This window comes from Carassius carassius, chromosome 5 (assembly GCF_963082965.1).
Source record: "Carassius carassius chromosome 5, fCarCar2.1, whole genome shotgun sequence".
Lineage (NCBI taxonomy): Eukaryota > Metazoa > Chordata > Actinopteri > Cypriniformes > Cyprinidae > Carassius > Carassius carassius.
In genome coordinates this window covers 30,191,398-30,244,152 of record NC_081759.1, presented here as the reverse complement: position 1 = coordinate 30,244,152, position 52,755 = coordinate 30,191,398, and the positions used below count along the sequence as shown (strand labels likewise).

The 52,755-nt window shown below is 38.0% G+C and overlaps 3 protein-coding genes across 7 annotated transcripts; 2 read left to right on the top strand and 1 right to left on the bottom strand.

Annotated features, from left to right (window-relative positions):
• Nucleotides 1-553: 553 nt before the first annotated feature.
• Nucleotides 554-10,568, top strand: gfm2 (GTP dependent ribosome recycling factor mitochondrial 2). Its single transcript, XM_059550558.1, has 20 exons — nt 554-882; nt 1,173-1,260; nt 1,353-1,398; nt 1,503-1,600; nt 2,029-2,154; nt 5,231-5,319; nt 5,497-5,585; nt 5,712-5,772; nt 5,850-6,035; nt 6,201-6,281; nt 6,372-6,520; nt 6,618-6,758; nt 7,619-7,718; nt 8,147-8,336; nt 8,420-8,496; nt 8,784-8,922; nt 9,375-9,554; nt 9,683-9,798; nt 9,880-10,062; nt 10,233-10,568. Exons 1-20 carry the CDS (start codon nt 847-849, stop codon nt 10,359-10,361), a joined length of 2,304 nt encoding a protein of 767 aa, XP_059406541.1. The 5' UTR covers nt 554-846; the 3' UTR covers nt 10,362-10,568.
• A 392-nt stretch (nt 10,569-10,960) lies between these two features.
• On the bottom strand, nt 10,961-20,115 carry hexb (hexosaminidase B (beta polypeptide)). Of its 3 annotated transcripts, none has more exons than XM_059550556.1 (14): nt 19,823-20,115; nt 19,505-19,653; nt 19,085-19,150; nt 18,488-18,534; nt 18,277-18,387; nt 17,851-17,952; nt 17,240-17,372; nt 16,800-16,980; nt 16,407-16,493; nt 16,172-16,244; nt 15,654-15,828; nt 11,732-11,822; nt 11,465-11,569; nt 10,961-11,094 (listed from the first exon to the last, which is right to left on the bottom strand). In XM_059550556.1, the coding sequence occupies exons 1-14, from the start codon at nt 20,062-20,064 to the stop codon at nt 11,031-11,033; spliced, it is 1,626 nt and encodes a 541-aa protein (XP_059406539.1). In that variant the 5' UTR covers nt 20,065-20,115; the 3' UTR covers nt 10,961-11,030. The 3 variants fall into 3 exon arrangements, with proteins under 3 accessions (XP_059406539.1, XP_059406538.1, XP_059406540.1); XM_059550555.1 differs by lacking the exon at nt 15,654-15,828 and adding an exon at nt 12,481-12,658; XM_059550557.1 differs by lacking the exons at nt 10,961-11,094; nt 11,465-11,569; nt 11,732-11,822 and adding an exon at nt 12,530-12,658.
• A 4,444-nt stretch (nt 20,116-24,559) lies between these two features.
• On the top strand, nt 24,560-37,532 carry LOC132141223 (ectoderm-neural cortex protein 1). Of its 3 annotated transcripts, none has more exons than XM_059550552.1 (4): nt 24,560-24,919; nt 26,008-26,307; nt 26,747-28,270; nt 33,946-37,532. In XM_059550552.1, the coding sequence occupies exons 2-3, from the start codon at nt 26,014-26,016 to the stop codon at nt 28,226-28,228; spliced, it is 1,776 nt and encodes a 591-aa protein (XP_059406535.1). In that variant the 5' UTR covers nt 24,560-24,919; nt 26,008-26,013; the 3' UTR covers nt 28,229-28,270; nt 33,946-37,532. The 3 variants fall into 3 exon arrangements, with proteins under 3 accessions (XP_059406535.1, XP_059406537.1, XP_059406536.1); XM_059550554.1 differs by lacking the exon at nt 33,946-37,532 and adding an exon at nt 31,901-32,853; XM_059550553.1 differs by lacking the exon at nt 24,560-24,919 and adding an exon at nt 25,363-25,756.
• The last annotated feature ends 15,223 nt before the right edge of the window (nt 37,533-52,755 follow it).

The following is a 52,755-nucleotide window of genomic DNA, read 5'->3' as shown; positions in this document are numbered from 1 at the left end:
ATATAAGTTCTTTGGTCAGTTGCAAAGTTTTGTGCTACAGTCGTGGACTGTGTTTCCCCCTACTGGGGTCAAATGGTAAAGCACAGCATGCCACTTCTAAACGTTCACAAACAAATGACGTGACAAATGAACCCTAACCAAATAAATGAACAAACAAACTAACTATATTATCGTATATTATCCAAAAAGAAAAAAGAAAAACACTATTATAGGCGTACTTAAATTTTTATAGATTTACAATATGTGTTAATTTCATAGACTGTAAAAAAGAATATAGACACACACAGGACTGTAAACTTACAGAAACATGAACGAACGGTAATATTCCGGGGCTAACCCGCCGAATAAACGTTAATTATGACGTTACTAGTTTTTAAAAAAATATATAAAATGTGGAGTTACTTTAATTATGGACTTACTACGTTTTAAATGTATATAAATTTAACTAGTAACTTCATTGGAACTTCATTCATGTTTACTCGGCGCGTTAGCCCCGGAATACCTTACCGTTCATTCATGTTTCTGTCGGACTTATTTACAGACGCACCAAAACGTGTGCGTTCACAAATTGTCGCCGACTGTAACAATTCTAAAAAGCTTTTGACAACTAACGTTACCAGTTTACCGTGTTTAACATGTTGCCAGTGGGAAATAGAAACGATAAGAGTTTGTTGTAGATGTATTTTGCTTTATCGTGTCGTCACTGAGATTCGACTCACCTGTGCAAGCGTTACGATGAATTTAATGTCCAGTCTGATCTCAACGTGACTCTGAGCAAGCACTGCACTCATGTTTCATACTGTACAACTGAAGCTTTAACACTTTAATCAAACATTCCGTCTTAAAATGCATTTAAATGTACCATACCCCATCCTCCGAGGGGTAAGTTTGTGCTGTTGATTCTCTTAAATGCAATTTGTCATTGACTGCAATTTACAGAGTAATTTAACAATATTTTCCGCCATAATGCCATGGTTACTACAGAGAATACTTGTTTTAAAGCGAACACTGTTTATTAAGATGTTTAATCTATTTAAGTAACATCTCATACATTTAGATGAGTGTTTTACAGCATTAACTGCATAATTTGTAATTTGTTCTGTAAGTCGCTTTGGATAAAAGCGTCTGCTAAATGCATAATTTTAATTTTAAATTAATTTATTCCCTTTCAGAGCATCAGACACCTGATGACCAGATCCCCACAGACGTGCAGAGACAGAGTAGGAGAAATTAGGAGGAGAAATTACAGTTTTTATCGAGGTAAAGGACAATAGGTGGATAGTTACAGAGTTCTGCGTATTTTGTAATTTTAGACTTGTGTCTTACTGTTCACAACTTTTTTTCCCCTTCAGATGAGGTGAAATCACTTCGAGCAGTGGCCAACCCTGACATCTCAAAGTAAGATATGACAGTCCATGTGAGCATATTTTTACAATATCCTTTTGAGCGTGTAAGAATAATGGTCTATTAATGCCGAATGTTTCTATTATGTTGTTGGTCAGAATTCGTAACATCGGTATCATGGCGCATATCGATGCAGGGAAGACCACCACAACAGAGCGAATGCTGTACTTCTCTGGCTACACACGGGCTCTCGGAGGTGAGGTGATGTTTAGAAAGAAAGTTGAAGAAGAATATCTGATTATCATTAATTAATACATTTTAATAATTATGATAACATTAATTATTCAATAATAATGTAATATTATGGTAAAACTTACATTTAAAAACAGTAAATTTAAACTAATTTAAAATTGAAGTACTAATATAATTAAATCTGAAATAAAAAGTAATGCTATATAGAAATATTTAACATATTTTATGAAAATGGCACATTTAATAAAATTGTAATTAAAATTAAAACTTAAAATGAATAAATAAAAAAAACTTATTCAGAATATTAATTAATAATATAATGGTATATAAATGATAGTAAAATAAGGTGTATGTTGTTAAATGCACATCTTTTAAAAAATTTGTGTTTTTGTTTTATATGATATAAATGTCTTTGTGATTGGACTTGTTTAGATGTGGATGACGGTGACACTGTAACTGATTTCATGGCTCAGGAGAGGGAGAGAGGAATCACCATCCAGTCAGCTGCTGTTACCTTTGACTGGAAGGATCACAGGATTAACCTCATAGACACGCCAGGTACACGTGTGTCCACACAGTGTTGTATTCAATGCAGGGCAAGGGACACAGTGCAAAAGTTTGGGGTTGGTACAATAAATACAGTGTGTGTGTATGTGTATGTGTATATATATATATATATATATATATATATATATATATATATATATATATATATATATATATATATATATCTCAAAAGTTTGGGATCAGTAAGATTTTGAATGTTTTTAAAGAAAGGCTGCATTTATTTGGTCATAAATACAGGGGGAAAAAGTCATATTTTAAAATGTTTTTAGAATAAAAAAAAGCTGTTTGCTATGTGAATGTAATTTAAAATATAATTTTACGATTTTAAAATAAAAATATAATTTTTAAGATTTTCTATTTTAAATAGATGCTGTTCTTTTTAACTTTTTTTTTCATCAAAAAATCCTGACAAAAGTGTCACAGGTTCCCAAAAATATATTAAGCAGCACCACTGTTTCCATCATCGATTGTGAATTAGCATGTAAGAATGATTTCTGAAGGATCCAGTGTGTTACTAAAGACTGGAGTAATGATACTGAAAATTCAGCTTTTACCACAGGAATAAATTAAAATATAAGATAGAAAACCGTTATTTTAAATTGCAGTTATATTTTACAATATTATTTTTTTCTGTTTTATTGATCTGTACTATATTTTAGTCTTTATGCTGTCTATAGAGTACCTCAGGCTGGTAGAAATGAGAGGGAATAATCAATAAAACATGCAACTTTTCAGACAATGTGTTAATAGATCCTCTGAATTTAAACATGAGATTCTGAGAAATAGAAAAAAATATTTATATGTAAAACCTAGCTGCAGGCTTGTCCATCTTGTTTAGGAAACACACACATGGGATTTTATTTTTTTCTGCCTGACTTGTGTGTGGGATGCGGGAGAATAATTAGTTTGTGCTCACACTAGGCAATCTTAACCCCCAAAGCCTTGTTCTTTGACTGGTGTGATCGATCTGTTTAACAGTCCCTGGCTCTGTTGGAAGAGGTGGGTCAGAGTGCGGTTCAGTTACTGTATATATTAGGGTGGCCGCGGGTCCTTAAAAAGTCTTAAAATGTCTTAAATACAGTTTTCCTTATAAGAGTCCTTAAAAAGTCTTAAAAAGACTTAAATTCAGATTCGATAGGTCTTAAATATTTTTGGTGACTTTACGACGGGGGAAAAATCTTCAGTCGGATGGACCAAATTACTTTTTATGATCATTGGACTAGACCTTTTTTCCCGTGGTAACGTAAGTTATTGCGTAATCAGAGAGACGTCACGTACCAGTATGTGGCTCAATGGCTCTCTCCAGGACGTTTGGTAGCAGGTTGAACTGAAATAGCGGCAATGGGTAAATGTAAGTTCAATAACAAATGGGTCGAGAATGAAGAATTCTCATGGTGGTTGAAGCCGGTGCCTGAAAATGTATATGAGGCAAATTGCAGCGTATGTCGAAGACGTTTTAAACTGGGTACAATGGGCAGGGGCGCTGCACAAGATCCCGGGCCCTATGCATAGGCAGTCCTAATGGGCCCCCCCCCCTTGAAAATATATATTCCAGACTTTTCAAGGGCCCTCTCTTCCTTTACTGGTTTTACCCCCAGTCCGACGCCCCTGACAATGGGCATCAAAACGGTGGAATTGCACGTGCAGAGTGGAAAGCACTTGGAGTTTGCGAGAGCCCGCGAGAAGAGTTCAATTGAAGGTTTCTGTTCCACTCTTCCGACTAGCAAAGATGTCACCACGGATGTTGAGAATTCCCAGCCAACAACGCTATCATCTGACCTACGTCTATTTTCTGGCTCTACGCCAACACTAAGAGCTGAGGTAATTTGGGTGCTGAGGACTGTAACAAGCCATCACTCGTTCAGGTCAAATAGCGGGATTGAGAAGGTTTTCAAAGCTATGTTTCCAGACTCTGGGCTTGTGCAGACGTTTACGTGTGGAAAAGACAAAAGCCGATATATAGCTAAGCTTGGACTGGCGCCATATTAAAAAACAAAAAAAACAACTTATTGCCGAGGTCAATAGATGTGGTGCTTTTGTGATCATGTTTGACGAAAGCCTGAACCAGACAACTAAAAGCAAGCAAATGGACCTGCATATTGTTTAGTTTTTGGATATTGTCTGTGAAAAACTCACTGTGTATTGTAATAAAATATTGCTGTAACAAATTTTATTTATAGTTTTTTTGTGCGTGTGTGTGTATAGGTACATGTGTGTGTTTTCATCGCAGGTTTGGTGGTCTTAATTTCTGTACAAGCCGGTATTAAAAAGGTCTTAAAAAGGCTTAAATTTAACTTAAAATATTTTTTTTTTTTTTTTTTTTCTAAAATCCTGTCAAACGTGCACAAACTACTAGCTACTACTAAATATTGTAGAAACATAATTTTCTGTAAAGTTTTGTTTTGTAAAAAGCGCTATACAAATAAACTTGAATTGAATTGAATGGAATTGATGGGGTGCTGCGCCAGATGACCTGGCCTCCACAGTCACCGGACCTGAACCCAATCGAGATGGTTTAGGGGTGAGCTGGACCGCAGACAGAAGGCAAAAGGGCCAACAAGTGCTAAGCATCTCTCGGGGAACTCCTTCAAGACTGTTGGAAGACCATTTCAGGTGACTACCTCTTGAAGCTCATCAAGAGAATGCCAAGAGTGTGCAAAGCAGTAATCAAAGCAAAAGATGGCTTTTTTTAAGAACCTAGAATATGACATATTTTCAGTTGTTTCTCACTTTTTTTGTTATGTATATAATTCCATATATAATTCCACATGTGTTAATTCATAGTTTTGATGCCTTCAGTGTGAATCTACAATTTTCATAGTCATGAAAATAAAGAAAACTCTTTGAATGAGAAGGTGTGTCCAAACTTTTGGTCTGTACTGTATGTGTGTATATATTTGTATATGTGTGTGTGTGTGTGTATATAGTATTTTTTATGTTATATAAATAAGTCTTGTATGCTTGCCAATAAAAATAAAAGATCAAAGACTATTAATTTCTTATACATAAAATATAAATTATAAAACTATATAAATACAGTCAATATGAATTCTCTTTCTTTTCTCAGGTCATGTTGATTTTACTCTGGAGGTCGAGAGAGCCTTACGAGTGTTGGATGGAGCAGTTGCTGTGTTTGATGCTTCTGCTGGAGTAGAGGTTTGGCAGAAATTATTTGTAGTAAAAATAATAAGTCATAATATAAATACATTAATTTATAAAAATTATAAATGCATTTGAATTAGTAATGCAATTAATTGTAATGGCAATTGTATTTTCTGTAAATAATAATGTATTTATATATTCATAAGGTGTTTTTATTTACATAAATTTCAGGCTCAAACCATGACTGTTTGGCGGCAGGCAGAAAAACATAAAATCCCATGTGTGTGTTTCCTAAACAAGATGGACAAGCCTGCAGCTAGGTTTTACATATAAACATTTTTTGCCTATTTCTCAGAATCTCATGTTTAAATTCAGAGGATCTATTAAAAGGTTGCATGTTTTATTGATCTAAATGAATGACTGCAGTTCCCTCTCATTTATTCTAGCCTGAGGTACTCTATAGACAGCATAAAGACTAAACTAAAGACCATCCCTATTCTCCTTCAGGTAACCTTTTTAAACATAGTAACCAACTACTTTTACCAATGAAAAGATTCGTTCTGGAGATTTGGTATTACTTCCAGATCCCCATTGGCTCAGGGAAGAGCTTCACCGGATTGGTGGACTTGATCACTAGGCAGAAATTGACATGGCAGGGGAGCTCACTGACATATGATGGTCGTGCTTTTGAGACCAGTGCCCTTCAGCCCTCAGATGACCCAGATGTGCTCCAGGCTGTCAGTGAGGCCAGGGCCACTTTGATAGAACAGGTGAAACAAAACAAAAAAATACTGATGCATTTATTGTTATTTGACCCATCTGGAGTACAGTAGGTTCTTAAAGGGACAGTTCACCAAAAAGTGGTTTAGAATGATTTAGCTCATGATGACACAATTGAAATTTTTGGCTGATCTTTTTTTGTGTGAACTGGACAGGTAGCAGATCTAGATGATGACTTTGCAGAGCTGCTGCTGGGACACTACATTGAAAACTTTGATGCAGTGCCTGCTGGGAAGGTACGAATATGCAGTTTCTCTATACATGTGCTCACTGTTTCTTTCTCCATTGGGTCAGATAAATAAACAGAACTGGAATCGAATATCTAGTTGCAGGAAGCACTGAGAAAAGTGACACTAGCTCGAAAGGGGGTGCCTGTGTTGTGTGGAAGCTCTCTGAAAAATAAAGGGGTTCAACCTCTGCTGGATGCCATTACTGCTTACCTTCCTGCTCCCAATGAGAGGAACCATGACCTAGTGTGAGTGCACCATCCCTCAGCCCCCTCATCAACTCATTTTTCTTAAGGATAATAAATCATGTTCTGATTAAATATATATATGTTCCTGTCTGTCCAGACGCTGGTATAAGGATGATCTGTGTGCATTGGCATTCAAAGTGGTCCATGACAAACAGAGGGGTCCACTCGTGTTTGTTAGGATCTATTCAGGAAGCATGAAAGCTCAGTCAGCAGTGTACAACATCAACAGGAACGGAACGTAGGTTTATACTTCTTGATTTCAGACTTGTATGCAGTTATAATGAGAGCCACTCCAATTCCAGATTTCCATTGTTCACTTAAAAAATAAATTACTTATTAATTTTTGTTACTTCTGCAGCTTTTTACTTTTGCTCTTTCATTTGTTGTGGAAAACTCAACACACACACTCAAAAAAAAAAAAGGCTATTACTATGGTAGGGGTGTCACGATATACTGGTATTGTAATCGTGATATTTAAATAATTAAATGCCATTGTAGTGTTAATTAGGAGTATTCAAAAACCGGTATTGGTGATATTTAGAAAATGAAAAAGACAGTAATCCAGTGTCATTAGGGAGCGCTAAACTCTCACATTTAATTAGTTTGATTCATACTCGACGACAGAGGGTGCTCTTGCACAGTCCATCTCGGGTATTTTAGTAAAGATGTGTTTATATTGTAATGCTAATAGACAATATAATAGAATAATATAATTTATGCCTCATTCTGTGATATGAATCTGTTATTTAAAACACTCGTTTGGAGTAAAAATATGTTGTTATTCTCATAAATTGAGAACATATGACACAGACTAAAATGCCAACCGCTTATAGTTTAGTACAGTTCAGTGTAGTTGTTCTTTTTGTATGCAGTGGTGTGATTCATTAGTCAAAAAAGGAAAAAAATAAATAAAGATGAATTTGATAGAAATTTTGTGACCACAATAATCGTGTAGTGAAAAATCTGAAATATCGTGACAGCTCTTGTGTTACATTAAGGAACTATGGTGTGTGTTTTTTTTTTTTTTTTTAACTTTTCTATTATGACTCTATTAAGCTCTATCATGAAGAACAATGTTTTGTGTTTTTGTTATTCCAGGGAAAGAATGAGTCGACTTCTCTTGCCTTTTGCTGATCAGCACATAGAAATTCCTTCTTTATCTGCAGGAAACATTGTGCTCACGGTTGGACTCAAACAGGTAAACTCAACTTTCATGGGAGAAAGAAAACAATGTGTTGTTCACATGATCGTTTGAACTGCTTTGAAAGGAAAATACTCATGTAACGTCCTTCAAAATGACTTGTAGTATTCGATTGGTCTTGTGATTTAAAACAGCAGCTACCATTAGTAGTAGCCCTCTTATGTATACTGAACATGCTTTTTTTAAAGATATATTTTGGACATTTTTGCCTGTATTACAATAGGACAGTTTAGATCTGAGGAAGCAAAGTGGGAGGTGAAATAGAGAAAAGTCTGTGAGCCTTTGAACTCAGGACGCCCTTGAGGCTATCAGCGCCGTCATAAAGATGCTTTTTCTTGCTGGCTTATAGGTCTAGAGTCTTCATCTGATGCATTACACATCTTTAGAAAATAACATGTTCTATCATGTTGTTTGTTTCAAATCAGACAGTGACAGGCGACACTATCGTCTCTTCCAAAGCCTCTGCTGCAGCTGCGGTGCGGCGGGCTCAGGAGGAAGCAGAGAGCAAGAGTAGCTCACAAAGGGAGAGCAGCAGTCTGGCTCTCGCAGGGGTGGAGGTCCCTGAGCCTGTGTTCTTCTGCTCCATTGAGCCTCCTACTCTGGCCAAACAAGCAGGTAAGAACATTGTGCGCAGATAACTTTCTAAATAGGCTGCAGCAGATGGAAGAATTGAAATCTCAGGTGGATTTGTCAAACAGATCTGGAGCATGCGCTCAACTGCCTGCAAAGAGAAGACCCCAGTCTGAAAGTCAGAACAGACCCTGATTCTGGACAGGTAAATGTATCATTTACTAAGTATTTAATCTTTGAAAGTGTTTTGTCTATTAGATGTTGCATTCTGTTTATTAGTGCTTACATATGCATGTACATATTTTCATATTAAGTAGTATTTACTTGTTCAAACAAGCTTAGTGCTTCGAAAAAATGTCTTACACAAGTATTACATTGACACGTTACTGATCCTCCACCATTTGTATTGCGGACATCAGATTCCCTTGAATCTTGTGTTGAGGAGAGGAGTGCTTGTGTTCTACAATGTATTTTTTTCTTATTAATGCACAGACGATACTGTGTGGCATGGGAGAGCTGCACATTGAGATCATCCATGACCGTATTAAGAGAGAGTATAACATCGAAACTCACCTAGGACCCTTGCAGGTGGCTTACAGAGAGACCATCCTCCAATCAGCAAATGCCACAGGTGAGCCTAGTGCAAACTCTCCCCTCATGTTTTAAATGTATGTGAAAATCATATAACTTTGTTTGTGATGAAACATCAGAACTATTTTCCAATGACAGATCATCTGTTTTGTTTGTCTGCTTTACTGTTTTATGGTCCAGTGAGACTTATGGTTACGATAGACTTTGTCCATGGAAAAAAAAGTCAAAATAAAAAGGGCATAAAACAATAAAATGAAAAAGAAAACGTGCATGACTAGTCACATGCCCTGATTTAGTGTAGGTTCAAGAGTGTAGGATGTTTTTTTTTTTTTTTATAAAATAAATATCTGAAGAAACTAACATGCCTACAGTTCTACACAGAAAAAACTTTAATGGTATACATGTAAAATGGATTATAATATATAATAGTTTATTCTGAGTAGATATTTATAGTATTTGTAAATTTCAGTATGATTTGTATGATCATTTCAGACACATTAGATCGTACTCTTGGAGACAAGAGGCATGTTGTTACTGTGGAGCTTGCTGTCCATGCTCTGATGGAGTCTAGCACTTCCTGTGATGTGACTTTTGAGGAGGAAGTAAAAACTCAGCTTCCTGCTGTTGTCAGAGAAGCTGTGGAAAATGGAGTTCAGAGCGCTTACCTCCAAGGTAACAGAAATGGATGCTTTAACGCTTTTATGCCTGAAACATCTAAATCTTCCTGGTACAGTATTGTAGTCTATAAATCTGGTGTCTTTGTCAGCCATATGCTGTTTGTAAACCAACTCCCTTTCCAGGTCCTGTGCTAGGTTTTCCAGTAGAGGGAGTAAAGACTGTTATCCATCATGTAAGTTTGGAGCCAGGCACTTCTGCAGCCATGGTGTCAGCCTGCGTGTCCCGCTGCATGCTCAAGGTTCTCAAACACAGTCCTGTGCCTTTTCCAACAATCACTTTCAAATAATGCCACATCTGAGTTTATGTTCTTCTGGTTCAGGCTCTGAAGCTGGCTGGGGGGCAGGTTTTGGAGCCAGTGATGGCTCTGGAAGTGACTGTAGGTGAAGAGTATCTGAGTCCTGTGCTTGCGGATCTCGCCCAGCGACGCGGTACCATCTGTGACATCCAAAGTCGAGAGGAAAACAAGGTTTTGCTGGCTACAGTACCTTTGGCTGAGATGATGGTGAGTCTTTCATTAAAATGTTACAATGACATAATTGTCAGCACAATTTACTGCAAGTTATCTCTATTTATAAGACGACCAATAAAAATGTAACTCACTACTTGATTACTGTGCCCCATAATAAGTGAACTATGCTGAAACGATTTTTATATTTATTTGTTTGTTTCAAGGGCTACTCAACCGTTCTGCGCACTTTGACCTCTGGGAATGCAAATTTTTCTCTGGAGCTTTCCAGCTATGAGCCCATGAACACTCAGGACCAGAACATACTGCTCAACAAGATGGCTGGACTGGCTTAAAACATTAACTTTCACCAACTGAACTGGGCTGTTTCCCAAAAGCATCGAAAGCTTAAGTTTACCATAGACCCATTGAAACCAGTGGCGCTACAATCAACTTAAGCTTAGGATGCTTTTGGCAAACGCAGCCCTGAACATACAAATTTTAATTGCTGTGATTGCCTGCTCACATTTGGTCCAGAAGATAAAATCTTGGAGACCACCCTTCATACAGACATCTCCTGCTCCGCTCACATCCAGAGATCTAATTAGATTTTTTTTTCTCTGATAGAGAGAAGAGTGTAAGGTAAAAAAACACACTATGGTTTTTGTGTGTATATAAAAATATAACAATATTTTTACAAGAACAATGCATAAATTTTTTTTTATATTTATTTAATTTATAAAACCCTTACGACACACCTAGCCTTGGGAAATAATAAAAAAGCAGATCTTGTTTCCAAAAACTTAAAATTTATTCACAAGAACAGTAATTAATAAAATTTAAGCCTACAGAGGAAATCCAGAACAGTCCATTTCATAATAAAAAAACATCAAATTCTTGGCAATAACTTCCTCAGGGCATAGAATAGCAAATCATAATTACTGCAATGGTTAAGATGGTTTTATCTTTTAAAAAGTGTTAATTTTATTCCCTTTAATTGTCTACTGTGAACTGACTGCTGAATTTCATAGGCCCATGTACTCCTGACGGCAGTGGCCAACAAATAGAGGTTCTGCAGGTATGCCTCTCCTGATGGGGAAAGAGTAGAAAATCCCACTTTCACCAGTGAAACATGTAAAATTTGCACAGGCATATTGTAAGAAAATGTAATTATTTGTACAAAGACTGTACAGAGTACTTTTAACATTTTCAAAATCTTCCCAATCAACCCAAAACAGATGGCCTTAAAAAATTAGAAATATTGTAAAAAAAAAAAAAAAAAAAATCTATAAATAAATAAAAATCAATGTCCTCAGAGATTAGTGAGGTCACTCCACTCTTAAGCATTTGGATTCTTACACAAAATAGATCAATGGAACTACATGTTGTATTATTGATTAATCAAACAATAAGTTGAAGATTGCATTAATGAATTTGCCACTGTCATATTTTAACTCACTTGACCATGCGGCAGCGATGCTGGGCCAGACGATTATAGGCATTTCCCACGTCTGTCACACTTTTATCACTCCATAACCTCTCAGCAACAGCACTGGCTCTTGGCCTGCAATGGCACAAGCAAACAAAAAAAAAAAATCATAATTTACATAATTTTAAATAAATACTTGGATTGGTTCCAGTTTTGGCACTTACTCCTAAGTTTAGCTTTTATGTTTTACATTTACAAGACAGGAGATAGATGGTACAGTTGAGTAATATATAATACCAGAGTCGAGGAGTGAGGTTGGTAGCATCCACATACTCTCCCCAAAGACAAGCCTCTCCACCAATCACCAGCTTCTTCTGTGCATCTGTGCCTGTGGTAAATGATCAATCACAAGTTATAAACCACAGCAAAACAATTAATTCAAGGTTGTACAAAAAGCTGTCCCTCAAAGTAAAGAGTTGATCCTGTTTTGAGTCTGATCCTATAATCAAACATCTGAATACCTGCAGACAAAGCAAACCATTTAAACTGGCTCGTGACTGAGTACTCATAAATGTCAGTCTCCAAAGTGCCATGGTCACATGACAAGCATGTTTGTTTGCATATCCAAATGACAAGGAGTTCCTAACAATGCCATTGCTATGACAGAGCTTCCTCATTGATTTAAGGACATGAGAATATCTGGGGTAAATGACACTACTATCACATGCCACCTTTATCATTTAAACATGTTGCCTTTGAATCAGTGTAAGTGACTTTCAGAACCTAAAACTATTTGTACCAACCTTGGTTACAGTAAACAAGACAATTAACCAGATTCATCCAATAACAGACTTTTCAACTCGTGCAAGAGGTCAACTCCCAACATAGGTCAGAAAATCATGTTTTGTATAATCAGTGCTTTTTAAAGTTACTTAACAGCCAGTTTTTTACTGTACACCTTAAGATGTTGTGCAAATTTGGGAGAAACGCAAGAAGTCAAAAAGAAACAGAGGCCCATAGACTTTATCTGTGGATGACACACACACCAGTGAAATTTTGGGGGTCTGCTTTGTAAACGTTCACCCAGTCTTGGCCGTAGCTGATGCGGTTGAGGTACCAGGGTGTGGAGAGCAGAGCATTGAAACCAGCCGCTGTTACCTTCGCCATCTCATCCTGGTACTGCGGCCTTTCTTTCCACACATGGATCTGTGTGTCGGCTTTCAGCTAAATGTGTACACATACAGACGCATGTAGAACTCACAAACGAACATGTCAACGTGGAAAAATCCCTCTGGACTCCATTTAAGGTCTCTGTGAGGCTTTTCATGCTGCTTTCAAATTTACTTTGTCAAAGATACCAAGATTGTACATTTATGCAGATCTAGTCGCTAGTAGTTGTCATGAAAGAATTGAACATTGTTTAAAAAAAATGTTTTTTTAATATGGAAAATAATTATTGGCTATCAATATAATATCAATCAATATAATAAATCCCAATATAATACAATCAATATTCATAACAATAAGTGAAGTTCTAAATAATAGGTTAAAAATGTCAACACTACATCAAAAATTGTAATGCATTAGATCTTGAATGTAGTCCAGAGAAATATATCCATCTAGTCATATTTTCGTGGAAGGTCAGATACTCAGTGACTCAACATGTCTGCTTTCTCATTAGATATTACCTCTAAACCTGACAACAGTTAACCATTAATCTATACAGTAACATCTATGAAGAACAAGATAGAAAACAAGACTGAAGCAAGATGGAGGAGGAATTATGGCAAAGCATACACTACCATTCAAATGTTTGGGGTCACTATGGTTTTTTTTTAAGGCCAAAAGTGATATTAAAGATATTTATGTTGCCCAAAAAAGTAAATGCTTTATTCAAAGACTTCTGAATGATCATGACAATTAACAATGCTGCTTTAACTGTATTTTTGATCAAATAAACTTCGACTTCTCTCAAAATCCTTTTTTAAAACTCTTACAAGATCCAAACTTTTGAGCGGTAGTGTATTTAGAATGACACTTGATTGAATGCAAGCTTTCCAAAGCATTCAGGAATATGTGGTTTCAGTGTCTACAACATCTGACCTCGAGATGTGGCAGGAGGTCAGAGTTGATCAGCAGTGGTCAAACACTCTGACATTACATAGACACGACAACGTACTAGTGACGAGCAAAACCAAGAGCCAGACTGACAGGATCACAACTATACAGTCGTGGCCAAAAGTTTTGTGAATTACATAAATATTGGAAATTGGAAAAGTTGCTGCTTAAGTTTTTATAATAGCAATTTGCATATACTCCAGAATGTTATGAAGAGTGATCAGATGAATTGCATAGTCCTTCTTTGCCATGAAAATTAACTTAATCCCAAAAAAAACCCTTCCACTGCATTTCATTTGCTGTCATTAAAGGACCTGCTGAGAGCATTTCAGTAATCGTCTTGTTAACTCAGGTGAGAATGTTGACGAGCACAAGGCTGGAGATCATTATGTCAGGCTGATTGGGTTAGAATGGCAGACTTGATATGTTAAAAGGAGGGTGATGCTTGAAATCATTGTTCTTCCATTGTTAACCATGGTGACCTGCAAAGAAACGCGTGCAGGCATCATTGCGTTGCATAAAAATGGCTCCACAGACAAGGATATTGTGGCTACTAAGATTGCACCTAAATCAACAATTTATAGGATCATCAAGAACTTCAAGGAAAGAGGTTCAATTCTTGTAAAGAAGGCTTCAGGGCGTCCAAGAAAGTCCAGCAAGCGCCAGGATCGTCTCCTAAAGAGGATTCAGCTGCGGGATCGGAGTGCCACCAGTGCAGAGCTTGCTCAGGAATGGCAGCAGGCAGGTGTGAGCGCATCTGCACGCACAGTGAGGCCAAGACTTTTGGAAGATGGCCTGGTGTCAAGAAGGGCAGCAAAGAAGCCACTTCTCTCCAAAAAAAAACATCAGGGACAGATTGATCTTCTGCAGAAAGTATAGTGAATGGACTGCTGAGGACTGGGGCAAAGTCATATTCTCTGATGAAGCCCCTTTCCGATTGTTTGGGGCATCTGGAAAAAGGCTTGTCCGGAGAAGAAAAGGTGAGCGCTACCATCAGTCCTGTGTCATGCCAACAGTAAAGCATCCTGACACCATTCATGTGTGGGGTTGCTTCTCATCCAAGGGAGTGGGCTCACTCACAATTCTGCCCAAAAACACAGCCATGAATAAAGAATGGTACCAAAATAACCTCCAACAGCAACTTCTTTCAACAATCCAACAACAGTTTGGTGAAGAACAATGCATTTACCAGCAAGATGGAGCACCATGCCATAAGGCAAAAGTGATAACTAAGTGGCTCGGGGACCAGAAAGTTGAAATTTTGGGTCCATGGCCTTGAAACTCCCCAGATCTTAATCCCATTGAGAACTTGTGGTCAATCCTCAAGAGGCGGGTGGACAAACAAAAACCCACTAATTCTGACAAAACTCCAAGAAGTGATTATGAAAGAATGGGTTGCTATCAGTCAGGATTTGACCCAGAAGTTGATTGAGAGCATGCCCAGTCGAATTGCAGAGGTCCTGAAAAAGAAGGGCCAACACTGCAAATACTGACTCTTTGCATAAATGTCATGTAATTGCAGATAAAAGCCTTTGAAACGTATGAAGTGCTTGTAATAACATCACAGAAACAACTGAAACAAAGATCTAAAAGCAGTTTAGCAGCAAACCTTTTGAAAACTAATATTTATGTAATTCTCAAAACTTTTGGCCATGACTGTACACTACATTAATGCAAATATTACAGGAAATTCTATATTATTAATATACGTTCGATGACGAGCGCATTTGTCCTCTATTAAAATGCAGGTGTTTCTCAATGAACCATCTCTACGCAGACCAAAGACTCAACCCCCAAGCTTGTTTGTGATTCAACACTATGTCAACTTGTCCATGGCTATTTTCAAGGCAAGAAAAAGGTTAAAATGTAATTAAAGGTATAGAGATTGAAAAGGTTACTAATAATAACCATATTTAATAAAAAATCTGACTTTGTTAACCCTAAATTGCCAACATGACATGTCAAACCCATCACACATAAATTAATGGTAAGTACATGTGTAAACACTTAATACCTATAGTTTCTACGTTTGAAACCACTAGATTAGTAAACTAGTGGTGCTAAAATAAACAAAATTAAGAGTTGGACTGAAGAAACTGACCAGGGAAATTGAGTGGCTCAACTTTGTAGTAGCGTTGCCAGTCCTGTCCATAGCTAATGTAGTCCAGGTACCAAGGGGCAGAAAGAATGGTTGTAAATCCTGCCCCAGTCACATTCTGTAGCTCCTCCTTCATCTTGTTCCCAATCCACACCTCCACCACAGTATCATCCTTCAGCTGGAACATGCATAAAGCACATTATGTGCCCTAATCAATGTTTTTTTGGGGGAAATGCGTTATCGTTGGGCAATCATGCATCTACATGCAAGCAGTTAAAACAGCAATTTAGTGGCATGTTCCCAGCGGCTTGTGAAAAGGCAAAGCATGCAAGTCTAGCTATTTGTTATTAAGGAGGTTAAAGAAAAGTAGACTAGGCTTTGATTTGAAGTCACAAAGCATTTTGGACCTGGCAGAATGTGTCTTAATTTTTTTGGTGGTTAAAGACTGTGATATAACATTTATGGATTTACATTACTTCCCAACAGGATGAGCCCGTCAGCACAGAAGAGATGAGCCTTACCTTCACCCCATTATCAAACACTTCCTGCCACACCATGTAACCTTTCTTGGTAGCAGTCACAATATCAAGTAATCTGTTTTCCAAAAATGAACAATACACTGTTAGAATGTGTTCTGATGCATATTTTCATTTAAAAGTACATTCTACTGAGAAAAAAAAAAAAAAATCGCCATAATCAATAATTTAAACTAAAAGACGACAATAAATGTATTCCTGACAATAGTGAAGCTCTTACCTTTGAATGTAGAAAGACTCCAGTTTGCTGTAGTCTGTGCCAAAGCCCTGCTGCACCATAAACTTCTGAATATCAGGATTAGACTTCCTACAGAAACGATAAGTGGAATGTACGCATGGCCTTTAACACTAACAGCTATCAACACAAAGTAAAGCAAACAGAAACAATACATGCCCTTACATATCAGGCTATGACATTTCTGCTTCGTTTTTTTTTCCCATTCTGTTTAACACTCAAGGTCCAATGTGATAGTTACGGTTATTATTTCTTTTAATCAAAGAATTTGAGAGAGAAAATAATGTTATATAAGGTACGATTATTGGCATTACATTATTGCGATAAACAATGTAGTTTAATATTTGACGATTGAGTAAAAAGCTCCTTTTTTCTTACCAGCAACTGAAGTCGACCTCGTCTCCCCCCAAGTGAATGTAGGCATCAGGGAAGACAGTGCTAATCTCTTTAAAAAACTGTGTCATGAAGTCATAAGAGGAGTTTAAGATGGGGTTCACTGGTCCAAATGTTCCTGAAGGACTAGAGCCACTGTAACAAGGTGTTAGCAGATCCTTAATGCCTAAGGGAAAGAGACAGAGCGAGATAACATGTTGTCATATTAATCAGTAAGTGCAGATTAAATATGACCTACTGAAACCTACCAAACATGACTTAAGGCTGCAATAAGGCATGTTCCTTTGCGAGCTCTGCGTTTGTTTCAGCTTAAAAGTAATTTCTTTCTGTTCACATTTCAATAGTTGTGCAGTGTTATCCCAACCCTAAACATGATGAAGCAAAACAATCTGTAAAAAGCGCATGTATCAAGTCCAGCAACTGACCATTGCCCCATGACTGTGTGTGTCCTGGGGTGTCAAACTCAGGGATGACTCGGATCCCCCTCATGCGGGCAAACTCAATGACCATCTTCACGTCAGATGGAGTGTACACATGTGTGAATGGGTGATAGGCTCCCTGTAAATCACAAAAAATAGGGAAAATATGATCAATACACAAAGACGAACACTTTTACAGATAGATTTCAGCAGTGGCAGTTGAGTTCTACAACCTAATTCTTTTGATTAGAGGTGAAATTTCTACACTAAAGGAAATTAAACTGAATTGACTTGTCATACAGCACTATCATCATTTTCTGGTAAATCTTTATCCCTTACCTTTCGCTTCCAATGCAGCAAATACACAAAAATAACTATTTTTAAAGCCTTTCAAAAAATCTGGAATTTGTTGCAGTGTAACAATACAATAGCTTGATATGCATAGTTGTGGTCTCCTATCTAAATGATGTTGGCCATCACCCTTTAGTGATAATATTCACTAACAACCTGTTTGAAATCAACAATATTTATCATGTTCTGAATAGAGATGCATTTAATCAGTGTAAGGCAGTAGAGCTTAAATCTAAAACAAAGTCAAGTACATCATCAATACTGACCTTCTGACTTAAGTCAGGGAAGGTACGGCTCATATAAGGAAACGACGGATCGTCCACAATGTGCCAGTGAAATACATTAAACTTGTTCATCGCCATAGCTTCCTGTGAAAATGAGACATTTTATTACTTTACGTTGTGGGATGAGAAGCATTTCAAAACCAAAAAAAAAAAAAAACTACATTTTTTCCAAACATGCATTGTGATAAGAATCATCTTGTCTTGTGATTGCGGTCGTGTACAAACATTAAAAAACTTGACTTTCCAGTCTCATAAGTAAAATAACTTCCTTGAGCTATTTAGCTGACGTAAGTCTTCTAATGGGGAAATTGGTGAAAAAGTAATCGATTAATCGTGACCTGTTTTTCCAATTAAAAAATGCCACTAAATTTAAAGTCTTTCATTTTAAAGCAAATTATTTTAGCTCACCAAATTGGCCAAAATGACTTTGAGTGGCAGGAAGTGTCGAGATGAGTCCAGAAGTATCCCTCGATGGGCAAACCGTGGGAAATCTGAGATCTCAGTCTTATTAATGTTGTTCTGTTGAGAAGACCAAAAAAAGGCTGATGGAATTTATCGGTATTTAAAGCCCTAATGAAAAACAATAATCCAATAGTTTAATAATCTCCTTAAAACTTACGGCTCCATAGTCGTCCTCATAGACCAGCTGGCTGAATGTTTCCAGTCCTTACAACAATAAACATATGAGGAAGTTACACGCTGATGAAATCATAAATTAAGATAAAACAGACATGATAAATACTGCAATCTCTTCTCTTAGGGCAGGATTACGCAAAACCCATCTTTAAAACAACACTTAACATTCTTAAGAAAGGACAATGCCACTGACAGGAATGCAAACGAGCTTAAAATACAGTAAAAACGGTAATATTGAGAAATGCTGTTGTAAATTAAAACAATTTTAGTATATTTTAAAATGTAATTTCCTGTGATGGCAAGGCGGAATTTTTCAGAAGTCTTCAGTGCCACACGATTCTTTAGAAATCATTCTAATATGCCAGTTGCTGCTGTAGAAATATTGAAACAATTTAAATGTTTACTGTCACTTTTGACCAGTGTATTGTGTCCCTACTAAAAAAAGAATTAATTTATTCTTAACAAAATAAAAGACAGACCACAGATCTTTTGATGGTAGTGTATATGTTCAAAAGGGAAATATAAATGTGAGCTTGTTTACTGCCTTTACTGTAGAACTCAATTGTAGAGTTTTGCTTACCTCGCAAAGCTCCCCATACATTAGCAGCTTTCAGCACAGCAGAGGGTTTATCAACTGACAGCACATCTACACAAAGAGAGCAAAACTTTACACAATTCACACGGACAACCAAAATATTCACCACACAGATGATCTGAGTTTAATCTCAACACATCTGATTGCACAAGCAAGAAGTGACTGGCTTTTATAATGCAGTTTCCATTTAATATTAAGCAGAAAGACGTTTATAAATTACTTTTGCATGCGTCAAATGTTACTACATCTAAAAAGAGATCTAGGATCAAGGTAATACAGTACGTTAACCCGATTACACCTCCGAGAGGCAGCTGTCAATTACAGGATTTGCCGATAGTTCATTGGATTAGACATTACATTGAGGTTACGGCTCTGTGGATCACAGGAGGAAGGGAAAGAGCTCACATGACTCGTCGGTTTGCAGACTCGGGTAACCGTCACACTGCGGATCAGCTGATGTGATCCATACCTGAAGCTCAACGAGATCTGAATCATACACTTTCTTTCGGCTCTTCTCGAGCTTCTTCAGGTCACCAAACATGTATTCAAAATACCTGCAAAGGTCAGTTGAAGCTAAGTGCTGAATATTTGACACAGAGTACACAGAGCTTATGAATCATACTTTACTGACACTAACGTACTTCCTGTTCAAGCAAAAAAAATTGCTTCTTTTATAACACAATATCGGCACAAATATGAATAGGTATTGTACAGTTAAGTTACCTGCGAAACGCATTCTCGAGTATGCTGCAGCTCGGTCCAGCGGAGGACTGTTTCGCGTGGACGATCTGAAAGCTGGCGGAGCTCAGTTTAAAGTCAACGGCGGACGACTGAAATTTCTGCGGTAGCGGCCAGAGAGAGATTTCATCCAGCTCCTTCTGTTTTCCCACAAAGTCGCCGAAGAGCCAGCCATGGCAGACGGCTACCGCCAAAATCAGCGGTGCACATTTGAGCAGGCAGTACATGTCTGTGTTGAGCGCTGCGCGGTCAGCTGACTTCTGCTTCAGTTTGAATGGAGGAGTGCATGTGGTGCTCTGAGCTCAGGGGCGGTGTTTACCTCAACCCAAGTCATGTGACCTACCAAACCGCCACACCCCACTAAATATCTTAAGTGAATTTCACAGATTATCAAACCTCTGTACCAAGAACAATGAAGAAGGTCAAATATTAGATGTAGGCTAAACTTGCAAAACAAATGGCCCAGGCAAAGAAAACGATATGAGCTAAACAATTGTTTCAGGTTTCAACACGTATTATGATTATAAAGGGAGAAGACTGCATATATTTAAATCATAACACGTAATAAAACATTAACAAAGCAAGACTAGTACCAAAAGGCATATTTCCCGAGTACTATGTACTTGTAATTAATAGTGGCCTATACTATGTACTTTCCTACTTTTTGTAGAGCAATATTTGTTTTTGTTCTTAACAACTAGATATGATTGATATTCGTATATTGATGAAATTATGATAGAAAGAATTTTCTTTCTGCACAAATAGTTTATATACACTATGGCCAAAGAGTTTTAAGAATGACACAAATCTGCTGCTACAGTGTTTTTAGATCTTTTTGTCAGATGTTACTATGGTATGCTGAAGTATAATTCCATACGTGTCAAAGTCTTTTATTGACAATTACAATAAGTTTATGCAAAGACTCAGTATTTGCTGTGTTGACCCTTCTTTTCAAGACCTCTGCCCTGACATGCTGTCAGTCAACTTTTGGGCCACATCCTGGCCGATGGCAGCCCATTCTAGCATAATCAATGCTTGGAGTTTGTCAGAATTTGTGGGGGTTTTTTGTCCACCCGCCTCTTGAAGATTGACCACAAATTCTCAATGAGATTAAGGTCTGGGGATTTTCAAGGCCATAGACCCAATATTTTGATGTTTTGTTCCCAGAGCCAATTTGTTATCACTTTTGCCTTACGGCAAGGTGCAATTATGCTGGAAAAGGCATTGTTCATTAACAAACTGTACTGTACTTAGATAGTTGGGAGAAGTTGCTCTCAGAGGAAGTTTTTGAACCATTCTTTATTCATGGCTGTGTTATTTTGCAAAATTGAGGGTGAGCCCACTCCCTTGGCTGAGAAGCAACCCCACACATGAATGGTCTCAGGATGCTTTACTGACTGCATGACACAGGACTGATGGTGACGCTCACCTTTTCTTCTCCGGACAAGCTTTATTCCGGATGCCCCAAACAGTCACAAACAGAAAATGAATTTACCCCAGCCCTCAGCAGTCCAATCCCTGTACCTTTTGGAGAATTTCAGTCTGTCCTTGATGTTTCTCCTGGAGAGAAAAGGGTTCTTTGCTGCCCTTCTTGACACCAGGCCATCCTTCAAAAGTCTAGGCCTCACTGTGCGTGCGGATGCACTCACACCTGCCTGCTGCCATTCCTGAGCAAGCTCTGCACTGCTGGTGCCCCGATCCCGCAGCTGAATCAATTTTAGGAGATGCTCCTGGCACTTGGTGGATTTTCTTGGCTACCCTGAAGCCTTCTTCACAGCAATTGAACCTCTCTCCTCTTAAAGTTCTTGGTGAGCCGATAAATAATTGATTTAGGTGCAATCTTACTAGCAGCATTATCCTTGCCTGTAAATCCCTTTTTGTGCAAAGGAATGATAACTACACATATTTCCTTGCAGGTAACCATATAACAGAGGAAGAACAATGATTTTAAGCACCACCCTCCTTTTAAAGCTTCCAGTCTGTTATTCTAACTCAATCAGCATGACAGAGTGATCTCTATCCTTGTCCTCATCAACACTCTCACCTGTCGTAATGAGAGAATCACTGACATGATGTCAGCTGGTCCTTTTTGTGGCGAGGCTGTAATACAGTGGAAACGTTTTTGGGATTAAGTTAATTTTATGGTGAAGAGGGACTTTGCAATTAATTGCAATTCCTCTTCATAACATTCTGGAGTATATGCTATTTGTCATCACAAAAACTGAGGCAGCAGACTTTGTTAAAATTAATATTTGGGTCATTCTCAATACTACCATTTAAAGACTTCCCCAGGTACATTAAATAAAACCAGAAACGTCCACTTTTGTTGTGCAGAGACCTTACATTCTACTTAGAAACGTTATACTTGAAAATTCAGTCATTCTTTACTTTTTAGACAACAACAGAAAAAATAAAATAAAAAATAAATTAAAATATTTTGCTTGGTCTTGGTCAGTGAAGAAAGAAGGGCACATTACAGCAACACCAGGATGAGGAAAAGAACAGAATATTTATATGTAAGTGAACTGTTGATGTTTCTTTTTAAGAATTATGAGAAAAATAACACTGAACACTGTCAATTCCATCAAACCTACTCAGAGCTGGGCTGCCCAAAAGCATTGTATGCATAAGTAGATCGTATAGAACTGGTTTCTACAGCTAAATATTGTGTGTGTGTGTGTGTGTGTGTGTGTGTGTGTGTGTGTGTGTGTGTGTGTGTGTGTGTGTGTGTGTGTGTGTGTGTGTGTGTGTGTGTGTGTGTGTGTGTGTGTGTGTACACTGGTGTTCACTACGTTATGGGGACCCTCAAGTAATACCAGTATTTTTTTTTACCTTGTGGCAATAACTATTTTTACTGGGAGCATTGTAAAGCCCCTGACTAAAGAAATGTAGGAACACAAGCAGACAATTTAGGGGCACACCTTAAACCAGCCTGCAATACAATCATTCACATATTTTACCTATTTTGAATGTATTATTGACAAATGCTTTGATAATGGACTTAACTCATAGAAATTACAATGTGCAATATTCTTTTAATTTAAAGGTGATTTAATTTAATTTGAGACAATAATTTATATAGTTTTGCATTAATGTGTGCAGTAACTGAAAATATTACATGTTAATTTCTTGTTTATTTCATGTTTATATACATTTGACAGTAAAGCTTGAGTTGGGAAGCTTACAAAATATATTTAATTCACAACAGTAATGTGGAAAATCTAATTTTTATGTAGAAAATGTATGTAATGTACTCTTATTAAATGTACCATTATTCTTTTATAGTCTCATGGAACTGACCAACAACTTCAGCAAATATGAGTAGCTACTTTGCACAAGAGCACAAAGAACTTTGTAACTTTTCTTACTTCATACACACACAAAAAAGAGCAAAACTCTGACAAAATCTTATTTCCTGATGATTTTATATTTTATAAAAGTGATTTTATCATTGTTATTTTATAATTTCCACATATAAAGGAAAAAAATATATAACTGAATGACTAATAAGCCAATAAGTGCTTCACTGCTGCCATCTACAAAGTTATAATGGTGAATTGAAAGTGTTTGTTCACCACAGTTTATATTGGTCATCCCATTAGAAATAACCTTCAAACTGGATCATTTTGGAGCTTTAAAGTGCTGGAAAACATTTGTGTGGAATGCTTGAAAGTAACAGTAAACTGCTTGAATTTTTCTCTCAAAAGGTTGTACAAACCCTGAAATGAATGACACCACGGTTATAGTAAGAGTTCCTGGTTTTCTATGTCAGCGCCGTTTGATGTTTATAACAATTATAATAATTATAATTATAACAAATATTTTTCATTAAAAAGGTAGAAATTCAAATCACCTACATACAATATGTCAAGGGCATTTACAGGGATGAATCAGACAACGCAAGTGCATATTTTGTTCAGCAGGGGGCGACATTGTTCCGTGAATATAAATTCAAAACTAGCTCTGAACCTACTAACCAGCGTGTGCATGGTAGTGCATCTCAAGACTAATGAGGAAAAAAGTTAAGGCTGGATGCACAATTTATACCCAGACAGCAACCAGTGTCAGCCCAGATCCGGTGTTCTGTCGATTTGTGCTGCCTTGTCGAAAAATGCTACCTCCCATTAAAACCAATGGTAGCATAATTCGATAGCGAAAAGTGTTACCTATCAGATTTTGCTTCATGCATGATATTAATAAGGTGTGAGGCTTTATTAACATGTACACCTACCCCAACCCTAAACCTACCCTTACAGTATGATAAATACAGTGTTGGTAGCATAATCTGATAGGTAGCATTATTTGTCAGAACACCGGCCCACATCTGGCCTGCATGGATTTCACATAGGCCAGGTATGGATTGGATCTGGGCCAATACTATGTTGTTGTCTGGGTAGACTTTATGATTGAAATGACTTTCACTTGAAAAAACAGTATTGCCACTGGAGTTGCCAGGTAGGATGACTCTTAATCAGCACTTCTAAAAGGTCAGTTATATGCGAAATATACAGTAATGTGTACAGAGACTTTGAATACTTTGATACACACAAACTCCTTGGTGATATGCAGCATAGTAAAATTCCTTTATTTTTCTATTAATAAGCCCCAACCACAATCTCCTTATCTCTTTTCACGCCAGTTCATGGCTCTGTCTCCTCCCACACTCTCCTAAATAGCAGTAGCGCTCCGCCTCTCTTTCTTCGTCCTCTTAAAGCTGTTCACACCCGTCAGATGTTCACTATTGAGACTTGTACAGACACACACGCGCGCGGTGGCGGAGCTGCTGTGTGACGATACGAGCGAATGTAGTTGTGCACAGTAGTCATAAAGATACAGGAACTGCAGTTGTCTATGTAACTCAGCAACAACAGACCAAACTGTATTTCTAGGCTGGTTTCTTACGTTAAAAGCAAGTGGATTCAAATATTCTTCATTTGTTTATTTTGTGGTTTATCCACGCGACATCGGACGCTGTTGCCAGAGCGTTAAGCGCCGCCAGTATTGTGACTGTGCACGCGTCGCTTTGTGGCATGTTTGAGGGCCAAAGCAGACGGAACTGAAGTCCTCATTCCTCCTGAACAGGTAATAATATAACGTATTTAGTTACCCTAGGTTGTTTCTAGTACACATTTCATAGGACATTTCTCTATTAAAGCATGTGAAACTTTTTGAAATGTATATTAATTATTCTAGTTGTATTTTTTTAATAGCCTTATTTGTCATTACACAAATTGTCATTACACTCTTTATTGTAACCTCTTACTTGATTTTTTTTATGTTCTATCAAACATATCTTTCGCATCACATTGCTATTCTTCAGTGCAGTGTTGCAAAATAATTAATAGCCAATGTCAGCACAGGGTTTCTGGCTCTTTTACTTCACAGCTGTGGCCAATATAAATAGATTATTGGATTATATCAGGTGTGATACATCATCATTGCTTGTGTGTCCTTAATGTATTTAGCCATGTTCGCAACTACATTTAGCCTCTGCACAACAATAGTGGAAACACGATTAAATTCTCCTCGGAGGGATGTTGACAGCCAGCAGGGACCGGAGGGCGTGTATCGGTTACATGGAAATTCAGACTGATTGGATTTGAATGTGCACTATATAGGCGACCAGATGGCAGTCGGTGACATTGACACACTTCGTGTTGACTCTGTGCCTGGTTCTCCACTCTTTGTTCGTTTTTCCACTGTGAATTTTCATGCGGGGGTGTTTACTTCTGAAAGTTTTTTTTTTTTTTTTTGCAAACCGTTTCCCCCTCCTTATCCGTTCTGTCTTTGAACACCTGGTAATGATTAGACTCCCTTGCATTTGTTCGCATTCCAGTCGGCTAGACATCAGAGAGGCTTCCAGTGGGTTTTTATGTTGGGTTTGCAGAATTACATCATCTTCTCTGCCTTCATGTTGAGGTTTGGCATGCTCTTTGTGTATTGTGTTGATACTGATCATATCATTGTTCAAAACAATGTCAGTCAGCTCCTAGAACGGACAACGCCAATAGGGTACAGAGGTGCTATTAAAATATTTTGTCTTTCATCCTCAGTGTGATTTTAAAAGTCTAAAAAGGTTAGCGCACATTCCCTGTAGAAAAAGTTATTTGTGATCAGTGTCTATTCTTCCATCTTTTGTAAACGGAACAACTTTTCTCCTTTTTTTTCAGGATTCAATGAAAATGTCGGTCTGTGTCCACGAGAACCGCAAGTCTCGTGCCAGCACGGGCTCTATGAACATCTACCTGTTCCACAAGTCCTCGTATGCTGACAGCGTGCTAATGCACCTGAATGCTCTTCGGCAGCAGAGACTCTTCACCGATGTTCTGCTTCACGCGGGAAACCGCTCTTTCCCGTGCCACAGGGCTGTGCTGGCCGCATGCAGCCGCTACTTTGAAGCCATGTTCAGCGGAGGGCTGAGAGAGAGTCAGGACAGTGAAGTGGACTTCAGGGACTCCATTCATCCAGAGGTAACTTACTGTGGAAGTGCTTGAATTTGTAGAGTAGTCAAAGTGTGTGAAAGGGATAGATCAGCCAAAAAAGTTAATTCTGTTATTTACCCCACCTCGTATGGTTCCAAACATGTGTGATTTCTTTTGTGGAAAATCTCTCTTTCCTCCCTTTTGTAGGACAAAACAAAAACTTAAAAATACCATCTTTTGTGCTTAATAATTGTTTGAAATGACATGAGGGTGAGTACATGATAACAAATAATTTTTGTCTTTGTCAGATACTCTGGTTTAAATGTACAACACATTGTTAATTGAAGAGTACTGAAACCTTGAAGTAGCTCTGGAGTTTATCATCAGGTTGAAAATCAGGCCTTTTGCAAAGTAACACGCATTACAGTTTGACTGCATAAAAGTTTTGTAAATGTATTTAACTTTGCATTTACTCTGCGTTGTCTAGGTATTGGAGCTCCTTCTGGACTATGCTTATTCGTCAAGGGTGATAATAAACGAGGAGAACGCAGAGTCTCTCCTTGAGGCCGGTGACATGCTGGAGTTTCAGGACATCCGTGATGCTTGTGCCGAGTTCCTGGAGAAGAACCTTCACCCATCCAACTGCCTGGGCATGCTGCTTCTCTCAGATGCTCACCAGTGCACCCAGCTGTTCCAGCTCTCCTGGAGCATGTGCCTCAGTAACTTCCCTGCTATCTGCAAGACTGAAGAGTTTCTCCAGCTGCCTAAGGACATGCTGGTCCAACTGCTGGCACACGAAGAGCTCGAAACCGAGGACGAGCGTCTGGTCTACGAATCGGCGCTTAACTGGGTAAACTATGACCTTGAGAGGAGGCACTGTCACCTTCCGGAGCTGCTCCGTACTGTGCGTCTGGCTCTCCTGCCTGCCATATTCCTCATGGAGAACGTCTCTACGGAGGAGCTAATCATCGCACAGGCTAAAAGCAAAGAGCTGGTGGACGAGGCAATCCGCTGCAAACTGCGCATCTTGCAAAACGACGGCGTCGTCAATAGTCCTTGCGCCCGGCCCCGCAAGACCAGCCATGCCCTTTTCTTGTTGGGTGGCCCCACGTTTATGTGTGACAAGCTCTACCTGGTGGACCAGAAGGCCAAAGAGATCATTCCAAAGGCAGACATCCCCAGTCCACGCAAAGAGTTCAGCGCCTGTGCCATTGGCTGCAAAGTGTATGTGACTGGGGGCCGGGGCTCAGAGAATGGTGTGTCTAAGGACGTCTGGGTGTATGACACATTACATGAAGAATGGTCCAAAGCGGCTCCGATGCTGATAGCACGTTACGGTCATGGTTCCGCTGAGTTACGCCACTGCCTGTACGTCGTTGGAGGTCACACAGCTGCCACTGGCTGTCTGCCTGCATCACCATCTGTGTCCTTGAAGCAGGTAGAGCAGTTTGACCCAGTTGCTAATAAGTGGAGCATGGTGGCACCACTGCGAGAAGGAGTTAGCAATGCTGCTGTTGTCAGCGTTAAGCTGAAGTTATTTGCCTTCGGTGGGACAAGTGTGGCCCATGACAAGCTGCCTAAAGTTCAGTGCTACGATCCCTCCGAAAATCGCTGGGCGGTCCCGGCATCCTGTCCACAGCCGTGGCGCTACACTGCAGCTGCTGTTCTCGGCAACCAGATCTTTGTAATGGGAGGCGACACCGAATTCTCTGCTTGCTCTGCTTACAAATTCAGCAGTGAGACTTATCAGTGGACCAAAGTTGGAGATGTTACGGCAAAACGAATGAGCTGCCAAGCGGTGGCCTCTGGAAACAAACTTTATGTGGTGGGTGGCTACTTCGGTACACAGCGCTGCAAAACCCTGGACTGTTACGACCCCACGCTGGATGCATGGAACAGCATCACTACCGTACCATATTCCTTAATCCCCACTGCCTTCGTCAGCACCTGGAAACACCTCCCAGCCTGAAGGACGCCTGTTCTCCCCATGTGACCCTACTGTTCCTACAAGGTAGGTTTGCAGTCTAAAAAAAGAATTACTAGGCTTAGCAAGCATGTTACTTTTTTTTGGAAAATTATTAGATCGTAGTACCATATCAGTAATCTAATGATACTAGATTATTTAATCTGCAGTATTCATCTTAAAGTTAATATTTTAAAAGTAATAATTTAAAAACTGTACAATGTAATCAATCAAATGTCAGTCTAGTCAGGGTATCCCATTTTCATGCTGTACGTCATAAAGTTGGGCTATTTAAATTCATTTAAAATGAAATGGCCCTTCAGATAAATTTGCTCTGATTTATTTTAAATCGATTTAGATAAAATAGTATAGAAATTAATTTGTATTTATCAGTTATCATTTATCAGACTTGACATAAAATTATTGGCTTATCATTGGATAGAATTTCTAGATTCCTGTCTGTATATTTGGACATTTTATGTATTGCTAGAATCAGTTTTCATTTCATTGTGGACATTCATCCAGAAAATCACATTGTTTACATAATGTCTACAAGTGGTTGTAAGAACTGCAACAGATTTTAAGAAATTTTAAGGGAGGGAGGGAATTTCGCAACGTTTGTTAGTTAATTTTGTGAACCTGTTTTTTCCCAGAACATTTTATCTCTAACTCTTTTTATAAAAAAATTCCAGTGTTTTAGTTGCCATACACAGTACCCTCTTTGAAAGTGTACTGGACACATTGAAACATTTTACATGGCTTGTGTTCATATGCATACTGCATTTGCATATAGAGATTATTTATCCCTCATGATCTGCCTCATGCATACATTGACAAAGAGCCTTTTTCAAATCAATGGCAAATTGAGTATTGACCGAACAATTAGTTTGTTTCAGGAAGCAGAGAGGAAAGAAATGGCAAGGCAACATGCTATGAATCTCAACCAGTTCAACACCGCTCATGTGCAAAATCCATAACAGTTACCCAGTGCGTTTTTGTGTTCTCTCTTGTTCCTTCACTACTAGTCTTTTTGCTGTTTTTCTTGGTTTCTGTGAGGAGATTTGTCTGTTGTGTATAGGTGTACTTATCTCAGCGTTTTGCTTTAATCAATAACTTTCAAAGCTGGTGCATTAATGGATGTTTTATAATAGGTTGCTACAGATGTCACGTCTCCTGAGAGTCCATGAAAATAGTGGCTATTTAGCTTTGCTCACTCTTCAGGAAAACAGGCTTTGGTCACAGCAGGACTGCATCAGAAAAGGGCATCATGCTTTCCGTTATCTACTTCTCAGCAGGGATATGTCCAGCGATGCAGTATGTGTGTGTGAGCGCTCTGTCTGGTCTGGCTGATATGGAGACTCTGCTGTATCTGATCTGTCTCCAGACTGTGAGGGAGGAAAAATAAATAAATCCTTGCTTTAGAGAATTCAGCCTTGGTCTTTGAGCTGGAGATTGAAGCTCCATATACCTACCAGAGAAAGATGTTAGGTTACACCTGAATTTCAGTGTGTGTGTGTGGACGTATGCAAATCTTCACATGTAAAATTTAGATCCAGAGTTTGTGTGCCTCTTGTTGTGAGGAGGCAGCTTGCGGTAGAGCTGAATGAGTTATGAGTGTGCAGTGAGGGGCGTTGCACCGTGGGTAATTGAAGCAGAATAGAAGACTTTTATTGTTCCTGAGGGGGAAATTTGTCTAAGGGTGGAAAAAGCAGGAAAGAGTGGTAGGGCAAATAAGGGAGGAGGTAGGGCTCAGAGAGAAGACAGAAAGAAAAGGTGAGTTGTTTAATTTGGATGAGCAGCGTGTTGACAACATGGAGCATGCTAGCTTGAAGTCTGGGCAAAGTTCTGTCCCGTCCCGTTGCAGTATGGTTACAGTAGAATTTTGCATTGTTTAGCTACAGTCTTTATGTAAGTAAATATATGCTACAATGCCTAATCAATATTAAGTAGACATTGTGCATCACTGTTTTCTGTTTAAAGGTGTGGTCACATTTACAGTTGTTTAGTGAATTTTCACAACAAATACAGTCATTTTAAAAGGAATCTAGATAGTCTGTCATTTGTGTGATGGCACAAGATTTCCCCATGTAGATTCAGCATTGGTTTAAGTTGGTCACACAGATTTGCATATCAGCCTGACTGGCAGATAGTAGAAATTTCTCTTGAAATTTTGCAAATATGACCACACCTAATGCATGTACATGCTGGATAAAGCAGTGCTACAATCCCATTATGTAGATAAAAAAAAAAATTAATGACTAATACGATTGAAGTTTGTTTGTTTGTATACTTTATTGTCCTTTTTAAGGAAATTTGTCTTGGACTCAAGCTGCATTGATTCACAACATATACATACATACAAATATACACACACAACCAATAAAAAGCTAAAATATTAACAGCAGCAACAGTCACCTCTTTCCACCATATAGGCAATAAAAAATGGATCCGATTCAACATGACTACATTACTACATCTTGCTATTTAACATATTAATTGATACAGGAATAAATGACTTTTTGTAACGGTCGCTCTTACACAATGGGACTCTATACCGTCTCCCTGATGGCAGAAGCTGATACATTGGGAATAAAACATGGCTTGAATCACTCACTATTGTCTGTGCATTTTTAAAAATCAACGCATCGTAAATTGATTGAAGTGAGTACTCTCTTACATCCATAACTTTCATTGCAATTTTTACAAGACGAGCAAGCTGTGATTTTAATTGGACCGAAAGATTGCCATACCAAGTTTGCATCCCATAAATCAAAAGACTACCTAAGACAGCATAATAGAATAATTGCATAATTCTCTGATTTACACCAAACAGCCTAAGTCGTCTCAAAAAAATATAAGCGTTGTTGAAATTTTGAACAAATGTAATCAATGTGGGCTTTCCAAGTAAATGAACGATCAATGACCACACCTAGATACTTATAGGTATCCACCTGCTCAATGATGTTATCATAGATGATTACTGGGCTATAATCACCTAATCTTTTTGGGTCTATTATCATTTCCTTCGTTTTTGATACATTTACGATAAGATGATTTACATTACACCACCGCACAAAATTCTCAATTTCAGACTGATACGCTAATATATCATGATCTTTGTCTAAGAGACTCAATATCACTGTGTCGTCAGAGTATTTGATAATATAATTATTCTTATTTATACTAAGACAGTCATTTGTATAAAGAGTAAACAAAAAAGGAGAGCATACGCAACCTTGAGTCTGACTAAAGCATTTGATTTAACTGTAAGCTGTATCTCCTGTGATTGGTTAATCATTGATGAAATAAAGATGGTGAAATTAACATACTTGTTTGAAATGCATTTAGATAAAACACAAGTGTCTAGTAAAACAAAACAGAGTAAGTTCAGAGACCCATGTTTTGAGGTTTGCTGAGATCCTTGATTGAGATGTGAGTTTAGATGCAAAAATCTATCTGGATGCAATAAGAATGGAAAATAAGAACAATATTTGGGCAATATGTGCATTTTTTTTTTTTTTTTTTATGAGAATGTCCGTTGAAAGAAATGGGGCTGGGGGGCATTTATATTTAGCAATTTATTCTTCGTGTAAAAGCACCGAACAATAAAAATATTGATCTCTGCCTTGTAGAATGAAATTATTTTATACATTAATTTCTCCTCTCCCTTCATGGCAGGTAATCAGTCCGACTGCAGCAAGAACAGAATAGCCCATAATTACTGATAGTGACTCAAACTCCAGGACAGTAGACTAAATAGAACAAGCACCAACTTAACTTCCTCCTCACTGAAAATCAAAAACTCAGGCAGTCCTTTGCACTCATTCCATTCCTGACCCTTTGGTACTGGTCATTTAGCTTCGCTTTTAAAATCTCTTTGACCATGTGCGTGTGAAACGCCGCCCACCTTGACAGGGCAGTTCATTTCAAAGTGGTGGTCCTGCCTTTGTTCACTGAGCCATTCCTGTGCATTTAAAAGACCATGAAGTGTTGTAAGCAAGCTTCCTCCCTATTACAATGAGGAGCCTCACTGCTGGCCAGAGGAGTGGGAGGAGAGAGAAGACCGAGATGAGGGGAGAGGGGGAGGACTGGATAAGGAAGGGGTAAACAAAGATTTTCAGTCTTGCTCTTTCTCTCCAACTGTGTTTTCTCACACTCAAACTCCTGCTATGTTTCTCCCATGGGAATGCATCTGGTTACAGAGAATCCTCCCTTTCCTACGCACACAGACACACTGTTCTCTTTATCTCTTATCTTTTCCCTCTCTCTGTGAAACTGTTTTTTTTGTCCAAATGTGCTGTTGAACTCTGCAAAGGTTCATTGATGTTCTTTGCTGAAGTATTTATTTTATACCAGAACAGACAGAATGACAAACAACATATCTGTGTGTGCAGTTATTTATTTATTTTTCCTAAAAGATGGCCAACAACAAATAGCCTCAGTCTTTAGCAGTTTGAATAGAGGATCTGTGCTGTGGGATTCTTTTTGTCAAACTTTGATGCCATAATCCTCAAAAATGAAAGCATCTTTTTAAAAACATAAAGTAGTGATGGATCGAAATGTCAAATAGTTGACTATTTTGAGATTCACAAATTAAATGTTTCAACTTACAATATGGTTCCAAATTTTGGGTAAGAGTTGAAATGTTATTTTTATATTTGTCCTTAGCTTAGTATGAAATAAAGAAATCAATGGAAGATAGCCACCATGGTAAAAACTAAGCTTGTATGTTGCTGCGCTTGTGCACGAGTGTGTGCTGCACATACGCGCGTGTGTGTTTATGCCAGGCTTGTGTTTGGCGGGTGTGGGAGTGGAGGGAGGTCATTAAGCCTAAGCTGTGTTCATTCACCGTCAACTCCATGCTGCTTAGATGAAGTGTCACAGTTCACCAAACATTTTGTTTTCAAAAGCAGCTCTGCGGAATGGAAACTCAACCGGCCCTGGGATCGATGGAGGGATGGATTTGGCTTTGCCCGCTCTCGGTCTCGTTGGGCTTCTGTTTGAGTGGGTTTTAATTGGCAAGCGATTCTACTGTAACTGCAGGGCTCTACTGCCCTTTACTTTCATTTATATGAACTGTATGCGGAACTTAAAATAAGAAAGTAGGAGATGGGAAGGAAAAGAGAGAGAAAATGTCTGCTAACGACTTAATTTGGTCGCTCTGGGGGACTTCAGCTTTCAAATGATCACCTCCACTTCATCTGTCTCCTTTATTTCAAGCTTGAGGCACTGAGAGAGAATACGTGACTTCAGAATGGATATGGTCTTTGTGGAAGCTTAAGGCTGTAAAACGAAAGTACAGACAAAGCCAAAGAGGAAAAACATACTGTTGCATTTGGTACAACAATGGAGAAAAGAGGAAACCTTTGTTGCACTATATTCAGTTGTGGTCTAGGTTCCTAAATGTGCCTTCTTTAATACCATTAATTATCGGACTGTATGCAGTATTTTAAAGAGTTCAGGCCTGTGTGTGTATTGCAATGCCTTGTGTTTGCTGTTGAACAGGTTTGAGGGTCTGGCCTGTTCTCTCTTCTTTTGTTTTTCCTTGAGGGGAAAAAAGAAAAGATAAGGAACAGATTATCTGAAATTATATTTGTGAGATGTTATTCTTTCCAGAAATGCGTGTGTGAATGTGTGGCGAAAATGTGAAGTTCAAGTCTAGCTTTCGAAAGTAAAATGAGAAATTGAAATTCCTAATCTGTTTTTGTTTTATCTTTCCACAGAATTCTGTGTGTCCATTTGTCGATGTTATTGTCTACTGGAGTCCAACTGTGAAGAAACGCTATAAGCTTCCTGTGCAATTTTATGAAGCGATTTTCTCCCATAAGAGCTAACCTAAATATTGTGTACAAAGTCCATTCGCAAAGCTTTTCTTTTTTACGTCCTACTTGGAAGTTTTAAGTACATTGTGATGTCTCATCGTTCATTTTTTGGAGAATCAGAACTTCGGCTTCACCGTGAAAACCAAAAGAACTGCGACGCACCCTGAAGTCCAGTCTGCTTTGATCGTAACCAGCATAATCATCATATTCGTCCCCCTCGTTTGTGTAATCTGACCGTTTTTGTACAATGCTGATGCCGTGCAAGCTAAAATAGACCCGTATGCCTGTCTTAATTTGTATAATGCATGAAGGATGAGTGGAAGCTTTTGATTGGGAGAACAACAAGAGTCTCAACGCATGATTGGAGATGTTAAGATCCTCCAGGAAAAGTACCTCATGTTCTGATATGTATCTACCTTTTCTCCCATGTTGATGTTAAAAAATAGACCTTGCTCTGAAGAAAGGCTGATGTGGACTCTTAAAGGACTGATAAACATCACAAAAAGAACAGAAGGAAATGTGAGCAAGCATTGTTTAAGTATTTGTCCTTCACACGTCTGTACGAGAAGGACAGGCTGATGCTGAACTGTTCCTGTTGAACAGACCTTAGCAGCTTGGTGTGAAAATGGACACGGGCACAGTGTGTCCCAAGGTACACGTGCCAGCTGTGCGTTTGCGACTAAGTGAGTGCGGGAGAGGCATGTCCCAGCATGTCCGTCTGACCCCACTCAACACCCAATCATACCCCCGCCCCCTCAGAAATAAACAGCGTGAGCATGCCCTCTGAGAAAGCACCAACAAACACTGTCATTCCAGCTTCTGATGACTGACTGACTGCAGATCAGGACATTTCTCCGACACAAGATTTAAACTGCGCAAGACTCTTCTGTTTTGCTGTTTTTTGCCTGTACTATTCTAAGCACATACAGTCACGTAAACGTGAACGACAGAAGGAGAGAGAAAAGAGGTGAGAGTCGTTTCGTCACCCTGCGAGGGAATGCAGTCTCTATGGCAACAACAACGAAACTGTAAATGTAAAAAAAAAAAGACACAGAAAAAAAGTGCAAAAAACTGGTTGTCTGGCTTCACACATTAATAGTCTTAATTTATGATTTTTTTAAGCTGTCTGTTTTGTTTGATCCATTGTGTATTAACAATATTTCTTTTTTTTAATTTATTGTTAATGTTTCTGCTTGCATATATATTTGGATGTGTAGAAGTTGACAGGTTATTGTACCGCGCATGGCCCAAAACGCTGTGTTCCTGCTGCTCTTTTGCACATTTACATAAGGTCATTTTGACTGAGCAGGTGGAATTTGTAGTGGTCAGCGGATTCTTGAGCCTCTTGTTCATCTGATCAAAAACAGGGAGGCTTGGAGGTCAAAGGTCATTGAAAGGATAAGAATGGGCCGAATGATGTCAGAGGTTCAGATTACCCAGGGTGTGCAGGCCATGGGGGAGTTGGGAAGTGGTTTTGAGAGTTTGGGGGATGGTTTTCTTCAAAATGGAGGACCAATTCCCCCAAAAATGATGATTGCCATCTTGTACTCACTCTCAAAATTGTCATTTTTGGGTGAACCATCCCTTTAAATTTTACCCAAATGAATCCGGTTCTATAAATTAAGTAATTGAGATGTGCTGATGTGCTTAAACCACAGGTCAATTCATCTAGTGGTGATGGTTCTCTGACCTGCATCAACTGTTTGATATCTTATACTATATAGATTGACCTTAAACCTCCATCTAAAAAGCATTATGTTTCGCTTACTAAAACATAAGTGTAGTTTAGCAAGTGCTTTCGACCTGTGACCCCATGCCAAACTGGGGCCGGTATTCACCCTCTGTAACTCTGCTCTGCATTCATCACTCTGTCCGTACTGAAACTCAGCCTGACACAGGGTATCTTTGGGTTGTAAGGGTCCTGTAGAGCTATCTGAGGATTGTGAACTCTCACCAGCATGTTGTAACTTTGACTGTCCCTTATAGTTCAGCGGTGCTGTTAACATTATGATTGGATTAGGAATCTGTCACAGTCACCTTGCTGGATGCACTCTTAAAAACACAGGTTCCAAAAAGGATTTTTCCCAGTGATGCCATAGACAAACCATTTTGGGTTCTTCAAATAACTCTTCAATGGATACATTCTTCCAAGAATCTTATTTACACTAGATATGAATGATGTGTTACAACAAAAGCAAAGAGAGCCCATTATAAACCACAATGCTGTCTTCAGGTATTGTGACATGACAGACTATAAACTTACGCACCTTTATGTTTCTGACACACTCCACGTGCTTGTGCTATTTCTGACAACAGTATAAATGGATTCGGAACTTATTTTATTATTAATTGTAGACGGCGAACTATGTAGACGCAGTGTTAGTATGAAGAACTTTTTAATAATCTAACGATTAAAGAACCTCAATACAAAACCTTTCCTTTTTAAGAGTGGATGTTGTTTGCTACAGCCTGTGACATAAAAAGTGATGATTTCATTGGGCAAATTTAATGATGATGAACAAAATGGTGTTTATTATGATAAAGCTGAATCCCAAAGGTCTTGGAATAACTAACAGTGATGTCTACATAAGGGCAAAGACCATAGTGCTTTCATGTCGATGCCAAATGTACTTCTTGTAAAGATGATCTGTCTGTTTTAATATTCACTGCAGAGCGACAACAGTGTTCGGGTAGGTTGTATAACACCACTAGCCGTTTGCTACACTATAGCTGTTGTGACAACACTGTTGTACATGCTACAAACAAATTATATAGCTTTAAATAATAGAATATAGTATTCCATGCTGTTCAATTGCACAGCAACAGCAAAGTTGAAGGAAAGCCCTAAGAGAGGAAAACCGGTAGCAAGCATTCCTCCCACAAACCCTCTCATCCCCTCCAGGAAATTCTTGCTTACAATGTTTCGATTAGCCTTTAGGCTCTTATACCCCCTCCATATTTTACCCCCTCCTTCCCCATTTCAGAATACCTTTTCACAGAACACTGCACACTCTGACCTCCAGCCAATCAAAAACCCTTATCTGCCCCCCTCGCATAACACTATTGCCACAGCAATGGTCAACAATCATTGCCCCCTCTCCATTTGAACTAGTAATAGTCAAGTGTTTTGTTTTTCCCTCCTCTCTCCCTCTTGCTCCTTTGCCCTCCCTTCTTCCCTTCTCCTCCTGCTGAAGTGAAAGACTGATTCAGAGGTGACTCATAAGCCTGTGTGCATTTAGAACTCTTAAAAAGCTGTATGCCTTCACGAACAGACGCATTGCTAAAGCACTGTCAATGTTGGCCTGTACTGTTGTTTTGTGTGGGCGTCATTTTTCTTTTAATTTCTATATTTGTCGTATTATATAATTGTATTATTTTATCTCAACCACTGCGGTTAACATTATTTTGTACAAGTGATTTTTTCACAATGTGAAATTCATGGCTAAATAAAGACAAGAGTTTTTCCTCTTGATAGATACCGTATAAAAGCTTCTTGCATTATTCAAGTTTTCCTGACTTTACAAAAATGACTTCAGTACATGCTTTTATAATCCTGAACTAAGTTTTCTGCTCTTTTATGTAAAGAAATGAAGCTTTTAATTACAGCATGGCTTATTTGGAGCTCGTTTCTCTCATATCTGCACATCTTTATATGGCAGGCAGCACTTGTCTGTACAATGTATTAAATGGGTGTGTGTTTATTAAGGGCCCCTATAAATGTACAGAAAAGGCTGAGATCATCTTGTCGTGTCTGTCTGTGTGTGTGTGTGTCCAAGACAGAAAGCAACAGCCATACGTGACCCATAAGATACTTTCCGTTTTATTTCATTGTTGCCGTGGCAACCCTAACCATTATCTGCAAACTCTGGCAGCTGATGTGAAACCTAAAAATGTAAAAAGACCTCCGCCATAGGCCTTCTATTCTTGTCCTCTTTCCATTTTTCATGGAAGTTCCTCCTAAGTTCTTTATCATTGTCCTCTTATATTGTTCCTGTAATTCCTTAATGGATATCAAATAACCATGTATGCTCTATTTTTAACCATTCCAAAGATTCTGCACCCTGCCCTCAAAAATTACCAGGAATACCATGAGTAAACAGACACAGTGACTCACAATGTTACAAACCTTCTCATCCTGAGGACAGGAGTGTTTACATTCCTGGGATAAAACGACTCACTTTCAGTACGTTAAAGAAAGACCAGTTTTACAGGCTCTTGACACATACTCAGGCATGCTACGGCGAGATGATAAGGATGTGCTTAATCACACCCTGAGAAAGCTGTAAAGTTCACACTTCTCACAGGCTCATGTAGCCCAAGTGATTATAATATATCTCCATGATAATAACACGTTGACTTCATCGAATCATAAATATTAATGTTAATATTGGAGATATTATATAGATTGTGTAATGGCATGGCTATTTCCTCCAATCAAAACTTATTATAAGTAACACTCTACATATACATGCAATAAACACAGTCATATGATATCGTGTCCCTCCAGTTCCTGTTGCCAGGCAACATGTCTGTCAGTTCCAGAGAGCTGCCATGGTAAGAGCCTCCTTGAGATGTCACGTGGTCTCTTGGCCAATAATAGGTTGCTCTGAGTGAAATCTGATCCAATGATCAATCAGGTGTAGAGTGCCTTGCTATTCAACCAGTGGCTACAATAAAAATAGCAGACTTTGCAAAACAAGTGTGTCTTTCTCTGATGGCATTCTCTAATTTACACTCATGGCCAGTCTTAAACCTGTAATGAGATAGTTCACCCAAAAATGAAAATTCTGTCATTAATTGCTCACCCTCATATCATTAAAAGCCAATAAAACTTGTTCTTCCTCGGTACATGAATTAATGTATTTTTAAAGAAGTCCGAGAGCTCTCTGAACCCTACATAGATAGCAACGCAAGTGAAACATTCAAGGCCCAGAAATGTAAAGGAGAACATTGTCAAAATAGTCCATGTGACATTAGCGGTTCAACAATAATTTTACAAAGCTATGATTATACATTTTGTGCGCAAAGAAAACAAAAATAATGACTTTATCCAACAATTCTTCTCCACCATGTCACGGTCCGCCACCATTTATGAGGGTACCATGACTAATGCATCAGAAAACTCTCAGTGATGATGCATTTAAAAGTTAAAGTCCAAATGGATGTTTATAAAAGTTCACATTGCTGTTGCAGATAAAATATAACATGGATAACAATAAATATTTTTTACCAGGTTAAATGTTGATTATTAGTAACTCAAAACCCTTTTTTTAAACCTCTCTACCTAACTGTCGATCACGCGCATCCGCCACAATTTTAGTTTTTCTAACTCATTTTATTCGTTATTGTAGTTCTGGACCGATTTCTTCACCAAAGCGCAATGGATTGTGGGCAATTTTAGCCATTAGAGCAGGGATAGGCAACTCCGGTCCTGCAGGGCCACTATCCTGCAGAGTTAGGCTCCAACCCTAATTAAACACACCTGAACAAGGCAATCAGTTGTTTCGGGATTACTAGATAGATACAGGCAGGTGAGTTTTTATGAGGGCTGAAGCTAAACTCTGCAGGATAGTGGCCCTCCAGGACCGGAGTTGCCTATCCCTGCATTAGAGTGTGCACAGATCAACACTTAAAAAATCGACCTGAAATATTAGACAATCCGGGGACTTTTGGCATACTCTTTTCAACATACTATGCTTTGGGACACATTTATTTTAGGATGGATAGTATGAACATTGAGACGCAGGCCTTGATTTCTTCTATTTATATGGTGTCGCGCCAGAGCTATGCCCACATGAAACCTTATTAGACTGAAATACTGTTTCTTACGTAATGATGTAATTAAGCATCAAACCGAACAAGGAGTTTGTTTAGGATCGGATATTTAAAGAGATCTCTCTAGTGCAAAGAGAATCATAAAAGCGATGATGTCTGATGAAGAATCACGGCAGTCATGAAGATACAAGGTATGTGATTTTAGTTTTACACTGCTGCAGTGCGCTGTGACAGAGAGAGCTGTGCTGATTGGCTGTGTTTTGTGGCCGATTCCGTCATGTCACGCTCCGTTTTCAGTGGTGAGTGACAGAAATAGAGTTAACTTGTTATATCACGACTGACAAGGACATGATATTTATAATATATCAGTCTGCAATATATTACAGTGCTAATATTTTAAAAATTTCTTCTAGCATTAAATTGTTATAAGGAAATTAATATTTTGTTATAATTTACTGAGCCTTGTGAGGGATATCAGTTTGAAACCCACAGAATAAATGTATAATACGTTTCAAAAACAAGAAGATGAGTTAAGGATAAATGACCACAGAATCTCCATTATTGGCTAAACTAATAACTTAAGTTTCCGTAACAAATCAGAACCTCCTATAATGTTAAAAAAGATAAATATATTCCCAAATGACCAACATACATTTTCTGAGACCACACATATAGAAAATGTCCTTATGTTGACCTTTGAGGATGGTTAGCTGCCTTTAATAGTGCCTGTTTGTGATCAGGCCCACCTGTGCTACATTAAAAAAAGGGGAGGAAGAGAGGAAAGAGAAAGTGACCGTGTAAACAGAACGATGGATGGAGAGAGAAGGCAACAGAGGAGGGGTGGGTCTCGAGGGGCTAGTGATTGAGACCACACACAAAACCCTGGAATCGTCCAAGCCTGTTCCTTCTCTCCTTTTCTCCTCCAGAGCCTGGCTGCACTCTTTCACTAAAGAGCTCTTTGGATCAGCATTACAAGGCCTGGCAAAGCTGGATATCCTGTCAATAGCTTCCCCCTTCTCTTTTGCATACCTCCATCATTTGGTTAAGATTACCTACAGGCCACTGTCATTATCTGTGAATCTAGCAGAATTTTGAAAGCATTATTGAGTGATGTAGGTAGCACTTAATATTTGTATTAAATTTAAGTCAGTTTACATTTTAATACCCTTGTATAATCAACTAGCTTCCCTTCATTTTCTAGAATTCAACTCTTTGTATGTGCACATTTTTATTTTTACACTGCCTTGTTATTGCTGTCTCATTTAAACTGCAGTCATGAACTGAAAACAGCTCATTACATATCAAAACACACTATCACCCTCTCCATTAACTCCAGCATCCGCATGATAAAGGTCTGCTGTAATTATTTGATTGCGATAAGCGGTGGTAAAATGTTGTTTAAATGTCATTACTTTGTACTTTGAAAACATGGCCAGGCCCAAAACCACAGCAACACACACTGATTCGATGCTGTTTTTTTTAGGGCCAAAGAAGCTATTAAGCTGTATTTTTATTTATTTATTTATTTATTTTTGCAGGCCCGGAGGGTTGGAGGGTTAGCTAGTGCAGTTTCTCTCAACCCGTCTTCTCTCATTAATCCAAGAGCTGTTGGAAATGCTGGAGATATTCTGAGGACAGACAGGATGTCATAACAGGAAACCTCATTTAAAATAACAGACTTGTGGAGTTTGCTTCACTGATCAGTGTGAATCAGTGACAGACACACAGCAGCATGAGCTAGTGGATCTCCACTGCAGCTTGAAAATGAAATAAAGAAAATAGAAATTTATCAGGTTTATTGACCTTTAATTAAAGGAGTGAATGCTCATGCATCAGCTGGCGCGAGTGGGCTTCACTCTTATCAGTCTTTGCCATTCTCGTTAAAGACGCTGGTCTTTAACGAACTGGAAAAGTAATTACTGAGGGAGAAATGTTGTCAATATCAGCCTGCCCTGATGCAGACATATATTGACTGTTTGCACCGTTCCGTTGATGAATTTAACATTAAATACTTGCCTAATGCTTAGTTAAGGAGGGCTATGTACTTTACATTACATAATCTAGTAAAACTGTCAATTTATGACTTCACGTGCCAAAGTTGATTGATTTTTATCTACTTTACATTTTTAATCAAAACCTAATTTTCACTCTGATCAGTTCTTGTGGTGAAAATTTTATTTGAAGAGATGTAGAAAAAAAGATAAAAAATTAATAATTGTAAAAACAGTAATATTGTGAAGTAGTATGGCAATATATAATATTGTTTTTTTCTAATCCTGTGATGGCAAAGCTGAATTTCCAGCAGTCATTACTCTAATAGTGACTTTCTATTAAGTTACAGCATTTTTTTGAAATTTTGTTTATCATTATAACTGCATTTATTGTCACTCCTGTCTATATATAGTATTTAGCCTATATAGTATTTTTATTCTTCAGTCCAAGGGGGGATGTTCATGCTTAAGCCAAGTCTATTATGAATGGCACGCCAAATTCATTTCTCTTATCTCACACTGGGATAATATGGACCAGTGCACTTGTAAAATAGTTACTGTGTTGAACTTTATAGAACAGAGGAAATTATGTCATGTCTCTAAAAGAACACTAATTGGCTATTTTAATTTTTATGTTTGACAAAAAGTAAAATAAAATACACTCTTTGTATAGGCATATTGTCAGGTTCACTAAAAGTTTACATTTTCATGTCATTAGGTGGCTAGAACAAGATGCAAATAAGAAACATTTGCAATAGGCAGCCATTAAAGTGTGTGTGTGTGTGTGTGTGTGTGTGTGTGTGTGTGTGTGTGTGCGCGCAAGATGTGTAACAGACCAAAACAACAGCTTCCTTGTAACACCCCTCAGTAAAAAACACTAATAAGAGGAGGTGTCCATAAGAGGCGGTGTCCTTAATCATAAGGGGTTGAATTGGTCAATGACGTATGAAGGTATAGCCACTGTTAATGAGGCAGCGTAAAACACACACAAACCCAAAGTCAGCCTCGGAGGCACCAGTTTGTGTTGTTAATAGGCTAAAGCACCAGAGGCTTTGGATTCTTCACTGGGACTGCGGTCTGACATTTCGGGGCCGCCTTCCCTTTCATCAGTTAAATGAGCTGCTCCCTAATTAGACAGCACGCGAGCAGATGGAGTGTGTGCAAGAGTGTGTTTGAGTGGGAGGAGGAAGCATAGGAAATCCAATTCCTCTCCATGACACTTTACCTTGTGGCCTTTTTATGCACCACACTTTCTATTCTCTTCTGCAGTGCTCAAAGAAACACTACTGGGGATCCTTTTTATTAAGTTTTGTCATCTTGATTGTGGTGTAAATGCGAGAACGTGTGTGTGAGTCCTGTATCTCCCATGGTGGCTTATTAACTGTAGGATGTGGAGACAGGCTGTCAAGACTCTCCAGTGAATGTTTCTTTGAATGTCTCCCTCTTCCCTTCTCACTTTCAGTTTCTCTATTTCCCCCGTCTCTTTTAAGGTATCGGTGTCTCATTCTACTTTATTCTCCCTTCAAGTTTTCTGCCTGGTCTGGCTGTGTGTGGCTAAATAAGATCCAGAAACTTTTTTTTTTCACCCTCACTCGAGCTTGCCTTGCAAGCTGTAAAATAGAGGAATTTAGAGGTGTAAGCAGGGAACACAAACATGCATTCTGAAGGAAAAACTGTGTTCTGAACAGATTTGCTTGATTGAGACCACACACATACAAATGGCTAAAGTCATATGGCAAACATACAACATAACATGCTCTTACAGCCATGTCTACAATAGATTATTGTGTACATGCATGTGTAAACATACCTGATGGACAGCTGTGGACAGTAGTGCTGTCAAACGATTAATCGCATCCAAAATAAAAGTTTTTGTTTACATAGTATATGTGTGTGTGTACTGTGTATATTTATTATGTATAAATACACACCCATGCATGTATATATAAAAAAAAACTACCCATGCATGTATATATTAAAAAAAAACTACCACTGGCTCTGCACCCATTTACCTACATTTATTACTTCAGACTTATGTGCCCACTAGAAGCTTGTGTTCTGCAAGTGAATGGCGCTTGATTATTCCATCCCAAAAAAGCACAAAGTCACTTTTATGGACTTTTAAATTAAATGTTCCCTCCTGGTGGAATGACCTCCCCAACTCAGTCCCCATCTTCAAGAATCGGCTTAAAACCCATCTTTATTTGACCCTCTAACTTTAGCACTCACTATTCTAATTCTTTTCTTAAAAAAAAATCTAGCTACCTTTCTAATCTTTTTGTATTCTATTTTATTTTCATTTATAATGCAATTATATATATATATATATATATATATATATATATATATATATATATATATATATATATATATATATATATATATATATATATGTGTGTAAATGTAATCAAGTAGTATAAAAATCATTTATTTCTAAAGTAAGTCATACAGGTGAGTAAATGCGTGTTACTTTGTTATTATTTATATACTTATGTTTTAGTTTTTAATTCATGTTTGTGAGATAGCATTAGTTTTTGTTTATTTTAGTTTTAGTTCTATGTCAGTAATTGCATAAAATGTTTTAAAATTTGTGTGTGTGTGTGTGTGTGTGTACCTACTTAACCATATTTTGGGGACAGATTTGTACCCAAAAATGTGCTAAACCTGACAAAATCTTCAAAGAAACTTCCTTTGTGGGTGTCGAAGTGTTTTTTTTTTTTTTTTTTTTAATGCATAATGTTTTTTTGTGAGGGTTAGGGTTAGGGTGTGAATTAGGAATAGGATTAGTTTATGAAATCGATAATTATCTATACACAGTATAAAAACCATTTAAGTCTATGTAATGTCCCCATTTAGATAGATAAATAAGCGTGTGTGTGTGTGTAATTTCTGGGTGGAACCTGTGGACTCACTGACCACGTTTTCCATTTAAGGACTCGAAGGTCTCAAAGTTTACTAACACGGCTTGACAAATTGGTGGACAGCTGCAAAAGAACAACACTTCACTGGAAGCTGGACATCGCTGATTATTTGTTTAGTAAACACAAGGTTTGTTTAACAAGGGTTAACGATGATGTGTGTTTACACAAACACATGTCTGCTGAATGAGTCAAATTATTTTAAGTGAGACAAAAACAAAGTGCACCGACAATGCACACGGTCCAATCTTGACACTATGTCTGGACCGTCAGGACGCCATGTAAACAGGCCGCTCTTGGAAAACATTTCAACACTGTAGTGCCACACTAACATCCAAAAAAAGTGCATTGTTAGCCATCTCCACTGTCATGATTCAGTATGTTTTTGGTTCATTTCAGTTTCATTTCATTTCATGGATTCGAATGATTGAGAGGATCGATAAATGTAGCATGGTTGAGTTTCTGAGGTGACCGTGTTTATGATAGATTGTAATTGGCAGAAAACAATTACTGCACAGACGGTTTTATCCTAATCTTAGGCTAATCCCTTTGTTGTTCTGATATTAGCTTAGAAAGAGGCCTGATGTACAGTACAGTAGGTCAACACTTCTGATGCTGGGTGAAATGGACAAAGCGTTGGGTCACAAGAAGATATAGAAGAAGATATGATGTTGGTTAATAAAGAGGAATAGGAAAAAGATGGATATGAATGAGGTAATATGGATGAAAAGAGGCCCTATTCTTCATCTGGGTAAAATCTTCACTTTCTTGATTAAATTTTATTAAATGAGAATATGGTTTAATATGAGCATTAAATATTCAAGATAGATTAAATTCTGCAAATTCAATCATACTCAATCATATGAAGAAGTGACTAGAGAGTGTTTCCTCTCTGCACTAAAGCACACTTCAGCTTCCTTTGCTAAAAGCTTCTCATTTTGAGGCTAATTCCTTTTAAATTACAAGTGGACTCCTCTTTATCAGACAGCAGTGTTTACAAGACTCTTCTTTTCAAGTATTGATATAATAAATCAGGAGTTTCTCAGATGTAATATAACTGTTTGTTTACTTTCCAGACTGATGTGAATCTGTCAACCGTCGATGTGATTCTACATTATTGTAATGATAAGTGTCGCTGTGTGTTCTCCTCCTACACCTCACTTCCCACCATTCTCTATCTCTCACACACACATCAACACTGTGTTTCAATACTATACTGAGTAAACATTAACTTTTCAGTTATCAGCTTCGCTCGGTTTTATGAACCATATCTGTTAAAAGAGTCTTAACGACTGTAAATTCAGCTTTGTACTAAAAAGCTAAAAAATTATAAAAGGTGCGAAGAAAGAGTGTTATATGTGTAAAGGTCTTATCATAAATAGCAGGTAACAGTGTCAGTGAGTGAGTTTCGATGTTATGTTTTACTTATATTTCCATTCTAAAGATTAATGGGACAAAAAGATCAAAATAGAATCTTTCTCTTTCTCTCACTCACTTTCCTTTCATAACGCTGTCCCTGAAGGAAGCAATAACCAAAGGTCAATGGCGTGAACATCTAATATTCCAGTGCTGATATTTTTATATGGTAATTTTCGCTTTATCCAGTTTCTGGAACACTGATTTTATGGCTTTTGACATTTACAACCAAAGTGATCCGAGTGGAAAAACAGACATTGAACTGAGCAAATTAAGCATGCTCAAGACAGAAAGAGAGAGAGAGAGAGAGAGAGAGAGAGAGAGAGAGAGAGAGAGAGAGAGAGAGAGAGAGAGAGAGAGAGAGAGAGAGAGAGAGAGAGAGAGAGAGAGAGGAAAGTAATGTTTTGTGTCACAGAGCCAATTAAATCCAGTTCCTCTTTCAAATGGTCCAATCACAGCTGGGGCAGTGGACCTAAATGGAGCTTTTGTCTCTGACCAGAAAAACAAGTCCTCTCTCAGCCTGGAGGTCACCAATCTACCTGCTGTTCACAAATCTTTTTATTATCGTAATTGCATATGACCACACTAATGTATGTATTTCAAATATTTACAAAACACTCTTAAGATAAATGGTTCGGAACAGTACCAGATATTTGGATTAGCAATAGCAGCACTTTTTGGTGTTAAATAGAACCATTTAAAGTTCCACAAAGAACCATGCTTTAAAAAAGTGCCACGAAGAAACCAAATTATGCTATGAATAACATTTTTAGTAAGAGTCATATTTATTCACATTTCTTTTTTGCTCTACTAGTTTGAGATTTTTATGCTGTGTACATATGCTATGCACATAGTAAATGATTAATATTACAAATACAAATAATCATTATTCTAAATAACTATTGCAGGAAAGGGATTCTTCAGGATGGTATGATTCTAGCTGAAAAGAACCTTTTAAAAAACAATTTTTTGTATATTTTATATATTTTTAATAATTGAAATAACATTTTCACTTTTGAATGTTTACATTACTTTAAAAAGTGTATTAAATATTATAATAATTATAAGGTCATGTAAACACCTGAAACTGTGTTCTTTTTTTCTGGTAAAGGTCATTGGCCTGAGGATTACTTAAATTTTTGACCATTTCAATTTGTGTGTAAACATGTATTATCAGCTTATTCATTGTACACACGTCTGTTTACTTTTTTTTTTATGGCTGCGAAGAACTTGGTGAATTAAAAAACAAACAGGTTTCTTGCATTGTTGGGTTTATATAATCGGTTGTTATTTACTATCTCTCAAATTAAAGAACCATTTTGCCACTTTTTTAATTAGTTTTTTTTTTCAAAAATAAATATCATACCTAAAACACAACTAAAAATTCATAATTGATTTACCATTATCATTCCCAAACAACAATACCAATAAATAAACTCCATAATGTACTTTATATACAGTACAAATATTCTTATATTTTAATGGCTGTTAAAAGTTTTTTTTTATTAGATTTTTTATTTGTTTGTTTGAAATACCCTCCTTCATTTATAGAGAATGAGGGCAGACAGTCTGAAGCTGCTTTTGACCGCTCCACACACAAACACACACACATTTCATCATTTCCCAGCCCAATACCAGACATGAGGCCCATTTTCCCAGATAAGGTTCTTCCTCAGAGGAATTCCTACTGATCACTTCTAGTCTGGTCTCTGCCTTTGCCACTGTCTGTGGGGAAGCTGCTACTTTATCAGTTCACCCGAAGCGTCTCCTGCCACACAGCTTACTCATATCCTTCAGACAGCTGATAGTGAAACCAGACTCATCTTAACTTTGTCTCTCATCCTTCTTTTTATTCTTTCTGTCCCTGCCTTGTTCTTTCTCCCCTACTGTTGTTTTTTTTTTTTGTACCTCAGTCATACATTTTCTCTCCCCCACTTTCTCTCACTGATTCTGCATCTTAGATGTTCCTACTGGGAATTCCGGTTTAGTCTCTCTGGCCCAGTATCAGGAAGGTTATCCAAAGGTCAGGACTTCATCTCCACATTTCCTGTAGCTGCAGGAGGATCATGTGTGTTGGTGCTCATGACTCTTGTAATTTTAGTATGTATCAGTCCTTGTTCTACAACAACAGTGCTGTTGTGTGACTTGTAGTGCTCTCAGTACAGAGGTCAAAAGTCAGAGGTTAAAACAAGGGCCTTTACAGCCCCAGCACTACCGTTTTGTGTCCTCCCCAGGCTTTTCAATGTGACCATATGGCTTATGGATTGCTAATTGAATTTCATTATGACTAGTTTTGTCTGTTTTTTTTTTTTGTATTCCAGCAAATCTTATATGTAAATAACCAAAACAGTTTGATTCTTTGTTTTTCAATGGAGACTTGTTGAAACGTTATATGGATAGTATTATATTTACTAAGCAGGGTTAATTATTATTTATTAACCTGAAACAGTAGTAGGAATGTGTTGCCAATCTATCTGACGATTACAAATTAACCATCTAGCAGCAGGGTTATTCACATCCATCTCAACTGTGTTTGTATGTGCTATTAAAAGATAATGAATCAACCAAAATGTTGATTTAGTTCACATACGTTTGAGAACTATGTCATCCAAATCTTTCCCTCACATGCCTTCTTTTTATCTGTCTGTCGCTCTCTCTACTTTTTTTTTTTTTTAGGTTTGCCATGTCTGTCTGCCTGAGAGGTGCACATAGATGAGTATGGTGATGAAACAATGAAGGACTGAGAAAATGTTTACGAAAATGAATTGTCAGCACTAAAAGTCATAGGATGATTGTACTTAATTTGCTGTTGTGGGTGGATGTTTTGGGTGAGTACATTTTTATATGAATGTGAACACTGCATTGATTTAAACTATTGCTTAAAAACAGGCGACAAGGTTTTTCATAAAAATATTTATCTTATCACTCGCTTCTAAGCACCTTTTTTGAATGAATGCACAGCCAGTGTGTTCACGTTCACACAAACGTGCAGATTTACCCACCCATTCGTTAGCACCCCCCTTTTCCTCTTTTAAATCACTAACATGTGTTTTGGAAAAGGGCCCCAGGCCATATATTTTAAAGGCACCCAGACAAACCAGCTTCAGAGAGTCATCGACCGCAGACTGGAAACCTTTAGCCCAGCATCTTCTGATGTGACAACAGCTGATTCCATAAACCCTCATGTACCAAAGACCTCTAGACCAGACTGCGTGTGAATCATGATATATACGCCGGGTTAGTCTGAGACTCTACAGGGGCTACATGTGCTCAGCATCAGTGAGCTTTCAGTGAACAATCACCACACATTACCAGACTGGGTATAAGTCAGCTCCAGGAAACTGGTCTTTTGTGAATTAGTGTACAAGTCTACCAGAAACAGAACCAGTGAGTCTATTGATTGAGAGTCTAAAACTGGTCACGGAACTCAAAACCCTGTTTACACATGAAGTTAAGATCTTTCATTGTATATATAAAGGGCTAAATAAAGGTGTAAGCGGTGTTCAAAACATTTGGTGGGAGTAAAAAATGCATCTGACCTCTTTCATTTGTTGTGTAAACAGTAATCCGTTTTGATGCATCCTAGGCAACAACAAAAGACAGCCTACTCATATATATATTCATTTAGTTCATTTATTTCAGTAACTCAACACAAATTGTGAAACTCGTGTATTAAATAAATTCAGTGCACACAGACTGAAGAAGTTTAAGTCTTTGGTTCTTTTAATTGTGATGATTTTGGCTCACATTTAACAAAAACCCACCAATTCAATCTCAAAAAATTTGAATACTTCATAAGACCAATAAAAAAAATTTTTTTTATTGAATTGTTGACCTTCTGAAAAAGATGTTCATTTACTGAACATGTACTCAATACTTGGTTGGGACTCTTTTTGTTTTAATTACTGGCTCAATTCGGCGTGGCATGGAGGTGATCAGTTTGTGGCACTGCTGAGGTGGTATGAAAGCCCAGGTTTCTTTGACAGTGGCCTTCGGCTCATCTGCATTGTTTGGTCTCTTGTTTTTCATTTTCCTCTTGATACCCCACAGCTTCTCTATGGAGTTCATGTCTGGTGAGTTTGCTGGCCAGTCAAGCACACCAACACCATGGTCATTTAACCAACTTTTGGTGCTTTTGGCAGTGTGGGCAGGTGCCAAATCCTGCTGGAAAATTAAATTCCTCCAGACTCTAGGATCATGGTTTCCAAATGAAATACAAAACTTGCTCTCATCTGAAAATAGGAATTTGGCCCACTGGGCAACAGTCCAGTTCTTCTTCTCCTTATCCCCAGGTAAGACGCCTCTGACATTGTCTGTGGTTCAGGAGTTGCTTAACAAGAGGAATACGACAACTGTAACCAAATTCCTTGACACGTCTGTATGCCTTGACCCCAGCCTCAGTCCATTCCTTGTGAAGTTCACTCAAATTCTTGAATCAATTTTGCCTGACAATCCTCATAAGGCTGCGGTTCTCTAGGTTGGTCGTGCATCTTTTTCTTACATCACTTAGTGAACAGCCAGCTTCCTTGGCAATGAATGTTTGTGGCTTACCCTCCTTGTGAAGGGTGTCAGTGATTGTCTTCTGGACAACTGTCAGATCAGCAGTCTTCCCCATGATTGTGTAGCCTAGTGAACCAAACTGAGACCATTTTGAAGGCTCAGGAAACCTTTGCATGTGTTTTGAGTTGATTAGCTGATTGGCATGTCACCATATTCTAATTTGTTGAGATTGTGAAATGGTGGGTTTTTTGTTAAATGTGAACCAAAATCATCACAGTTAAAAGAACCAAAGACTTAATCTACTTCAGTCTGTGTGCATTGAATTTTTCACAGTTTGAGTTGAATTACTGAAATAAATGAACTTTTCCACAACATTCTAATTTATTGAGATGCACCTGTATAAATATATATAATACTTATTATATATTTCATAGTGTTTTATGCATTACTTTATTACAAAATAATAACTAAAGACAGTAACATTTTGAACAATAGTCTGGAAACAGTTTACAATAAGGTTTCATGAGTTAACTACTTTAGATAACATGAACTAAGAATAAACAATAGCCTAGTTCTAAAGTATTTATTAATCTTAGTTCATATAATTTCAACATTTACCAATGCATTATTAAAATCTAAATCTGTGTTTGTTAACATTGGTGTATGCACTATGAACTAACACGTGTATTTGTAATGTAAACAAAGATTAATAAATACTTCATTAAATGTTCATTGTTTGTTCATGTTAGTTAACTCATGAAATGATACCTTATTGTAAAATGGTACTAATATTTTTTATTTTTGAACTTATGTTCAGCTGTTCTTTTTAATAGTCAACTTATTTCGGGTTATCATAAAAGCTGTGTAAACACTACCACAGACACAAAGATATATCTTTCATTTCATCATGCTGAATGCTCACTAAAAACTGACACAGTCATCATGTTTTCAGACCATGACACAAAGTAGTGGTATCTAAGTTGGAGAGTTGTTTCCTTCTTTATAATTAGTCAAAAACACCATAATTTTCTTCATCCAGACCAGGAGCTTGCACGAAAACAAGAGGAGGGATTTATTACACAAACCAATCACATCGTATCTAGCGATCATATCAAATTATAGCGTGATGGAGATATATAGTAACACGATCATATCTAATTATCACGCGATGGAGGCATTGCCTCCTCTCAAGTGAGCCTCCAGAAAAGTCACGGCATGCTTTGGGGTCCATGTAGAAAGTCAATGGACCGAAGGGAGCCAAGCCTCCACTGTAACTTTACCTGTGGGTCTTGCTGTTGGACAGTGTTACTTTATAAAAACTGAAGTGACTTTTAAAGTGACTTTTAATATCATATTTAGTCATATTTGCACTGTTTTATTTTCGTAAAATATATTATTATCTCATCCAACTTTTTGAGAAGACACTGCCTTACTTTGCATCTGTACACACGCACACACGTGCACACACACACACACACACACACACACACACACACACACCTATGTATTTATATATACACACATCCTTTATTTATATATATATATATATATATATATATATATATATATATATATATATATATATATATATATATATATATATATATATATATATATATATATATACACACACACACCTCTGCGTGCATTTTTGAGTTGAGCTATTGGTGGACTGATGGAAATTGGGGTCGGTTGAGGTTGCTTAAGTTGATGTTTCGAAGGCTGCCTAGGGGTTTGAAGTGATCACTTTAGCTCTATAGGGGGCAGATAGTGATTTACGGGGATTGCTGGGCAGAGTGGGAATGGGGTCGGTGGTTCTCACTCTTAAATTCAGTGGGGTGCATGCCTGAAGGCCTCTCTGTTGGAAGTTATCCTTTTAGGCAGAGGTGTATATGAATAGCAAGCGTCCTGCTATTGTGCTGCTAATAGGAAAGGTCAGAGGGCACATTTAACCCCCATTTCTTTAATCCTGTGGAGCCGCTAGCTGATCCACACTGTCATCTACACATTAGCTTCCAACTGAGAGACCCGTTTTCTCATACTGACACATACACACATGAAACAAACAGATACACATTGTTTACTAACAGTACTTAGACTTTTTCTCTACT

Excerpts from the sequence above, each read along its gene's own strand:
- gfm2 (XM_059550558.1), top strand. The coding sequence starts at position 847 with ATGCATTTAAATGTACCATACCCCATCCTCCGAGGG. Across the intron at positions 8,923-9,374 it reads CCAATCAGCAAATGCCACAG|ACACATTAGATCGTACTCTT; the intron begins GTGAGCCTAGTG and ends TGATCATTTCAG. Across the intron at positions 9,799-9,879 it reads TGTCCCGCTGCATGCTCAAG|GCTCTGAAGCTGGCTGGGGG; the intron begins GTTCTCAAACAC and ends CTTCTGGTTCAG.
- hexb (XM_059550555.1), bottom strand. The coding sequence starts at position 20,064 with ATGTACTGCCTGCTCAAATGTGCACCGCTGATTTTGGCGGTAGCCGTC. Across the intron at positions 17,953-18,276 it reads AAGTCATTTTGGCCAATTTG|GAAGCTATGGCGATGAACAA; the intron begins GTGAGCTAAAAT and ends TCATTTTCACAG. Across the intron at positions 12,659-16,171 it reads TGTTTGATAATGGGGTGAAG|CTGAAAGCCGACACACAGAT; the intron begins GTAAGGCTCATC and ends GTACACATTTAG.
- LOC132141223 (XM_059550552.1), top strand. The coding sequence starts at position 26,014 with ATGAAAATGTCGGTCTGTGTCCACGAGAACCGCAAGTCTCGTGCCAGC. Across the intron at positions 26,308-26,746 it reads GGGACTCCATTCATCCAGAG|GTATTGGAGCTCCTTCTGGA; the intron begins GTAACTTACTGT and ends TGCGTTGTCTAG.